At 45.9% G+C, this 72,089-nt stretch overlaps 1 protein-coding gene across 1 annotated transcript; it reads right to left on the bottom strand.

Moving 5' to 3' along the window:
- Positions 1–28,173: 28,173 nt before the first annotated feature.
- On the bottom strand, positions 28,174–59,824 carry TMX1 (thioredoxin related transmembrane protein 1). Its single transcript, XM_077466793.1, has 8 exons — positions 59,573–59,824; positions 57,633–57,748; positions 53,485–53,530; positions 46,267–46,395; positions 42,431–42,476; positions 34,585–34,686; positions 32,698–32,752; positions 28,174–28,347 (listed from the first exon to the last, which is right to left on the bottom strand). The coding sequence occupies exons 1-8, from the start codon at positions 59,707–59,709 to the stop codon at positions 28,199–28,201; spliced, it is 780 nt and encodes a 259-aa protein (XP_077322919.1). The 5' UTR covers positions 59,710–59,824; the 3' UTR covers positions 28,174–28,198.
- Positions 59,825–72,089: the final 12,265 nt, after the last annotated feature.

Below are 72,089 nucleotides of genomic sequence, written 5' to 3'. Positions count from 1 at the left end.
CATGCACTATTTTTGGTGCAGTCTATTTCAGCCCATTCAAATGAATGGGCCGAAATCGCATTGCACCCGGATCGCGATGTGAATCACATGGAAGCACACAGCTCTTCTTTGTGCGATTCAGGGTGTGAACGATTTTTCAGACTTTCCATATGAACATTCTTATGCCCCGTACACACGACCAGACTTTTCGACATCCAAAGTCTGACGGAATGATTCCGGCAGACCATTCGATCGTGTGTGGGGCTGCAGCGGACTTTTGATTTGCAAAAGTCTGACAGACTTTAGAAATAGAACATGTTTCAAATTTTTCCGACAGAACTCTGCCAGACCCAGAAATCCGCTCGTGTGTGTGCTAGTCTGACGGACTAAAACCGACGCTAGGGCAGCTATTGGCTACTGGCTATGAACTTCCTTATTCTAGTCCAGTCGTACGTCATCACGTTCGAATCCGTCGGACTTTGGTGTGATTGTGTGTGGCCAAGTCCGTTCATTCGGAAAGTCCGTCAGAACTCTGTCAGAACTCCGTCAGAACTCCGTCTAAAGTCTGCCGGACTTAAAGCGGGAGTCCGCCGGGACTCCGCGTTTTTTTTTTTTTTTTAAAAGCCAGCAGCTACAAATACTACAGCTGCTGTCATTATTACGGTTTGCACCTTTTTGTTTGTTTGTTTTTTTCTTTTTAACAAGGCGTTAGTCTCTTTTATTGCCCCAATTTTTCAATTGCTGTTTAGTTTGTTTGTTGACACCCACCCAAATAGTTTCATTACTGTAAATCCAACACATTGCCCCAAATTGCTACCCAATCACACTGATTGATTTATGGCCGATACCAGACCGTGTCTCAGGCTGGGTTCACACTACTGCGATGCGGGAACGCTGCGAATCCGCTGCGGATTCCCGCATCGCATGCCTCCCGGCGGCAGTTCATACCGCCCTATGCGAACTGCTGGGAGTGTCAGTGAAAAGTTAATGACACCCCCAGATCAGTTCGCATATCGCAGTGCGATCTGCAAACTCGGACAGGAATCGCATCGCATGGTGTGAACACCCATGCTTTCCGATTCTGCTGCGGACCAAAAAAAAGGGTCCTGTGCGAGTTTGGGATGCGATGCCAATTCAGCCATACTATCTGTATGGCTGAACTCGCATCGCACAGAGATCAGATGCGATTTGCACTGCAGTGCGGTGCGAATCGCATCCGATCTCGTACACCGCAGCAGTGTGAACCCAGCCTTAGGCTCGATTCACATCTATGCATGTTGCTTTTGAGCATTTTTGCTGTGCTTGTCGTGTTTTTGGACACGCGTTTTTACTGTGTTTTGCGTTTTTTTTTCTTTTTTTTCTACACTGTGGTTGCTTACCAACCAGCTATATACAGTGAAAAAACATGAAAAAAAAACGCAAATCGCAGCAAAACCACGGTACTTGCGTTTTTGATGCAGGTCCATTGACTTCTATGACATGCAAAACGTTGCATTTTGCAGGAAAAAAAGTCCCCCGACCCTTTCCAAAAACGTAGAGGCACAAAAATGCGTTGATGTGAACATGTTCCATAGGAACCCATGTTAAAAAAAATTCCCTGCATTTCTGCAAAATGCATCAAAAAACGCGTTAGTGTGAATCAAGCCTTAAGCCTCGTACACACGATCGGAAAGCCGGATGTGAGCTTTTGGTCAGAAATTCCAACCATATGTGCGCTCCATCGGACTTGCGCTGGCAGAATTCCAGCCGGCAAAAGATTGAGAGCAGGGTCTCTATTTTTCCGGATGGAAAAAATTCCGATCGTCTGTACAAATTTCCGACGCGCAAAATTCCTGTACATGCTTCGGAAACAATTCGACGCATGCTCGGAAGCATTGAACTTTATTTTTTGGCTCGTCGTAGCGTTGTACGTCACCGCGCTCTTGACGGTCGAAACTTCAGAGATCTTTTGTGTGACCCGTGTGTATGCAAGCCAAGCTTGAGCGGAAGATCCGCTCGTGTGCGTGTAAACACACAGATCTCGGTTCTCCGAGGGGGAGAAGAGACTGATCGTGTGTTCATACAAAGTATGAACAGCGATCTGTCATCTCCCCCTAGACAGTCCCATCTAGGGTTGTCACCCCATCCCTTTAAACCCAAACGCATATTAAATTACACAGGTTCTGTGGCTGATTAAGGTGGTAATTAAAAACTCACTCAGTGACTTATCTGCATTCAGTTAGCCACAGAACCCATGTAATTAATATGTGTTCGGGTTTAAAGGGATGAGGTGGCAACTCTAGTCCCACCCCCCCCCCCCCCCCTTCAGTTAGAACACAGAGAGGGAACACAATTAACCCCTAGTGTTAACCCCTTCCCTGCCAGTGACATTTTTACAGTAATCAGTGAATTTTTATAGCACTGATCGCTGTATAAATGCCAATGGTCCCAAAAATGTGTCAATAGTGTTCGATGCGTCCGCCATAATGTCGCAGTCCCGATAAAAATCATATCGTCGCCATTACTAGTAAAAAAAAAAAATAATAATATAAAAACGCTATAAATGTATCCCCTATTTTGTAGACACTATAACTTTTGTGCAAACCAATCAATATGCGCTTATTGCAATTTTTATTACCAAAAATATGTGGAAGAATACGTATCGGCCTAAACTGAGAAAAAATTTGCTTTTTTTTTTTTTTTTAAATGGGGATATTTATTAGCATTATTATATAGCAAAAAGTACAAAGTATTGGGTTTTCTTTTTCAAAATTTTGGGGTTTTTTTTGTTTATAGCACAAAAAATAAAAACTGCAGAGATGATCAAATACCATCAAAAGAAAGCTTTACTTGTGGGGAAAAACAGAGGTCAATTTTGTTTGGGTACAGCGCCGCACGACCGCACACTTGTCAGTGAAAGCGACGCAGTGCCGAATCACAAAAAAAAAATGCCCCGGTCTTCCCGGGGCTGAAGCGGTTAAACTATCACGTGCTAAAGGGGTGTGACCACATAGTAACATTACAAATTCTAGAGGAAGTCGCACAAATGTCAGCCAAGTCGGGCCAGAAGTCACACTGAACTGCGGCTTTGAAATTGCGCATGAAGTTGCACAAAGTCGGATTTCGGTGTGAACGGGGGGCTGATACTTCCTCCATCGCCGTGCCTTAGTTCGGATCTGAGCTGGAGGAAGAGTCTGCAGGAGCCAGAGCATTGCACCAGAGATTGCTTGATCGCGGGTTGCGATGCTTTGCAGACTCCTATGAAAAGAGATAATAAAATGAGAAATTACAATTACTTTATGAAATACCGGGGCAATACCGGTGCAATTATACTTTTTTTTTTAAGGTGGAATTCTCTTGTAAAAGGTGGAATTGGAATTAACAAAAGGGAATAATTACGTTATGGCGCCATGCTTTGGTATGCTTCTGTTTTTACAGCATTACCATTTACAAAGAGTATAAATAGAGATCATGCTTGATCTTGCTCTGTGCCATGGCCTGGGTGGTGGGAAGTGACACTATGACTGCATGGAGCCAACACTTGTCCCAGCCTGAGATTCTTCTATCTTATCAGCTTGCAGTCACATCCTGAGCGATGACACTGATAAGCTAATGGAATCTATGTGTTTCATATGGGGAATGCGATGGGCAACCAAGACACAGGAATTCCTCACCTTCCAGGCCGAAGGATCAAGGAGGAAACTCACCGAACCAATAACTGGTATTATAATCATCAGATTAACGATCACAGAGATATTCTTCCACACTCAACACCAGGGGCGGACTGACCATTCGGGCATTCGGGCACTCGGGCAATCCATCGTCAATCATGCCGTCCAGCAAAATGTCAATCAAGATAACCGGCCACCTGATGCTGTCGCCCCCTGCTGTCCAATGATCTTGATCAAAATGACAGATCCCTGTCACTTGCTTATTGTAAATGAACCAGCAGGGGGTGCTGGGTGACATCATTGACCACAGATGGTCATAACTATACTTGGCCAAAGACACTATTTAACAAGGGGGGGGGGGGGCACTTTAAGTAAAATTGCTTGGATAAGCCCACTTCTGGGAGTTTATCTGTTATATATTTTCAGTGATGGCTCAGCAAGATCCAAATTGCTTTAATTAGTGCAGTAATTAGCTGAGCACTTATCTCTACACACCAATCAATTTGCTGCCTAATTGTAACTATTGAGGCAGCGGAGAGTGACGGAGAGAGTCCATTTTTCCTTTCTGGAAATCGTTTTCTTACTAACCGCTGGCTTCTCTAAGCTGCCACAGTTGAATTACTTAAAGCTAAAAAGAAATCCTCATTTAATCAAGTTATGGATTATAAAGAGGAATATTCATATACAGCTAATAATAAATACCTGAAAATGTATCTGACTGTTGCAGGGCCGGGACAAGGAGTGGGCAGGAGGGTCGGGCGCACTAGGCATTGTGGTATCATGGGCGGTGGGAGGGCACCACAAGGAGATTGGGGGAGGGGAAGCCGCCCTAGGTGCAGTGGAAGAGGGAGTGCCCCTCCACCAAGGGCCAGGACAAGGGGGGGGGGGGCAAAGGGCAGCCATCCTAGGTGCAGTGGAAGAGGGAGTGCCCCCTCACCAGGACCAGGACAAGGGGTGAGCAGGAGGGACAGGCACCCTAGGTGCAGTCGAAGAGAAAGTGCCCCCTTCACCCAAGCCCGGTATAAGGGGTAGGCAGGAGGGGCAGCTACCCTAGGTGCAGTGGAAGAGGGAATGCCCCTCCACCAAGGGCCAGGACAAGGGGTGGGAAAAGGTCAGCCACCCTAGGTGCAGTGGAAGAGGGATTGTCCCCTCACCCAGGACCAGGACAAGGGGTGGGCATTAGGGGAAGCTGCCCTAGGTGCAGTGGAAGAGGGAGTGCCCCCTCACCCAGGACAAGGGGTGGGCATTAGGGGCAGCCGCCCTAGGTGCAGTGGAAGAGGGAGTACCCCTTTACCCAGGGCCTGGACAAAGGGTGAGCATTAGGGGCAGCCTCCCTAGGTGCAGTGGAAGGGGGAGGGCCCCCTCAACCAGGGCCTGGACAAGGGGTGGGCAGGAGGGACAGCTGCCCTAGGTGCAGCTGAAGAGGGAGTGCCCCTCCACCAAGGGCCAGGACAAGGGGTGGGAAAAGGGCAGCCACCCTAGGTGCAGTGGAAGAGGGATTGTCCCCTCACCCAGGACCAGGACAAGGGGTGGGCATTAGGGGAAGCCGCCCTAGGTGCAGTGGAAGAGGGAGTGCCCCCTCACCCAGGACAAGGGGTGGGCATTAGGGACAGCCGCCCTAGGTGCAGTGGAAGAGGGAGTACCCCTTTACCCAGGGCCTGGACAAAGGGTGAGCATTAGGGGCAGCCTCCCTAGGTGCAGTGGAAGAGGGAGGGCCCCCTCACCCAGTGCCTGGACAAGGGGTGGGCAGGAGGGGCAGCTGCCCTAGGTACAGCGGAAGAGGGAGTGCCCCTCCCCCCAAGGGCCGGGACAAGGGGTGGGCAGGAGGGGTGGCTGCCATAGGCACTATAGTATCATGGGAGGCACAAGGAGATGGGGGGAGGTGATTTGTGTTGGAAGGGGGAATTTGGGGGGAGGCAGGGGATAAGTACTGTTATAGAAGGGGAAATTTGGGGGGGGGGGGGTGTTGAGTGGTGATTTATGGGGATTTATGTTGGGAAGGGGGACAGGGGGAAGAGTGTTTGTGCTAGGAGGGGGGATTTAAGGGGAATTTGAAGTGCGGGAGAAGACGTGTATTAGGAGGGACATTTTAGGGGGATAGTATTTGTGCTTTTTTTTGGGGGGGGGGTGCATTTGAGCTGGGGGGGATTTGAGGGGTCGGAGCAAAGATTTGTGCTGAGAGGGAGGATATCAGCAGGGGAGCGGATCGTTACTGGGAGAAGGCGGAATTTATGTTTGGGGTAAGCATTCAGATTAGTGCTCAGTAATTTTGTGGGAGATTTTTTGCTGACACATAACGCTCATGCATCTTGAATTAGAACGGAGACTGCGAGTCAGGCCTTCTCGTCCAACATCAGTGCCTGACCTCACAAATGGGCTTCTGGAAGAATGGTCAAACATTCCCATAGACGCCCTCCTAAACCTTGTGGACGGCCTTCCCAGGAGAGTTGAAGCTGTTCTAGCTGCAAAGGGTGGAGCTCCGACTGACTTTCTGAACGAACGGACTTGGCCACACACGACCGGACTGAGTTCCGTTCGTTTTGAAGGTGATGACGTAAGACGGGACTAAACAAGGAAGTTCAATAGCCAGGAGCCAATAGCTGCCCTTGCGTCGTATTTGATCCGTCGGACCGGCACACAGACGAACCGTTTTCCCGCTTTTTAGTCCGTCGGACAGATTTGAAACAAGTTTTATTTCTAGGTCCGTCTGACTTTTTGGAGCCCACACACGATCGAATTGTCCGACGGATTCCGATCATGTGTCCGTGCCATACAACAACCCTCTGGAGCACTGCTTGGTATTTCGCTGGCATTTTAGCACAGCAGAGGCTCTGTGTTGCCAGCCCCATACAGGAAGTTAGGAGCACACTGGATTTTTGGCAGGTCGGTCGGCATATCTCTGAATTTGCAGAATCTTTAACCACTTGCCGACCGCCGCAAGACGATGTGCGTCTATTTTTTGAAGAGGGATATCTCGGTAATGGCAGCAGCTGCTGCCACAACCGAGATATCCATCTCTTCAGGCGGCGGTCCTCTGTACGATAACGGTGGTCTCCGCGGCAGATTCGCCGTGAGATCACCGCTATCGGCGGCGGGAGAGGTGCCACCCCCCCTCCCGCCGCCCTCCCGCACCTTCCGCCGCTTACCGGAGCCGTCGGTAGCGGCGGAGGCGATCGGGTCCTCTTCCTAGCTGGGCATAGAGACAAGTGAGGCTAAGATGGCCCCCACTCGTCTCTATACCATAGGAGGGCGGAAGCGACGTCAAAACGTCACTTCCGCCCATACCTCTTAAAGGTATATATTTTTTTTAAATGTCAGATTTTCTTTTATTTTTTTTTTTTTTTTTTTGCATTTTAGCCCAAATATGAGATCTGAGGACTTTTTGACCCCAGATCTCATATTTAAGAGGACCTGTCATGCTTTTTTCTATTACAAGGGATGTTTACATTTCTTGTAATAGGAATAAAAGTGATCCATTTTTTTTTTTTTTTTAAACAGTGTAAAAATAAATAAAATCAATTAAAATAAATAAGAAAAAAAAAATAATTTTTTTTTAAAAACACCCTGTCACGACGAGCTTGCGCACAGAAGCGAGCCCATACGTGAGTAGCGCCCGCATATGAAAACGGTGGTCAAACCACACATGTGAGGTATCGGCGCGATCGGTAGAGCGAGAGCAATAATTCTAGCCCTAGACCTCCTCTGTAGCGCAAAAAATGCAACCTGTAGAATTTTTTAAATGTCGCTTATGGAGATTTTTGAGGCTAAAAGTTTGACGCCATTCCACGAGCGGGCGCAATTTTGAAGCGTGACATGTTGGGTATCAATTTACTCGGCGTACCATTATCTTTCACAATATAAAAAAAAATTGGGCTAATTTTACTGCTGTCTTAATTTTTTATTCAAAAAAGTGAATTTTTTCAAAAAAAAGTGCGCTTGTAAGACCGCTGCGCAAATACGGTGTGAAAAAAAGTTTTCCAATGACCGCCATTCTATTCTCTAGGGTGTTAGAAAAAAAAAACAATATAAAATGTTTGGGGGTTCTAAGTAATTTTCTAGCAAAAAAAACTGTTTTAAACATGGAAACATCAAATCTGAAAAAGAGGCCTGGTCCTTAAGTGGTTAAAGGGATAAAATATGGAGAGAAGCGCATGCATTGCAGAGATGTACTTCATATATTTTTGTATTTTTTTTTACCTTGAAATGCAGTTTAGGTTGGGTTCACACTGCTGCGGTGTACGGGATCGGATGTGATTCGCACCGCATTGCAGTGCAAATCACATGTGATCTCTGTGATTGGCGATTTCAGTCATACAGATAGTATGGCTGAATTCGCATTGCATCCGGCCCAAACTCGCACAGGACCCTTTTTTTTTGGTCCGCAGCAGAATCGGATCGCATTGGATGTTCACACCATGCGATGCGATTCCTGTCCGAGTTTGCAGATCGCACTGCGATATGCGAACTGATCTGGGGGTGTCATTAACTTTTCACTGACACTCCCAGCAGTTCACATAGGGCAGTGTGAACTGCCACCGGGAGGCATGCGATGCGGGAACCCGCAGTAGATTCGCAGCGTTCCCGCATCGCAGCAGTGTGAACCCAGCCTCAAGTATACAAAATGTACACTCACTGGCCACTTTATTAGGCATACCTGTTCAACTGCTTGGTAACACAAATTGCTAATCAGCCAATCACATGGCAGCAGCTCAATGCATTTAGGCATGAAGATGTGGTGAAGACGACTCGCTGAAGTTCAAACAGAGCATCAGAACGAGGAAGAAAGGGGACTCGAGTGACTGTGAATGTGGCATGGTTGTTGGTACCAGACGGGCTGGTCTGAGCATTTCAAAAACTGCTGATCTACTGGGATTTTCACACACAGCCATCTCTAGGATTTACAGAGAATGGTGCGAAAAAGAGAAACTATCCAGTGAGCGGCAGTTGTGTGGAGGAAAATGCCTTGTTGATGTCAGAGGAGAACGGGCAGACTGGTTCCAGATGATAGAAAGGCAACAGTAACTGAAATAACCGCCAACGTATGCAGAATACCATCTCTGAACGTTCAACACATCAAACCTTGACGCAGATGAGCTACAGCAGCACCGGGTGTTACTCCTGTCAGCTAAGAACAGGAAACTGAGGCTACAATTGGCACAGGATCACCAAAATTGGACAATAGAAGATTGGAAAAATGTTGCCTGGTCTGATGAGTCTGGATTTCCGCTCCGACATTCAGATGGTCGGGTCAGAATGTGGTGTAAACAACATGAAAGCATGGATCTGTCCTGCCTTGTATCAACGGTTCAGGCAGGTGGTGGTGTAATGGTGTGGGGGGGATCTTTCCTTGGCACACTTTGGGCCCCTTAGTACCAATTGAGCATCGTTTAAATGCCACGGCCTACCTGAGTATTGTTGGTGACCACGTCCATCCCTTTATGACTACAGTGTCCCCATCTTCTGATGGCTCCTTCCAGCAGGATAATACACCATGTCACAAAGCTCCAATCATCTCACCACTGGACAATGAGGTCCCTGTCCTCCAATGGCCTCCACACTCACCACATCTCATCCAATAGAGTGCCTTTGGGATGTGGTGGAACGGGAGATTGGCATCATGGATGTGCAGCCAACAAATCTGCAGCAACTGCGTAATGTTATCATGTCACAACGTTTCCAACACCTTGTGGAATCTACACCACCGAGAATGAAGGCAAAAGGAGGTCCAACCTGGTACTAGCAAGGTGTACCTAATAAAGTGGCCACTGAGTGTATGTGTGTGTATATATATATATATATATGTGTGCTCTTTCTATGTCACTCTCCAACATAAGTCCTCTTCATAATCATAGGGTGTGTAAGCCTTTCCCTGGATCCAGGGGGGGCACCGAGCGTTATCGGCATGCTTGGTTAGGTGATTATAATCGCACATGTCATGACTGGAGCAGATCATCGGATCCAAGACACCGGCAGAGGAGACTCGCCGTCTTATTGTATTATTACCTTACACAAAGCTGAGGATTTTATTTACGGGGAAACAAAGGATCAGTACCCGGCGGAGCCGCTATTAGGATATTATGACAGGTGGAGAGATGAAACAGATTGGTGAGATCAAAGATCTGGAGTCGTACTGGAGAGGTGACAGTCTAATGACTAAATTACAGGTTACTAAAGAGGAGGAGCTTACAAATACTTTGAGAGCAAAAGTGTTCACCGGCTCAAATTCCCAGTAATACCGAGCAAATCCTAATCCTCCTTGTTGTATAATCCTAGTTACTCCGGGTTACCGCAGTGCCAACAGTTTAAAAGCAATGTTATCCTATCCAGACTCTTCTATTAGTTCCCGTCCGTGTGCAACATTCTTCTCACTGATCACCAATGTAAGGAACATTCTTCTCACTGATCATCAATGTAAGGAACATTCTTCTCACTGATCACCAATGTAAGGAACATTCTTCTCACTGATCACCAATGTAAGGAACATTCTTCTCACTGATCACCAATGTAAGGAACATTCTTCTCACTGATCACCAATGTAAGGAACATTCTTCTCACTGATCACCAATGTAAGGAACATTCTTCTCACTGATCACCAATGTAAGGAACATTCTTCTCACTGATCACCAATGTAAGGAGCATTCTTCTCACTGATCACCAATGTAAGGGACATTCTTCTCACTGATCACCAATGTAAGGGACATTCTTCTCACTGATCACCAATGTAAGGGACATTCTTCCCACTGATCACCAATGTAAGGAACATTCTTCTCACTGATCACCAATGTAAGGAACATTCTTCTCACTGATCACCAATGTAAGGAACATTCTTCTCACTGATCACCAATGTAAGGGACATTCTTCCCACTGATCACCAATGTAAGGAACATTCTTCTCACTGATCACCAATGTAAGGGACATTCTTCCCACTGATCACCAATGTAAGGGACATTCTTCCCACTGATCACCAATGTAAGGGACATTCTTCCCACTGATCACCAATGTAAGGGACATTCTTCCCACTGATCACCAATGTAAGGGACATTCTTCCCACTGATCACCAATGTAAGGGACATTCTTCCCACTGATCACCAATGTAAGGAACATTCTTCCCACTGATCACCAATGTAAGGAACATTCTTCCCACTGATCACCAATGTAAGGAACATTCTTCCCACTGATCACCAATGTAAGGAACATTCTTCCCACTGATCACCAATGTAAGGAACATTCTTCCCACTGATCACCAATGTAAGGAACATTCTTCCCACTGATCACCAATGTAAGGAACATTCTTCCCACTGATCACCAATGTAAGGAACATTCTTCCCACTGATCACCAATGTAAGGAACATTCTTCCCACTGATCACCAATGTAAGGAACATTCTTCCCACTGATCACCAATGTAAGGAACATTCTTCCCACTGATCACCAATGTAAGGGACATTCTTCTCACTGATCACCAATGTAAGAGACATTCTTCTCACTGATCACCAATGTAAGGGACATTCTTCCCACTGATCACCAATGTAAGGAACATTCTTCCCACTGATCACCAATGTAAGGAACATTCTTCTCACTGATCACCAATGTAAGGAACATTCTTCTCACTGATCACCAATGTAAGGAACATTCTTCTCACTGATCACCAATGTAAGGAACATTCTTCTCACTGATCACCAATGTAAGGAACATTCTTCCCACTGATCACCAATGTAAGGGACGTTCTTCCCACTGATCACCAAAGTAAGGAACGTTCTTCTCACTGATCACCAATGTAAGGGACGTTCTTCCCACTGATCACCAATGTAAGGGACATTCTTCCCACTGATCACCAATGTAAGGGACATTCTTCTCACTGATCACCAATGTAAGGGACGATCTTTCTCACTGATCACCAATGTAAGGAACGTTCTTCTCACTGATCACCAATGTAAGGAACGTTCTTCCCACTGATCACCAATGTAAGGAACATTCTTCCCACTGATCACCAATGTAAGGAACATTCTTCCCACTGATCACCAATGTAAGGAACATTCTTCCCACTGATCACCAATGTAAGGAACATTCTTCCCACTGATCACCAATGTAAGGGACATTCTTCTCACTGATCACCAATGTAAGAAACATTCTTCTCACTGATCACCAATGTAAGGGACATTCTTCCCACTGATCACCAATGTAAGGAACATTCTTCCCACTGATCACCAATGTAAGGAACATTCTTCCCACTGATCACCAATGTAAGGAACATTCTTCCCACTGATCACCAATGTAAGGAACATTCTTCCCACTGATCACCAATGTAAGGAACATTCTTCCCACTGATCACCAATGTAAGGGACATTCTTCTCACTGATCACCAATGTAAGAAACATTCTTCTCACTGATCACCAATGTAAGGGACATTCTTCCCACTGATCACCAATGTAAGGAACATTCTTCCCACTGATCACCAATGTAAGGAACATTCTTCTCACTGATCACCAATGTAAGAAACATTCTTCTCACTGATCACCAATGTAAGGGACATTCTTCTCACTGATCACCAATGTAAGGAACATTCTTCTCACTGATCACCAATGTAAGGGACATTCTTCTCACTGATCACCAATGTAAGAAACATTCTTCTCACTGATCACCAATGTAAGGGACATTCTTCTCACTGATCACCAATGTAAGGAACATTCTTCTCACTGATCACCAATGTAAGGAACATTCTTCCCACTGATCACCAATGTAAGGAACATTCTTCTCACTGATCACCAATGTAAGAAACATTCTTCTCACTGATCACCAATGTAAGGGACATTCTTCTCACTGATCACCAATGTAAGGGACGTTCTTCTCACTGATCACCAATGTAAGGAACATTCTTCCCACTGATCACCAATGTAAGGAACATTCTTCCCACTGATCACCAATGTAAGGAACATTCTTCCCACTGATCACCAATGTAAGGAACATTCTTCCCACTGATCACCAATGTAAGGAACATTCTTCCCACTGATCACCAATGTAAGGGACATTCTTCCCACTGATCACCAATGTAAGGGACATTCTTCTCACTGATCACCAATGTAAGGGACGATCTTTCTCACTGATCACCAATGTAAGGAACATTCTTCTCACTGATCACCAATGTAAGGAACGTTCTTCTCACTGATCACCAATGTAAGGAACATTCTTCCCACTGATCACCAATGTAAGGAACATTCTTCCCACTGATCACCAATGTAAGGAACATTCTTCCCACTGATCACCAATGTAAGGGACATTCTTCTCACTGATCACCAATGTAAGAAACATTCTTCTCACTGATCACCAATGTAAGGAACATTCTTCCCACTGATCACCAATGTAAGGAACATTCTTCCCACTGATCACCAATGTAAGGAACATTCTTCTCACTGATCACCAATGTAAGAAACATTCTTCTCACTGATCACCAATGTAAGGGACATTCTTCTCACTGATCACCAATGTAAGGAACATTCTTCCCACTGATCACCAATGTAAGGAACATTCTTCTCACTGATCACCAATGTAAGAAACATTCTTCTCACTGATCACCAATGTAAGGGACATTCTTCTCACTGATCACCAATGTAAGGAACATTCTTCTCACTGATCACCAATGTAAGGAACATTCTTCCCACTGATCACCAATGTAAGGAACATTCTTCCCACTGATCACCAATGTAAGGAACATTCTTCCCACTGATCACCAATGTAAGGAACATTCTTCCCACTGATCACCAATGTAAGGAACATTCTTCCCACTGATCACCAATGTAAGGGACATTCTTCTCACTGATCACCAATGTAAGGGACGATCTTTCTCACTGATCACCAATGTAAGGAACATTCTTCTCACTGATCACCAATGTAAGGAACGTTCTTCTCACTGATCACCAATGTAAGGAACATTCTTCCCACTGATCACCAATGTAAGGAACATTCTTCCCACTGATCACCAATGTAAGGTACATTCTTCTCACTGATCACCAATGTAAGGAACATTCTTCCCACTGATCACCAATGTAAGGGACATTCTTCTCACTGATCACCAATGTAAGGGACATTCTTCTCACTGATCACCAATGTAAGAAACATTCTTCTCACTGATCACCAATGTAAGGGACATTCTTCTCACTGATCACCAATGTAAGGAACATTCTTCTCACTGATCACCAATGTAAGGTACATTCTTCTCACTGATCACCAATGTAAGGAACATTCTTCCCACTGATCACCAATGTAAGGGACATTCTTCTCACTGATCACCAATGTAAGGGACATTCTTCTCACTGATCACCAATGTAAGAAACATTCTTCTCACTGATCACCAATGTAAGGGACATTCTTCTCACTGATCACCAATGTAAGGAACATTCTTCTCACTGATCACCAATGTAAGGAGCATTCTTCTCACTGATCACCAATGTAAGGGACATTCTTCTCACTGATCACCAATGTAAGAAACATTCTTCTCACTGATCACCAATGTAAGGGACATTCTTCTCACTGATCACCAATGTAAGGAACATTCTTCTCACTGATCACCAATGTAAGGAGCATTCTTCTCACTGATCACCAATGTAAGGGACATTCTTCTCACTGATCACCAATGTAAGGGACATTCTTCTCACTGATCACCAATGTAAGGAACATTCTTCTCACTGCTAACCAATGTAAGGACCATTCTTCTCACTGATCACCAATGTAAGGAACATTCTTCTCACTGATCACCAATGTAAGGAGCATTCTTCTCACTGATCACCAATGTAAGGGACATTCTTCTCACTGATCACCAATGTAAGGGACATTCTTCTCACTGATCACCAATGTAAGGGACATTCTTCTCACTGCTAACCAATGTAAGGATCATTCTTCTCACTGATCACCAATGTAAGGAACATTCTTCTCACTGATCACCAATGTAAGGAACATTCTTCTCACTGATCACCAATGTAAGGAACATTCTTCTCACCGATCACCAATGTAAGAAACATTCTTCTCACTGATCACCAATGTAAGGAGCATTCTTCTCACCGATCACCAATGTAAGGAACATTCTTCTCACCGATCACCAATGTAAGGAACATTCTTCCCACTGATCACCAATGTAAGGGACATTCTTCCCACTGATCACCAATGTAAGGAACATTCTTCTCACTGATCACCAATGTAAGGAACATTCTTCCCACTGATCACCAATGTAAGGAACATTCTTCTCACTGATCACCAATGTAAGAAACATTCTTCCCACTGATCACCAATGTGAGGAACATTCTTCCCACTGATCACCAATGTAAGGGACATTCTTCTCACTGATCACCAATGTAAGGAACATTCTTCTCACTGACCACCAATGGCATGATTTCATAGCTGCTATAAATGTGTGTCTTTTCTATGTGCCTGGAGTTCAGCTTTAAGGCAGTCTAGGATATTACAGAACAACTCTTTTAACTGGTAATTTATTTTTTAATGATAAAACAAAGTGTGGGATAAAGGGCAGTGGTGTCAGTCGACTAACTGCTATAGTGACAGATTCACGTCAAGCAATATAAATTGATAGAATCCTGTAGGTGTTTATAATTCTTTACCAGTAATAGGGGACATTTCACTGTCACACGTCCCTCTCCATAACAAGAGACAGAACAAGGTCACAGTCAGTGCAGATGGTTTTTAGAAAGACATGACTGCCATCTAGTGGCATGATTCCGTTATGTTTAGCCGTTAAATTGCCAAGTTCACTTTTTTTTTCACAAACTGAGCACTATGCATAGTTGGGAATTAAGAGACTTCTGTCACATTTAATGGTCATTTTATTCTTTTAGGTTTGTTCTTTATACCATTTATATTGTTTCACACATAAATGGACTTGGAAAAAATAATTTAAAAAAAATTTAAAAAAAGTCAGCGCTGTGAAAGAGTATCTAGTATCTGTTTAGTGAGCTTTGTGCAACTTAGAAACAGCAGCTGAAGGAGTAATAATTTGTATTCATTATAATTGGTATAGCATAAAAGTGCCATTTAATTCATTTTTAATATTCAAAGCTTCCATTCATGTCATCACGCTTTACTTTGCTGAAGAACTACCTGAGCACGGGTGGATGATTTACGTAGCAATTACCCGCTTTGAATCCATCTGCCCTTAGCTCAGGCGGGCAAGGAGGGTGTGCTTAGCCGAGTAAGCCCCTCCTCCCCTCCTGAAGACTCCTGGGATGTATGACATCATTTGCCAAGGACAGGAAACCAGGAAGTAAAATAAATGTAAAAAAAAAAAAGAATTGTAAAAGTAAATAAAATATGCCTTTCTGTCTACACTATATTGTGCAAACTATTGGGACACCTGCCTTTACACACACTTCAACATTAATTGGCATCCCAGTCTTAGTCTGTAGGGTTCAATATTGAGTTGGCTCCGCCCTTTGCAGCTATAACAGCCTCAACCCTTCTGGGAAGGCCGTCCACAAGGTTTAGGAGATGCGTCTATGGGAATGCTTGACCATTCTTCCAGAAGCTCATTTGTGAAGTCAGGCACTGATGTGGGACGAGAAGGCCTGGCTTGCAGTCTCTGCTTTAATTCATCCCACAGGTGTTCTATCGGGGGTGGAGGTCAGGACTCTGTGCAGGCCAGTCAAGTTCTTCCACCCCAAACCTTGCTTTGTGCACTGGTGCGCAGTCATGTTGGATCATCCTTGTTGTGTTGAGGTCACTTGCTAACGGTTGCAGCTTTTTCACGTCTGTTTTTCGGGCGATTTATTATTCTTTGGTATTTATTGTGTACAATCGTTTTGGTCGGTTGTGAGGTCCATAGCAGCGCACGAGTACTTCATATTTCATTTATAGTATATTTACTAATGCTAGCAGCACAAGGATACAAAATAGTGAATGTTAATTGAGAGAGAGAGAGAATGTCAGCTTTATTTCTGATGTCAGGACCTCCTACAAAGCCAGATGAGGAAATAGCAGAACACGGAAACGTGAAAGCAAAACAAAAAAAGGTTTATTAATTGCATTTCAGCCTGTTACAAAAATACAAAAGATTTTCGGTTGAACTATCTTACACGGTGTGTACAGATTTTCTGATAAACTAAAAAACATTAAATATTCCCATTAACACAGACAAGCTGTCGTACATCCTACTCCATGGGGCGCCCCAGAGCACCCCTCCCCCACCCCACAATATATTTCACCCCATTGTTACTACACAGCCAATACAAACACATCAACTCCGGGAGGGCAATGACGTCCCTACCAATAAATGTCCTCAGCACTTTGCGTCTCCACAACCTCCGACAAAGCCATTGTGTGGTTGGTTCCCCCCGGTTTATGATGGAGGGGGAGGGAGGAGGAGGCTTTTTAAAAGTCACATGTAATGGGATTGGGAAATGTAGGGGGGGGGGGATTTCAGTGGTCCTCAAGAGACCACGTGATCCAATAGGACAGCAGCCACTTATGGGCTCATTCACATTATGGTAACTGCAACAAACCTTAAAGTGGTTGTAAACCTCAGACATGAAATGTGAACAAAGCATATCCCTCTATAGTGTGTACTTGTCTCAATCCAGAGCACCAAGTGTCATTTCTGCCTGCTGCTTCATTCCTCTGCTATCAGCTTGGGTCACTTCTGACAAGTTCTTCCTGACACCATGAGAAAAACCGTGACAGGGGAGGGAGCTCTATCTGATTGAAAGCATCAGCACTGTTCCTGTGAGTTTTGTGGCGGGGGGGGGGGGGGGGGGGTGTAGTCTCTTCCCTCCAATTAGGTCTCAGCCCTGTTTTCTGAACGCTCAGACCAGCTTTATAAATTCTGGACCTTAAACAGATGTACAGAAGAAAAGGCTGCAGATAAACAAGTACAACTTATATACAAGGATTTTGCTTCTCTGTGTATCGCCTGAGGCAGATGACTTCACTGGGTATATGTAAAGGGATTACTACCACCTTAAAAGTAGAGTTCCACCTTAATTTGCATCTACGGCCGCATTTCTCGCCATTTATTTTTGGACAGTGACTTTTTTTTATTTTACATGTCACCTCTGGTTCTTGGGCATAAAATACATACATTTAGGTTTTTTCTTTTTGAAGCTATATATATATATATTTTTTTTTTTTTTTTTGCTTTTAAAAGGTAAATGAAAGATCTGAGGTCTTTTTGACCCTAGATCTCTCAATAAAGAGGACCTGTCACGCTTATTATTACAAGGGATATTTACATTCTGCTGCCCGGATGCTTCCAACGCACCCCGCTATGTATCCCGGGTTCCGCTTGCCCATATCCAGGCTCAGGACTGGCATAGCGGGTGCCAACAGGTAGAGGTGACTTTCGTGTTAGCAACAAGAAGGGGAGGAGAGCAGACGTGTGTCGGCTACCCTCCCCTTGTTGTTGCTAAGGCGAAAGTGATGTGTATGACGTCATTTCCGGGTCTCCGCTGACCGTTTTCCCAGCCAAAGAATGTAATGCGATGTGCATTGCATTGCATCCAGCGGAGCACAGGGGAGACATCCCTGGATGTCTCATTAACCACTTCCCGACCGGCGCACGTCGACGTACGTCGGCAGAATGTCACGGACAGGCAAATGGGCGTACAGGTACGTCCCTTTAAATTCGCTGCCGTGCCAATCACGCGCGCCAGCCAGGACCTCCGTGAGTTCGATCGCGGGTCCAGCGGACTCAATCGCCGCGGGGATACCCGCGATCGTCTTACGGGGAGATGCTAAAGTAAACAAGCATCTCCCTGCCTGTTCTGCCTAGCAACAGTGACCCTGTTCTCTGCTCCCTGTGATTGGAGCAGAGATCAGTGATCTGTAAAACACAGCCACGCCCCCCCCCCCCAGTTAGCAACATGCCCGTAGGACACACTTAACCCCTACACTGCCACCTAGTGGTTAACCCCCTCCACTGCCAGTGTCATTTACACAGGAATCAGTGCATTTGTATAGCACTGATTGCTGTATAAATGACAATGGTCCCAAAAATGTGTAAAAAATGTCTGATGTGTCCGCCATAATGTCGCAGTCACAATAAAAAAAAAAAAAAAAAAAAAAAAATCGCTGATCGCCACCATTACTAGTAAAAAAAAAATAAAAACAAAAACAAAAAAAAATTATAAAAATGCCATAAAACTATCCCCTATTAATTTTGTGCAAACCAATCAATAATCGCTTATTGAGATTTTTTTTACCAAAAATATGTAGAAGAATACGTATCGGCCTAAACTGAGGAAAAAAAATATGCGTTTTTTTTTTAAAACATTTTTGGGGGATAAAACACACCTTGCAAAAAAATTCTCTGGTAGCGAAAGGGTTAAAGTGGAAGTAAACCCTCCTATCGTTTTCAGCCATGGAAGCTGCCATTTTTGACCCTGTTTAATCTTCAACTGCCATGGTGCTGCACATGTGACCAGTTATGACACCAGCCATTGGATGGTTTGACAGTTTGACTGAGAGCACAGCCAATGTGAAAGTTAGTATTCCCGGCATGCCAGGAATGTAACTGTTTTTTTGAAACTGTTAAATTGATGGGTTTACTTCCACTTTAAAAGGATAAATTGACCCCCGGGAACATGTTCTACCCCTAAACTTAGTTGTTAGTTAAAAAAAATAAAAAATAAAAACACTGACTTTTTTTTAGCTGGCTCCTAGATTCAAAGGGAATTGATCAAGCCTTGACTTATGATGCATTTTCCATGGCTCCCCGGTCACAGGAACACGTCAGGAGGTTTACGCTAGAGCTGCCTTGTGCCTGCAAATGCCTGTATCCAAATACCCAAAACAGAGAAGACGACGGGTACACTTTAAGAACAAAGCACACCAAAAAAAAAATGTATGAAGACTTAATACTGTATGACGACGATATAAATACTAGTTTAGGTCAGGTGACACCCATTCCACAATCAAAAAGCCAATTTGTCTTAAGCGTCATTCACATGGGCCTACCTATCCATACCCGGGTGGGTGCGCAGGTCTAAGCCCTTGTACACACGGGTCGGACATTCCGACAACCAAATCCATCGGATTTTGTCCGAAACTGTTGCATACACACGGTCGGACAAAGTTGTCAGAAAATCTGATTGTACATAACGTGATGACGTTATTTCGTTAGGACGGGACTACGTTCAGGCTAGTAGCCAATAGCTTTGGTCTAGGAAGTTGATCTGAGCATGTGTGGCACTTTGTCTGATCGGAACTCTCTACACATGATCGGACAAAGTACGATCAGATCATGTTGTCGGAAATTTTATAGCTCAGCTGGAAAACTTGGTCCGTCGGATATTCTGACGGAAACAGTCCGATGGAGCCCACACACTGTCGGATTATCCGACAACGCGGCCCTATCGTACATTGTCCATCGGAATGTCCGACTGTGTGTGCAAGGGCTTACACACAGATCAGAGCGCAGTCTGCACATTGGACCCCCCCCCCATGGATGCGCAGGGAGATCTGTGCAGCCGGCCAACTGTCATGGATTTGAACAGGTCTGCACAAAACACATTCTGCATGGGATCTACAGATCGGTACACAAGTGTGAATGGGGCCCTAAAAAATAATGATCACTCATAATAAAAAACAACAGACACTCTTCCTGCTCACACATCAGTCAATGAAGCGATTCATATTAAAAGCATTCCCAAAGCGTAAAAAAAAAAAAAAAAAAAATCTAAAAAGACACAATTTGCATATTATAATTATAAGGGCCCGTCCACCCAAAACATTTCAGTTTTGGCATGTCGCCCACTGGCCTCCTAAAAGTCTCAAGGACTCTCTACAGCTGAACATCCATTTTCCAGCAATTGGTGATGTCCCACTCTCACCATTGGGTTCCCCAAGGATTCTACAACACTGAAAATTACTACAGCAGGAGTGAGACTTCCCTTTTTGGCAGAGTGATGGCTGTGGCACTCGGAAACTGAGTATGGAAGTACTGCCGATGAAATCCAGAGAAATAATAGGGAACCAGAGTCTACCCAAGTGGACTTCATTTCGTAGAGGAGTTAAAAGGAGTACAGCCAAAGCTCATTTGGCTGTACTTCTCCTGTGGATTACAGGAGTGCAATTTGTTCTTCACTCCTGGGACCCATTTTCAGCAGATGGCTGGCTGAAGTCCGCTGTCTGCGGATGTCACAGAGCCAATCCAGGCTCAGGAAGGGTCACGACCACATGCCTGTACCGGCACCTGACTCAGCCTTGCAGCAAGCCACTGAGAGCCTGAGCCACCCGCTCCCACCACCTTCCCAGCCCAACGATCCAGTGAGTGCAGGGCAGAGAGACGGCGATTGACAGTCACCAGCTCTCCGCTCGCAGAGCTCCGAGAACCGAGCTGGCGGGAGACCGATGCTGCATGAGAACAATGCCGCATATTCCACCCAGGCTAGTATGATTCTACACTCTAGTACCGATTCCCATAAGTCTCTTTTAGACCCCTTTCACACTGGGGCGTTTTTCATGCATTTTTCAGGTGCTTTAACGTTAAAAAAGCGCCTGTAAAGCGCTTGAAAGAAGCCTCATCTGCAATCCCAATGTGAAAGCCTGAGTGCTTTCACACCGAGATCCCTTTCACACTGGGGAGTTTTTCAGGCACTTTAACGTTAAAAAAGCGCCTTTAAAGCGCCTGAAAGAAGCCGCAACTGCAATCCCAATGTGAAAGCCCGAGTGCTTTCACACTGAGGCGCTGCACTGGCAGGGCGTCAAAAAAAAGTCCTGCAAGCAGCTTCTTTGCAGCGCTATTGGAGCAGTGAATACACCGCTCCTAAAGCGCCTTTTCCCATTGAAATCAATGGGAAGCGCCTGCAAAGCGCTTTTGGAGGCCCTTTTAACCCTTTATTTGGCCACTAGCAGGCGTTAAAAGCACCCCACTAGCGCTCGAAAAACGCTGGTAAAGTGCCGCTAGTTTAAGGGGCGCTGGCAGTGTTAAAGGGCTCTTAAAGCACTCAGGCTTTCACATTGGGATTGCAGATGAGGCTTCTTTCAAGCGCTTTTTTTTTTTTTTTTTAACGCTAAAGCGCCTGAAAAACGCCCCAGTGTAAAAGGGGTCTTAAGCTGAGAAGATAAGGACCTTTACAAGATGGATATCATCACTTATGTCAATGTTTAAAGAGTCCCTCTCACCAGACCTTTTGCTTTTACAACAATTTCCATATACATACATACATACACACACATACATATATATATATATATATATATACATATATATACATATATATATATATACATACATACATACATACATACATATATATATATATATATATATATATATATATATACATACATACATACATACATACATACATACATACATACATACATACATACATACATATATATATATATATATATATATATATATATATATATATCTCAAGGGTAAGTTGACCTTTTGTAACATGTTGCACCAATATTCAGGGTGTAACAGGTTACGAAAAGAGCGGCCCTTGCACCCCTGCATTGACAGCTAGTGGGGGATTTTCTCCACCGCTGTCAAAACGTAAAGATAAAAAAGACTGCCAGGCCGCGTCACTCATTCACAGTGTTCTGCGAAAGGAAAACTACAAGTCCCGACAGTCTTAGCAGCCCAATGAACTACCATAGTCCTGCAGCATAAAAAGGGGTGGAGTAGCTGGACCGGCACAGACGGTAATTAGACACTCCCAGAAGGGGCTGTGCTAGGGAATATACTCTAGTAATCCAGTCTGCTAGCAAGTCAAAGTAATTTATGGAAAGGAAATACTTTCTCTTTTTTTGTTAAAGTGTTTGTAAACCCTGTTACACCACTTGTACCTAACAGGTAAGCCTAAAACAAGTCTTACCTGTAGGTACTGTAAATTTCTCCTAAACTTGCACCGTTTAGGAGACATTCACTATCTACGCTGCTGCCAAAGTCATCGGTGCATGCGCACCATAGAAACGTCCCGCTGGTGGAGCCGTTTTTTTCAAGACCTGTGCCGTGACCGAAGGCTCCCGTGCATATGCGTGGCAGTGACGTCATCGCGGTTCTGGCCCATCACGGTACCAAAGCACACGAACCCGGAAGTAACTCTGGTGAAAGATGTCGGTCATGGGGAGCGGAGTGCGGGTGGCACTGCAGGCCATCGTTCTAAGGTAAGTATTTCATAATGAGATAGTATGCGATGCACACAGCCAGGAGAAAAAAAATATACCAGACAGAGGGCATTTGTCACACATACATGAGGCTCAATTTACAAAGCAACCATATCATGATACAGATTACCAAAAAAGTGACAGTTACTTTTAAAGGAATTCAAAATTAGTCACATGGCTGAAAACAGAGTGCATTAAAGTGGTTGTAAACCCTTACAAACCACTTTAACCTACAGGTAAACCTAGATTAAGGCTTACCTGTAGGCCCAAGAAATATCTGCTAAACCTACACGGTTTAGGGGATATTTGCTAAAAGACAGGCACCGATGTCTACGGCATATGCGGCGTAGACAGCGGTGCGCAGGCGCACTGAGCGCGCCGCTGTTAACTGTGATATGCCACGAGTGACGTAATCGCGGCTCAGTCGAATGACAGCGGCGGAGCAGCGAGACCCACCGAGAATATGGAGGCTCCGGACTACAGTGGACAGCGGTGACATCGCCGGCTCCTGTGTCAGGTAAGTGACACATAATGGACTACTATGCGATGCGATGCGATGCGATGCATAGTAGTCCATTATGCTTTACCTTTGCAGGGAATCAAAGAGGAAGTGAACCCATCAGAGTTTACTTCCTCTTTAAGCTTGTGTAAAGCTTTGTGAATTGAGCCCAAAAGTAATTTTTTGTAACATTGTGAATTTCCACTTTCTCCACTAGCGCAAATCCTACTTCAATCTGGACAGCCGGCAATGTTTTTGTGCTTTTAACTGAAACCGATAAATACATTTCAATTTTAACAAATACCATTGCTGAGGATATCTAATAAAAACCTAACTCACCTTTCGCTAGGTTATAATCAAATATTAATACAAAATTATTAGTACTACCATGAGTATACTGTACTGGAGCAGAAAGATTGGCATGAAAGATGGACAACGGGAAGGCCTCTCTTATGGGTGGCACAGTGGTGTAGTGGTTAGCACTCTCACCTAGCAGTAAAAAGGGTCGCTGATCCAAATCCCAACCACGACACTACCTGCCTGGAGTTTGCATGTTCTCTCTGTGCCTGCATGGGTTTCCTCCGGGTACTCCGGTTTCCTCCCACACTCCAAAGACATGCTGGTAGGTTAATTGGCTTCTGTCCGAAATCGGCCCTAGTATATGAATGGGGGATTTTGGATTGTGGGCTCCTTGAGGGTAGGGGCCGATGCGGGTGTGCAATGTACTATATCAGCAACAGCAGCCCCTATATCTCTCCTTAAAAGATAAAAAAAAAAAAAAAAAAAAAAGACAGACGAGATACATTGACCTTCTTAGAGTAATTTTGAGCGACCTTAGCAAGGTGCAAAGTTCTAATTGCAAACTTGTCTGGCTATATAAAAGATAAGGTGCATTGAAAGTGCACATAATTCCAACCAAAACTGGAAGTTCAGATTTGAGTGGAGTACCCTATGAAGATTCCACTATCACAAAGGGTAGATACACAAAAGAGGACAACAACTTGGCTGCAGCGAGTTAATAAATTGCTCCCCGACTTATCTAAATGGCCGCCTCCACCAGGCACTTTTACGCAACACTGGTTTTTCCCCAGGCGAATAACCCGAAAGCTATGCTGGTGGTAACACGACTATCAGTAGGACCATTCAAGCCAGAAAGGTCTACAGCATTGACCCAAACATAGAAGGAATACCCTGGTCCTCCAAGTTGGGGGCTCGTACGGGATCAACACCACAGTCTTAGAAAAAAAGAAGGGACTGTTGTGAAACTTAAAGGAAATAACTGACTCAGGAGGTCAATGATTAAGTGCTGTGGAGTAAATTGTTATAAGACAACCATAATATTCCCACAGCTCTCTAAATGAGGGTTCTGAGCCCACACCGTTCACATTATATCAAGTTATTGGTTACCAAGCATACAACCTCTGGAATATTAGACGTGGAGAATTTATGTCTACAAGCTACCCTGTTTTCCCCAAAATAAGACCTAGCATGATTGTCGGTGATGGCTGCAATATAAGCCCTACCCCCCCAAATAAGCCCTATCCTGTTTCCCCGAAAATAAGACCTACAAGGACTTTAAAGAGGGATTTCACTGAAAAAAATAAAATGATTAAAAGCCAGCAGCTATAAATACTACAACTGCTGACTTTTAATAAATGGACACTCGCCTGTCCCGGGGTCCAGCGATGCCGGCAGCTGAGGCCGATCGATCTCTCGGCTGCTGCCGCCACCATTCTAGGTGAGGGAATCAGGAAGTGAAGCGCTGTGGCTTCACTTCCCGGTTACCACATGTGCGAGTCGCGCAGCGCAATAGGAATGGTCCGCGCTGTCTCTGGGACTCGAGTGTGTCCCAGCAGACAGCGCGCCGGGACAGGAAACGGCATGGACTCCCGTGCGAGTCTATGCCCGGAAGTGGGTGCAAATACCTGTCTTAGACAGGTATCTGCAGCCCCCTCCCCCCTGAAAGGTGCCAACTGTGACACCGGAGGGGGGGGGTTCCGATGAGCGGAAGTTCCACTTTAGGGTGGAAGTCCGCTTTAACTAGGGCTTATATTGCAGCCATCACCGATAATCACGCTAGGTCTTATTTTCAGGGAAACAGGGTATACAGACAAATCGCAAAGTAGCCAGAACCAGCTTAGGTAGAGGGAAGTACATAGTCCATTATGTACAGTAATACTTTACCCACAGGTGTCGAGTGTTGCATATTATACAGTGTTTTCACCAAAGAAATTAGTCTATTGAAAAATCAAATGTACGCAAATATCCCCAAAAAATTATTTCTTTAGCAATCGCTGTGTCATCCCGGGCCTCCATTTTGTAGAGCAAAGTCTGCAAGCCTGACCAGGAAGACGGAGAACTGGATTCTGGACCCAGGTCATGTGGAGGAACTGTATCTGGAATTTTCTGGACTTTTTTTTTGGCTGAAAACTGAAAACAAAAAAAAAAAAAAAAAAAAAAGATCAAGATTTTTTTTGAAACCATTAAAAATTTGAGCGCTAATAACACAAAACGTAAATAATGAATTTGTTAAAGAATGCATGTTTTTTAGTAAATTTACAACTTTTGAGATAAATACTGCAGGAGTTATTTTTGAAAAATCCATGCGCTATTTGTCACATTGTGAATTGACCCCTTATTTACAAAATTTTGTAAACAAACCTTTTTTTGTCTTTTAACCACTTCGCGCCGGTGGGACGACCAGGGACGGCCTCGGCTTTCGGTGGTTATATCTGAATGATGCCTGAGGCCACAGACATCATTCAGATATCGGCGTTTTTAGCCGGAAATTCCCTGCACCATAAGAACGATCATAGTGGCTGTTCCACCGCTTGATCGCTCTTACGGGCAGCGGGATGGGACGTCCCTCCCCTCCCGCCGCCCTCCGTTGCTTCTACCGACTCACCGCTTCCATCGGTGAGTCGGTCACAGGATCTGCCGGCCCCCGGATGGTATCATAGAGATTTCCGGTGGACCAGATGGTCCCCGGAGTCTCTGTGATGGTTCGGAGGCTGGGTGCGATGTTATGATGTCACGCCCGGCCTCTGTATTCAAAATAATGGCGCCGATTTGGCTGGGAGGCCAGGATCGTTTTTTTTTTTATTATTTATTTTAGGCTTCCCAGCCTAGAGGTGAGATATTGGGTCTTATTGACCCCCCCATATCTCACTGTCTTAGACAGGTATCTGCACCCCCCTCCCAGATGAAAGGTGACAACTGTGACACCGGAGGGGGGGGGGGGGGGGGTGGGTTCCGATGAGCAGAAGTTCCACTTTAGGGTGGAAGTCTGCTTTAACTAGGGCTTATATTGCAGCCATCGCCGATAAGATATGGGGTCTTATTGACCCCCCCATATCTCACTGTAAATATGTCCGATTGTGCCATATTCCTATTACAAGGGATGTTTACATTCCTTGTAATAGGAATAAAAGTAATCAATTTTTTTTTTTTTTTTTTTTTTAAGTGTCAAACTAAAAAGATAAAAGTAAAATTAACAATAAAAAAAAAAAAAAAAAAAAAAATTTAAGTGCCCCTGTCCCCGTGAGCTCGTACGCAGAAGCGAACGCATACATAAGTCCTGCCCACATATGAAAACGGTGTGCAAACCACACGTGAGGTATCGCTGCGAACGTTAGAGCGAGAGCAATAATCCTCCTCTGTAACCCAAAACATGTAACCAGTAACAATTTTTAAAGCGTCGCCTATGGGGATTTTTAAATACCAAAGTTTGGCGCCATTCCACGAGCGCGCGCAATTTTGAAGCGTGACATGTTGGGTATCTATTTACTCGGCGTATCTTCATCTATCACATTATGCAAAAAAAATTGGGCTAACTTCACTGATTTTTTTTTTTTTTTAAGCATTTTCTGAAAAAAACATGTTCGAAAAATTGCTGCACAACAACCGCCATTGTATTCTCTAGAGCAGTGATGGCGAACCTTGGCACCCCAGATGTTTTGGAACTACATTTCCCATGATGCTCATGCATTCTTCAGTGTGGTTGAGCATCATGGGAAATGTAGTTCAAAAACATCTGGGGTGCCAAGGTTCGCCATCACTGCTCTAGGGTCTTTGCTAAAAAAAAAAAAACTATATAATGTTTGGGGTTCTATGTAATTTTCTAGCAAAAAAAAAAAAATGATGAATTTTACATGTAGGAGAGAAATGTCAGAATTGGCCTAGGGGAGATGTGGTTAAGCCAAAAAAAAATAAAAAAATAAAAAACCCAAAAACGACATAGTGGTGATTAAATGCCACCAAAAAGGTGGCTCTCAAAAAATAAGAAAGACGCTAAATTTTGTTTGGGTACACCGTTGCATGACTGCGTAATTGTCATTTAAAATGTGACAGCACTGAAAGCTGAAAATTGGCCTGGGCGGGGGGGGGGGGGGGGGTTAGGGTTGGCGGGGGTTGGTTGGATCACAGGACTGATGTCCGCTCTCTGTCACCAATGTCAGTCCAGGCACTGCGTCATCCCGACCACGGAGTCTAGAAGGTTATGTGGGTAGGTTGCAGCGCCTATATACACCAGTTTTCCTCGGAGTCGCCAGGTGCCTGGACTGACTCCCTGCTCAGCAAGCCCGAGACGCCTGTTCTGCCCCCCCCCCTCCACAGCCCAGCGACCCAATGAGCGAGGAGGGAGATGAGCAGAGAGCTGTGACTGACAGTCACAGGGAGCTCTGAAAACTGAGCGATCTGCGGCGTTCAATCGCTCAGTTCTCACAGTGTAGAGGTGCCGGGGGACAGATGCTGCATCCATCTAGGCAAGTATGAATCTGCAAAAAAAAAAAAAAAATTCCTTTACTTCTCTTAATGCTGTAAATGCATTTTGCTGTCACACCCAAATAATGGCACAATCTTTGTAATATGTGGAAATATTTTACAGAACACGAGATGATGCATCTTCTGGAACGTTACAGAGAAGAACATACCTATTACACAGGGTGGTGGGGTGGTTTAGGACTTCGCAGTGCGTTTCCGGATACTTTCCCTGGAGAGGTTGTTCTCTGGTGATTCTTCAGTGTTTGCCGAGTCAGACTTTGCTTTCTTCTCCTGTTCTTCCTCCATCTGTTTTAGCATCCTGACAGCCTCAGGGCTCAATTTTTCTGAAAAAAAAAAAAAAAAAAAAAATGTAAAAATTAAAAAAGTAAAAAAATTAAATAAAAATAAAAGTACAGCAATTAGGATTAGTAAAAAAAAATAAAAAAAAAATAAAAAAGTGGACAACTGGCCACTCAAACCAATCCAGTGGCTTTAGATGTGGATATGGCTGTGTATGGCCTCAGCAGCACTGCTCCAGCGACACCTTCTGACACGTTTCGTCCTGCTTGCCGATGTCTTATCATATACTGTCCCCCATCAGATAGTGTCCGCTGTGTCCTGCGCATGCGCAGTACACAGCAACACAGATTCCGAAAATAGCCGAGGATGAACGGCGCCTGCGAGTCCAGGTTCTAGCCCCACCATCCAAGTGGACATAGAGTAGGAATTAAAAAAAAAAAAAAAAAAAAAAGAGCCGAGCGCAGCGAGGACGAGCCCGAAGCTCGCCCGCGAGGGGCCGTGTAATTTTCACAACCCTATGTCCACTTGGATGGTGGGGCTACCACCTCCACTCACGGCGCAGGCGCCGTTCAGCTTCGGAAATTTTACGAAGCTTCTTCTGCCCCGTACTGCGCGTGCACAGTACGGGGCGGACGCTATATGAAGGCCGGACTGAATATGCCAGAACACCGGGGCTTTGTAGATGGGGAGAAACATGTCAGGGGGCGTGGCCAGAGCAGTGCTGCCATAAACAGCTATCTCTACATCTGAAGCACTGGGACGGTTTGAGCGGCGTCTTATCCCACACTTCTGAATTAGTACTCGGCGTCTGACACTTCCTGAATACCGGTAGGGACACCGGCTATCCTCCAGCTTTGAAAAGCGCTCCAAGTTTACACCAGACCACAAAGCAATGTCACTGGAAATGGATCATTAAAGAGGAAGTAAAAGGCAAATTTTTTTTTATTTTATTTTTTTTAAACACACACTGTAAGGCAAATTGCATAATGAGCTAGTATGCATAGCATACTAGCTCATTATAAATAACTTACCTGAGAACGAAGCCCCCGAAGCGGTCCTCCGTCTTCCTCTTCGCCGCTGCCATGTATCCCGGAGCGACTCCCGGGTCTCGCTGCTCCGGCGCTGTGATTCGCCAGAGCCGCGATGGCGTCACTCCCGCCGCATGCGCACGGGAGCCGACACTCGCGGCATATTGCCGCGATCTGTGGCCTGCCCCAATGCGATTACGCGCTGCTGTCTACGGCGCATGTGACGTAGACAGTGGTGGATGTCTTCGGGTAAATATCTCCTAAAACGTGTAGGTTTAGGAGATATTTCTTGGACCTACTCTAGGCTTACCTGTAGGTCAAAGTTGGTTGTGAGGGTTTACAACCACTTTAAAGGGTAACTATGAGTTTATGGCAACTGTTACTGTAATTTTTTTTAGTTTTTACTTTACAAAAACCTTTAACACTAGGCAGGGCTGCTGATAGAAATCATGGGGTCCCACACAGCCTACCTGACAGGGCGCCACACCTTCCCCATCCTGAAGTGACTGATGATATAGATTTATCAGTCCCTTTCTCTGCAGCCTCAGTTACTATGAAGTGGAAACGCTCTGAAGCTTTATTGCTCATTCACAAACTGAAGCACAGTAAAACACATTCACCACTTACTATGCTTCAGTGGTGAATGGAAACGGGAGCGATTGGTACTGATCACTTACCGTGTTCATTCAGGAAAGGAAGGGGCCAATAAATGATATATTTACCGGCTCCTACACACTCATCATCCAAGAAACATCCCCGTGTGCCCGCAGCATCTGCCGGAAGGAGAGGAGGGATCCAAGAAGTGCTGCGAGGGAAATGGGCAACAGGTGGAAGGGGTGCATGTGCTAGAACCACTCCTCTGCAGTGCAGCCGGAAGGAGAAGCTGGCAGCGATGCAGGGAAAGGCAGAAGAGGATTGGTGTCTGCAACAGGACAGTACAGCCAGCCCTGCTCCACGGCAGGTGTCTAGACCCCCCCCCCCCTTTTGAACTCATGGGGTCTGGGCCCAATACAGGAGAGCTGGCTGTACTGCCTTATCAGCGGTCCTGACACTAGGCATTGCAATGATGCGTGCTCAGGATGGTGGGCTTACTAATAAGAACTGGACTGCTGGCACACTGGTTGACCGCTTCTGCAGCCTGAAAATCCCTATAGGTCCCATCATTTTAAGAAGACAAAAGAGAAAAGTGTTCCCCTTCTGCTTCATTCAGGTGTATGTGCATTGTGTGTACAACAATTTGATTTCAAGTGACTGTAAACGATCACCTTGTAAAACAACCCATCGAGTTTAAAATAGAAATGCAAGGCAACATATTTGTGTATAGATATAAAAATAAAAAAAAATAAAAAAACTTTCCCTTTTTTTAAGTGATCACATTCCCTCTGTTCTCAGCTGCATAAGTCTGATCATTGGAGGAGAGTACACAGAGTTCGCAGCAGAGCTAGAGAACTGACCACGGGGTGCCTTCCTGCTCAGTGTGGTCAGTTTGTGATAGGAAAGCAGAGGGACCAGCAGGAACACCAGGGATTTCACACAAAGAAAACAGGAGATGTTCTCATACAAGTTGATGGTACAGCAGACACATATCAGGAATATGAAATGTGGTAACAAAACGCTTTGAGGCTATTCAGGACTGTTTAAAAACACAAGTTATTTACAGGAAAATCAGTAAAACCTGGAGCTGTGCCTTCGAAGTCTTATGTATTTGACTTAAACGTGTAAAAAATGTGACCTCTCTCCCGCTCAATATAAAAAACAATGGGGTTCATTTATTAAAACTAGAGAGAGTACAAAATCTGGTGGAGCTCTGCATAGAAACCAATCAGCTTCCAGGTTTTAGTGTCAAAGCTTACTTGAACATGCTGAAGTTAGAAATTCATTGGCTACCATACACAGCTGCACCAGATTTCGCACGCTCCAGTTTTCATAAATCAACCCCCATGCGTTCCCTTTCACATTGGATTTGGAAGATTTTTTTTTTTTCTTTTTTAAGAAAAATCAACCTAAGCAAGACATGTAGGGAGAATAAATGATCAAACAGGTTAAAAAACATTATACAATTGCTATAAATATAATAATATTCATATAAATCTACAGCGCTTTTCTCCCCAGGGACTTAAAAACACTTATTAAATTGGTATTGGGCCAAGAAGACACTGCTTGCCAAGGGGGTAGATCCAAGATTGGGAGTCTACCTTGCAAAAATGGAACACAGAGATGAATAAAATGCTTCCATTCAAGAAACTGATCTATGACCACAGAGGTTACCCAAATTGGAGAAAATTTGGGGTATGTGGCAGGCTAATGACGGGGCGCTGCTGCCCCCACTGGCGCCGATGACGGAGCGCTGCTGCCCCCACTGGCGCCAGTGACGGAGCGCTGCTGCCCCCACTGGCGCCAGTGACGGAGCGCTGCTGCCCCCACTGGCGCCAGTGACGGAGCGCTGCTGCCCCCACTGGCGCCAGTGACGGAGCGCTGCTGCCCCCCCACTGGCGCCAGTGACGGAGCGCTGCTGCCCCCCCACTGGCGCCAGTGACGGAGCGCTGCTGCCCCCCCACTGGCGCCAGTGACGGAGCGCTGCTGCCCCCCCACTGGCGCCAGTGACGGAGCGCTGCTGCCCCCACTGGCGCCAGTGACGGAGCGCTGCTGCCCCCACTGGCGCCAGTGACGGAGCGCTGCTGCCCCCACTGGCACCAATGCCAATGGCACCTAGAGGCGATTCAGTTCGCATTGTGCGCTATACAAGTATTTCATTCATTCATTCAATGATGGTGCACTTTTCCTCGTATTGGCACCAATGGGGCACTATTCCTTCCACTGACATGAACAGGGCACCACCCTTCCCCCAATACCAAAGAATTTCTACTCCCACTGGCCCACATTCCAGCCCCCTCTAAATTCTGAAGGGCAGTAAACTGACCCTCTGCTTAGAAGGTTTGGAGACCCCTGGTTTAAACTAAGTTTTTTTTTTTTTTTTTTTGTGAAAAGATAAAAGGAAAAAGGCCCGAAATATCCTGGCCATCTCTCTGGACCCTGCCACACAGCAGTGATGCCCCCCGTCCTGCCGGTGTAGCAGCCTATACACTGCAATACAATCCCTGGACTGAGTGTCCATCATAATGCTCGCAAAGGCAACTGTTCATAGGTCAGTGCTACTACACTGACCAATGAGAAAGGCTTCTCTTTTCTGGGAAACCTTACTGGAGAAAGCAACCTCAAAATGTGATTCTCATTGGTCAGCATGGATGTGTGTCGCTGCGCCGTCCAATGAGCATAAGGACTGATAAATCTCCCCAATGGGGACACAAACAGCAAAAAAAAAAAAAAGCCCAAAAGACTATTTTTAAAGCACATAATAGAACTCACTGTGGGATCGGTGCCTCTTTGTCGGACACAGGTAATCTGCCAAAAACACCAGAAGCTGCAATAAAGAAAGAAAGAACGCCATCAGAGCGGACATACAGTGCAATCCAAGGAACAAACCCCCCCAAAAGGGTGAAGTTTAATCCCTCTCCCCCACCCTTCCCCATCAACATGCTAATGAAATTAAAGTATAACTATAGGCCCAACATTTGTGTTTCATCTTGGATAAAGCCAGGGGGGAAGGGTTATGAGACTGTCAGATTTTGCCATCCGTGTCCCATTGGGGAAATTTCTTTCACTTCCTGTCCCATAGCCAAAACAGGAAGTGAGAGGAAATCCCTGAAAATTAAAATGGAATTCCTTGGGGGACCCCCAGATTACCAGAACTAGTGTCCTCATTGGAAGATTTCCCTTCGATTACTTTACTGGGGACAACCCAAAATCTGCGATTTCTTTTACCGTCAATGAAAACGGTAAGCAGGACAAATAGAGAGGGAGAATCTCCCTAACGAGGGGTCACAGACAGCAATACAAACCGATAGGTGTTCTAATTCATCTCCACTCTATACAAAAACTTAAAAAAGAAAAAAAAAAAAGTTTTGGCTACAGGTAAGTCTTAACCACTTCAGCCCCGGACCATTTTGCAGGCCAAAGACCAGACCACTTTTTGCGATTCGGCACTGCGTCGCTTTAATTGATAATTGCGCGGTCGTGGCTCCCAAACAAAATTGACGTCCTTTTCTTCCCACAAATAGAGCTTTCTTTCGGTGGTATTTGATCACCCCTGCGGTTTTTATTTTTTGCGCTATAAACAAAAATAGAGCGACCATTTTGAAAAAAAAAAAACGCATTATTTTTTACTTTTTGTTATAATAAATATCCCCCAAAAATATATATAAAAAAAAAAACAAAAAAAAAAAAAAACACTTTTTTCCCTCAGTTTAGGCCGATACGTACTCTTCTACATATTTTTGTTAAAAAAATAAATAAAAAAAAAATAAAATAAAAAAATCGCAATAAACGATTATTGATTGGTTTGTGCAAAAGTTATAGCATTTACAACATAGGGGATAGTTTTATGTAATTTTTATTAATAATTATTTTATTTTTTTTACTAGCAATGGCGGCGATCAGCGATTTTTATTGTGACTGCGACATTATGGGGGACTCATCGGGACCATTGCCATTTATACAGCAATCACTGCTATACGAATGCACTGATTCCTGTGTAAATGACACTGACAGTGAAGGGGTTAACCAGTGGATGGCAGTGTAGGGGTTAAGTGTTCCTAGGGGTGTGTTACTAACTGTGGGGGGGCTGGGCTTTCATTTAGTGAACACTGATCTCTGCTCCAATCACATGGAGCAGAGATCAGCATCACTAGTTGCTAGGCAGAATGGAGAAATGCTGTTTACAACGGCATCTCTCCGTTCAGCCGCCCCGTGAGACGATCGCGCGTATGCCAAGGGGGTCCCGACCAGCACGCGAGCGCGCCGCCGGCGCTTGCGATGGCAAGGCGGCATTAAAGATTGGACGTACCTGCCCGTGCCATTCTGCCGACGTACATCGGCGTGCGCTGGTCGGAAGCTGGTTAATCTAAGCTTACCTGTAGGTCAAAGTGGTTTGTAAGGGTTTACAACCACTTTAATAAAACCGGTTTTCATTACATATGTTATTTTAGACTCAGTGATGTCATCACCGGGGCCTCTGTGCGTCTTTATGCAATGCAGCCAGCAAAAAAAAATTCAAATCTTTCAAGCTGGAAGATTCAGAATGAATATAAATAATAGACATGTGAGCATCTTTAGAAAGCAGAGAATGAAGGTCACATTCATGGCTTTATAAATATACCCCTAAAGGTTCCAACACAGAATATCTCGTCTACTCACCAAACCCAGAATGAGACCAAGAAGTAGAGTGAGCAATCCAAATATGACATAGGAGCCCCACACTGGAATACCCAGATCCTCCACAAAGTATTCGTGACAGTACTGAAAATACAGACAACATCCACCATTACTGACAGCCCAGACAGAGTATATGGTATTTACAGAGCTGAATGACTCCATATACAGTATCTCACAAAAGTGAGTACACCCCTCACATTTTTGTAAATATTTTATTCTATCTTTTCATGTGACAACACTGAAGAAATGACACTTGTCTACAATGTAAAGTAGTGAGTGTACAGCTTGTATAACGGTGTAAATTTGCTTTCCCCTCAAAATAACTCAACACACAGCCATTAATGTCTAAACCGCTGGCAACAAAAGTGAGTACACCCCTAAGTGAAAGTGTCCAAATTGGGCCCAAAGTGTAAATATTTTGTGTGGCCCCCATTATTGTCCAGCACTGCCTTAACCCTCTTGGGCACCAGAGCTTCACAGGTTACCACTGGAGTCCTCTTCCCCTCCTCCATGATGACATCACAGAGCTGGTGGATGTTAGATGTCACCATGCTTGCCTGTAGGCAAGACACACTTGTCTTTGTACTAGGGGTGCACCAAAAGGCTTTTTTGGTGCCGAAATCGAAAATTAAAAATACATTAGGAAGAAAACCGAAAATGACAAAAAAAAAAAAAAAAAATTATAAATATAAATAAATATATATATATATATATATATATATATATATAACATATATAACACATATATATATATATATATATATATACACACACACACACATACACACACACACACACACACTATTACCAATTTAAATATGAATTTATTGTTGACCATTATTGGTACCTTTAAGAAAGTTCAAGAAAAATGCAATCTGCAGTATCTGACCATCTTTTGTATCATGTCTGCAACCTCTTACTTGAACTTAAAAACTCACTGCTAATAGTATTAGCAAATTTTTTTTTTCGGTGCACCTCTAGCAGACATGAGTACTGGAGATGGTCAGAGACTGCAGACATAATCCAAGAGATCAATGCAGCCTCACCAGTGCCCGTCAAATTCAGCCTCTCACCAGTGCCACTGCCCATCATGCAGCCTCTCACCCGTGCCAGTGTATGCAGCTTGCCTGTGCCTGTCATGCAGCCTCTCACCAGTGCCAGTGTATGCAACTTGCCTGTGCCTGTCATGCAGCCTCTCACCCTCTCACCGGGGCCAGTCATGCAGCCTCTCACCAGTGACTGCGGATGCAGCCTCTCACCAGTGACTGTGGATGCAGCCTCTCACCAGTGCCTGCGGATGCAGCCTCTCACCAGTGCCTGCGGATGCAGCCTCTCACCAGTGCCTGCGGATGCAGCCTCTCACCAGTGCCAGTGTATGCAACTTGCCTGTGCCTGTCATGCAGCCTCTCACCCTCTCACCGGGGCCAGTCATGCAGCCTCTCACCAGTGCCAGTGTATGCAACTTGCCTGTGCCTGTCATGCAGCCTCTCACCCTCTCACCGGGGCCAGTCATGCAGCCTCTCACCAGTGCCTGCGGATGCAGCCTCTCACCAGTGCCTGCGGATGCAGCCTCTCACCAGTGCCTGCGGATGCAGCCTGCCTATGCCCAGATCAGAGCGGCGATCTCTGTGTGTCATTTGAATTGCCCGGGCCGCAGTAACAATGTCCCGCCTCCTGTTGACACGTCACACTGATTTAATGTCCCAGCATTGTTATTACGGCCGGACACAGGGGGGGTCGCCGCTCTGCAAGGAGAGGAGGGAGGGGAGGACAGGACCTTGAGCCATGACGATACCCCACATTGGACGGCACCCGATGGCCCAGCCACCGCACGATTTTCCTTTCAGCAATGTGCCGAAAACACAATATTCGCCCGATATGTTTTGGCAGCCGCAATTTCGGTGCATCCCTACTTTGTCCTCCTCACCTGGTTGCCCCCGCACATGCTTGGCACCATCTGAACCAAATAAATTTATCTTGGTCTCATCAGAACACAGGACATGGTTCCAGTAATCCATGTCTATAGTCTGCTTGTCTTCAGAAAACTGTTTGTGGACTTTCTTGTGCATCATCTTTAGAAGAGGCTTCCATCTGGGACGACAGCCATGCAGACCAATTTGATGCAGTGTGCGACGTATGGTCTGAGCATTGAAAGGCTGACCCCCCACCCCTTCAACTGCTGCAGCAATGCTGGCAAAACTCATATGTCTATTTCCCAAAGACAACCTCTGGATATGACGCTGAGCACGTGACCTCAGCTTCTTTAGTTGACCATGGCGAGGCCTGTTCTGAGTGGAACCTGTCCTGTTATACCGCTGTATGGTCTTGGCCACCGTGCTGCAGCTCAGTTTCAGGGTCTTGGCAATCTTCTTATAGCCTAGGCCATCTTTATGTAAAGCAACAATTCTATTTTTCAAATCCTCAGAGAGTTCTTTGCCATGAGGTGCCATGTTGAACTTCCAAACAAGATATGTATGGATTCTGACAAAATCCTGTTGGGTGGAGCACCCCACTCCCCCAGTAAGTACCTCTCATTAGTGTCCACCTGTGCCATGGTGGAGACCTCATGTTCTCCCATATAGAGGAGTATAGCTCCCATGGTTCAGAGAAGCAGGATCTCCCAATCTATGGATAGTGTAGGATCCACTAATTATGGGGTACTTTGTCGCAGTAAGTGGACTTAAGCACCGTATAGCAATATGGTGTGACCAAATCCCCATATTGTTTTGTATAATGTTTTTTGAAAATGTCTAGGTGTTTTTAACCTCCTCGCGCCCGCCCTATAGCCGAATTACGGCCGTAGAGCAGGCGCGTTCGTTTGGGCGGTCGTCCCTGGACGGCCTGATGTTTACTTCCGCAATGCGCGCCGCCGCGGGCGCGCATCGCGGAAGTTCTGTGTTCGCCGTGTCCCCCGGGGACAGGCAAACACAGATCGCTGTAAACGGCCAATCACAGCGGCCGTTTACAGCGTGATCGGCGTGTCCAATGGGAGATGATCTCATATGTAAACATATGAGATCATCTCGCAGCGCCGCTCTCCTTCCTCGCACAGACAGTGCGAGAGGGGAGAGATGAACGGCTGCAGCGGCAGTCGTTCTGATTCCGGAAAAAAAAAAAAAAAAAAAAAAAAAAAAAATGAAATAAAAAGTGCCATCCGCCCCCAGCAGTGCCATCCGCCCCCAGCAGTGCCATCCGCCCCCAGCAGTGCTATCTGCCCCAGTGCCATCCACCCCAGTGCTACCTGCCCCCAGTGCCATCCACCCCAGTGCTACCTGCCCCCAGTGCCATCCACCCCAGTGCTACCTGCCCCCAGTGCCATCCACCCCAGTGCTACCTGCCCCCAGTGCCATCCACCCCAGTGCTACCTGCCCCCAGTGCCATCCACCCCAGTGCTACCTGCCCCCAGTGCCATCCACCCCAGTGTTACCTGCCCCCAGTGCCATCCACCCCAGTGCCACCTGCCCCCAGTGCCACCTGCCCCCAGTGCCACCTGCCGTCAGTGCCACCTGCCGTCAGTGCCACCTGCCGTCAGTGCCACCTGCCGTCAGTGCCACGTGTCATCAGTGCCACATAGTGCCACGTGTCATCAGTGCCACGTATCAGTGCCATTTGTCATCAGTGCCACCTGTCAGTGTCACGTGCCATCTGTTGTCAGTGTCACGTGTCATCAATGCCACTTATCAGTGCCATCTGTCATCAGTGTCACGCGTCATCGGTGGCATGTATTAGTGCCATCTGTCATCGGTGGCACATATTAGTGCCACGTATTAGTGCCATCTGTCATCGGTGCCACGTTTCAGTGCCACGTGTCATCAGTGCCACGTATTAGTGCCACGTGTCATCAGTGCCACGTATAAGTGCCACGCGTCATCAGTGCCACATATTAGTGCCATCTGTCATCAGTGCCACATATTAGTGCCATCTGTCATCAGTGCCACCTGTCATCATTGCCACGTATCAGTGCCATCTGTCATCAGTGTCACGTGTCATTGTCCTGGTGCTTCAAAAGTGTAATAAATAGTCAACAAGTTAGATGTGTAACTTATGTTCCTAGAACACATGATGGCGCTACCTGCATGTTGGGCCTCTCTATGTGGCCAGGCTGTGAAAAAGTCCCACACATGTGGTATTGTAATACTCAGGAGGAGTAGCAGAATTTTTTGGGGGGTGTCATTTGTGGTATACACATGCCATGTGAGAGAAATAACCTATTACAATGATAATTTTGTGGAGAAAAAAAAAAAAAAATGAAAAATCTTAATTTTGCAAAGAATTGTGGGAAAAAAATGACAACATCAAAAAGCTCACTATACCTCTTACTAAATACCTTGGAATGTCTACTTTCCAAAAAGGGGTCATTTGGGGGGTATTTGTACTTTCCTGACTTGTTCGGGTCACAAGAAGCGAGATAGGCCACCAGTACATCAGATGTGATCAATTTTGTGCGATTCGCACCACAGCTTGTAGACTCTCTAACTTTCACAAAGACCAAATAATATCCACTAATTTGGGTTATTTTTACCAAAGACATGTAGCAGTATAAATTGTGACCAAAATTTATGAAGAAAAATTAATAATTTGCATAATTCTGTCACAGAAACAAAGAAATATGCGTTTTTTTTCAAAATTTTCGGTCTTTTTTCATTTATAGCGCAAAAAATAAAAACCCCAGAGGTGATCAAATACCACCAAAAGAAAGCTCTATTTGTGGGAAAAAAAGGACAAAAAATTCATTTGGGTACAGTGTTGCATGACTGAGTAATTGTCATTCAAAGTGTGAGAGCACCGAAAGCTGAAAATTGGTCTGGGCAGGAAGGTGTTTAAGTGCCCTGTAAGCAAGTGGTTAAAAAGCCTTGCTGGAGGTAAATGTTAGTTTTGCATGTGTGCGCTGTAATATTTTTATGTTGAACTTCCAGTGACCAGTATGAAAGAGTGAGAGCGATAACACCAAATTTAACACACCTGCGACCTTGTAACACTAACGAGACACATGACACCAGGAGGAAAGAAATGGCTAATTGGGCCAAATTTGGACATTTTCACTGGCTACATTTTCAGTTTAGACATTAATGGCTGTGTGTTGAGTTATTTTGAGGGGACAGCAAATTTACAATGTTATACAAGCTGTATACTCACTACTTTACATTGTAGCAACGTGTCATTTCTTCAGTGTTGTCACATGAAAAGATATAATAAAATATTTACAAAAATGTGAGGGGTGTACTCACTTTTGTGAGATACTGTACATACGCTATATTACCAAAAGTATTGGGACACCTGCCTTTACACGCACAAACTGTAAGGGCATCCCAGTCTTAGTCCGTAGGGTTCAATATTGAGTTGGCTCCGCCCTTTGCAGCTATAACAGCTTCAACTCTTCTGGGAAGGCCGTCCACAAGGTTTAGAAGTGTGTCTATGGGAATGTTTGACCATTCTTCCAGAAGAGCATTTGTGAGGTTGGAGAAGAAGGCCTGGCTCACAGTCTCCGCTCTAATTTATCCCAAAGGACCTTGCTTTGTCCGCTAGTTCAAATCATTTGGTGGAGGGAGAATTATGATGTGGGGTTTTTTTCAAGGGTTGTTCTTGGCCCCTTAGTTCCAGTGAAGGGAACTCTTAAGATGTCAGCATATCAAGACATTTTGGACAATTTAATGCTCAACTTTGTGGGAACAGTTTGGGGACGGCCCCTTCCTGTTCCAACATGACAACGCACAAGTGCACAAAGCAAGGTCCATAAAGACAGATGAGTGAGTTTGGGGTGGAGGAACTTGACTGGCCTGCACAGAGTCTTGACCTCAACCCAATAGAACACCTTTGGGATGAATTAGAGTGGAGACTGCAAGTCGGACCTTCTCATTCAACATCAGTGCCTGACCTCACAAATGCTCTTCAGACATTCCCATAGACCAGGGGTGTCCAAACTTTTTTCAAAGAGGGCCGGATTTGATGAAGTGAACATGCCTGAGGGCCGACCATTTTGCCTGACATTCTTTGAACCATTGAAAATTCGGTCTAAGTGTGTCCATCCGAACTCTAATACACGGCCCAAGAAGAATTCTCTTGCCTTTGTCGCACTCGTTCCCAACACACAAGTGAATGCTCTGCACTTTAGGGGGCACATTGGAAAATGTAGGGTGCTTTTGGTGCAGTGCAATAAAAAAATAAAAAATAAAAAAAAAAGCTCGGGAACTTCTTTCCCAGCATTTTTGTGAGTAGGGAAGTCCATTGAAATTAATGGGCTGCCCTACACACAGTACACAGCCACACAGATGTTGCATTTACGGGCTTAAAACAGGTGGTGAGGAGGCAACATAATGCCTCTTTACCACCATTCAAATGCCTCTGAAAAGAGATCTGTGCATGGGTTGCTTTTCAGAGGAGCAGCAGTCCTGGCTAATATCACACACAAGCCCTACAAAAGCAGTTTTGATGGTATAAGAATGGGGGGAGGGGGGTCCGGATTAAAAGTAACATACACACAGACACAAGCACAAATGCAGGCACACATACAGACAAATGCACGCTGCACACACATACAGACATACATACAGACACATACAGAAATACATACAGACACACATGCACACACATACAGACATATATACAGACATACATACACACACATGTGCACGCACACACACAGACACATGTGCACGCACACACACAGACACATGTGCACGCACACACACAGACACATGTGCACGCACACACATACATACAGACACATGTGCACACACACATACATACAGACACATGTGCACACACACATACATACAGACACATGTGCACACACACATACATACAGACACATGTGCACACACACACATACATACAGACACATGTGCACACACACACATACATACAGACACATGTGCACACACACACATACATACAGACACATGTGCACACATACATACAGACACATGTGCACACATACATACAGACACATGTGCACACACACATACATACAGACACATGTGCACACACACATACATACAGACACATGTGCACACACACATACATACAGACACATGTGCACACACACATACATACAGACACATGTGCACACACACATACATACAGACACATGTGCACACACACATACATACAGACACATGTGCACACACACATACATACAGACACATGTGCACACACACATACATACAGACACATGTGCACACACACATACATACAGACACATGTGCGCACACACACATACAGACATACATGCACACACACATACAGACATACATGCACACAAATACAGACACATGCATACACATACATACACACATGAATAAAGGCCTTTTTAACACTAATCTAGCTTGTAGTACAGTACCTTTGCAGCTTCCTCATTCGGCCGGGTACTGCACTGTAGGGGGAAGCAGAGAGCACAGCACAATCCTCTGCACTTTACTTTCACTTTTGAAGCTCACGGAGCTTCTCACAGTGCCGGGGATCGGCTGATCTGACAGCCCTGATCCCGCAGCACAATAAATTGAGAAAGACCAGGTGGGCCGTTCAAAACCGGACAGCGGGCCGGACTTTGGACATGCCTGCCATAGACACACAACTAAACCTTGTGGACGGCCTTCCCAGAAGAGTTGAAGCCCTTATACAAAGGGTGGGCCAACTCAATATTGAACCCTACAGACTAAGACTGGGATGCCGTCAAAGTTCATGCGTGTTTAAAGGCAGGTGTCCCAATACTAATACGAAAATATATATATATATATATATATATATATATACATACACACACACACACACACACACACACACAAACAAGATTATATATATAATATAAACAAAGAGTGATCTTACTTACCCGAATATACATCGATAGATGGAATAGCGCTGACATGCCGCTCATTCTACAACACAAAAAACAACATTACAGTAATTACAATGAGGTTCTATAGTGATGAATAGACAAAGCAATTGACTTCACGCTGAATATACAGATACAACTTCTACATTCCAGTCCCTGTAGTTTTCGTGAAAGAAAAGACCAACTACTCAACAGTGATGGCCGTTTAAAAATATAATGGGCTGTATAGTTCCATCCAGGAGGCTTCCACCACAATGCAATCCACAGAGACCACAACGACCACCCAGGATAAAAAGTCTCGGTATTGAGAGGTAAACATAAGAACAGTACACATGCTTTGGGATTCTTAGATGAGGATGTTTTTACACCACAAGCCAGAACTACCATCACCACATTGTTATTCCTGCCACCTAAATGTATTGCATTGAAATGGCACTCTTCCCCCTTCTATGTTCCGAGGATTGGCGCACACAGGTTAATTCCAACCTACAACACAGGGGTGCCCGTCATATTTTACAAGCTTTGGGACCCATAGTTGCAGATCCCTGGACTAGCTTCCTTAGCTTTAGTGTCCTTATGGATATTTCAATGTTAATAATATGCACATATTATTCTATTCTTGTTATAAAATTGTAACTGTACATCTGACAGGTCAGTTTGGAGATGTACCTGGTCGGTATCAATGTGGTGGCTGTGCAATGTACTAAAGGCAAGCTCTAGCTGTGCTGAACGTTTCCTTGTACCTAGATAAGACAGCGGCATTTTTCCCTTTAACACTTTTGTAATTTCTGTGTATTTGTTCCTATTATAAATAATTGAAAAACATGTAGCGCTAAACCAAGTGACTGTTACACCACTAAATATTATACTACAAGGTGCAGCAAATATAGCTAAAAAAAAAAATTGTATACATAAATAAAAAAATTATTAATAGTAAATAAACATTAAACAAAAATAAATAACCCAGTGAATAAGTGATAGTTCACACTATACATTTAAACACTCCTCAGGGAGTATTGCAGAGCATATGCAGTGTTCATACAATGTTGCAAAAGTCCGGGAGTCTCCAAAACATATTTCGCTTTAACAAGCAATATTGATCAGTGTTTTTTTTCTCCTCTCAGACCGCCTTTCCTTCACCACACCGCTGTGAAATGTGATTCCTCTCCCCCTTATGTGAATTAACTCACCGACTAAATCAGCCTCACACTCAACGTGTTTGGCATAAAAGCGCTTTCCAAACCCTTTTTTGCAGGGATGTGGATGACAGGCATACAATCCTTCACTTCAGCAGGAGAAAAGCTGACCCAATTGACACTTTCATAGACAGAACGCTCTCATGAAATAGAAAAAAGGAAATGCTCCCATAGCGTGACACCGTAAAAAAAAAAAAACTTTTAAAAATCACACATAAGAAGATCCTCTTAAGTTACACTCATATTTAAGAACTTGTAACCACGCCAAATAAGTCAAGCCACAGCACACTTTAACACAGCTGATTGCCAAAGCATTGGTGATTTTTAGCGGACCCAGGGTATGCGAGACACACTTTAAATCTTTCACCGCTCCTTGGCCTCGCCAGCAACTTAATCATGGGTTTAAGTTAAGTGAATGACGAAACATGTCGGGGCCTGGCTACTAGGTAACAGCGAGAGGAACCATCGGACAGCTCACGTCTATCGTCACCAAGGTGCTGGCGAGGCCAAGGAGCGGTGAGAGATTTAAAGCTTGTGTCTTGCATACCCTGGGTCCGCTAAAAATCACCAATGCTTTGGCAATCAGCTGTGTTAAAGTGTGCTGTGGCTTGACTTATTTGGCGTGGGTTACAAGTTTTTAAATGTGAGTGTAACTTAAGAGGATCTTCGTATGTGTGATTAAAAGTTTTTTTTTTTTTTACGGTATCACGCTATGGGAGCATTTAATTTTTTCTATTTCATAAGAGCACTGTCTATGAAAGTGTCAATTGGGTCAGCTTTTCTCCCGCTGAAGCGAAGGATTGTGTGCCTGTCATCCACATCCCTGCAAAAAGGGTTTGGAAAACGCTTTTATGCCAAACACGTTGAGTGTGAGGCTGATTTAGTCGGCAAGTTAATTCACATAAGGGGGAGAGGAATCACATTTCACAGCGGTGTGGTGAGGGAAAGGCGGTTTGAGAGAAAAAAAAAAAAAACTCTGATCAATATTGCTTGTTAAAGTGAAATATGTTTTGGAGACTCCCGGACTTTTGCAACATTGTATGAACACTGCATATGCTCTGCAATACTCCCTGAGGAGTGTTTAAATGTATAGTGTGAACTATCACTTATTCACTGGGTTATTTATTTTTATTTAATGTTTATTTACTATTAATAATTTTTTATTTTTTTTTATTTATTTATACAATTTTTTTTAGCTATATTTGATGCACCTTGTAGTATAATATTTAGTGGTGTAACAGTCACTCGGTTTAGCGCCACGTGTTTCAATTATTTATAATAGGAACAAATACACAGAAATTACACATTATTTTAAGTGGCTACTTAGTGGGGAAGGGTTCTTTTGCTGGAAGCACAGTGGTAAATACACAGATGAAAGGGCATTAGTGAACGTATTATTGATTTGCAACACTTTTGATCATTTCACCCCTCTTCTCTATGAGAAACGGGAAGAGAGTAGCGCTTTGTACAATTCTAAAATAATCAGACCGAAACGAGCGTCATGCATGATTCTTTGACTTTGATTTACTCCTAGTATATCACCATTTTCATTGTGGATGCTGCTCTCAGCTATTGTATTGTGAAAACGTATGGTTACCGTATTTTGGGTGCATTTTTTTCATTTTTTCCTTGTCCTTTTTTGTAAAATCGAAAAAACCTTTAATATAAAGTTTTTTTTAACCACCCCCTCTCCCCCCCGTATTGACAAACGACGGGTGGACAGCAGCTCTATTGTTCTGAGGCAACCTCCCACTCTCGCTGTACTTGGGCACACGTGGGCACATGCAGCTCGGGGGGATCGGTGGTGCGCTCTGTCACTGGGACATGGCTCATCATCAATCTCGGTAAAGAACAGATTATGAGGCCCTTTATTCATGTGATCAACTGCGCCCAATCACAGCTGACCACATGTAAACAAGGAAATGCCGGTGTCCTATCATATAGTGTCCCCCATCGGATAGTGTCCGCTGTGTACTGCACATGCGCAGTACACAGCACACAGATTCCAAAAAAAAGCTCGCCCACGAGGGGCCCTCTAATTTTCACAACCCTATGTCCGCTTGGATGGTGAGGCTACCACCTCCACTCACGGCGCAGGTCATCTTCTGAAATTTTCCATGCGCAGTACGGGGCGGACACTATATGATGGCAGGACACTATCTGCCAGAACACCGGTTATCGGAATTCCTTTCCTCACACTGACATCGGGAGAGGAGAGGCAATCAGCGGCATTTCCTTTTACAGGGGAGATCTGGACAGATAATCAGGGCACAGCAGTGATGCCAGACAATGCCAATCGGTGCCTGCCTTTCAGTGCTGCATATTAGTGCCTCCTCCACATCAATGATAGAGAAAAATTACAGATTTATAAAATGTTATAACAAACTAAGAAAAAACTATTTTTTTTAAACAAACAATAAAAAAACAGTGGTGTTTAAATACCACCAAAAGAAAACTATGTCTGCATGAAATGTGGATCTCGGATTGTGTATGTGCAGGTTTTCTATTGGTTGAACTAAATGGACTTGGTGTCTTTTAACCCGACTAACTATGTAAGAAGGAATAATGATCTCCCTCCCCCCCCCCCCAAGAGTGTTATGGATCCTCCATCATTTCCACCAGCTCAGCTTCACTTACAGTAGCGAGTCCGGGCTGAACCACGACGATATGGGTTCCAGCCCCTCCCACTCCTTCTCGTTCACAAAGTTTATGAAGTCTTTGTGCGTTCTGGCTCCTTGGTACTTCCGGAAAATTCCATCTTTACAGCTGATTGAAAAGACATGAAAGAGGAAGTCCGTTAGTCGAACGCTTCCAGATAAAAACAAAGCAAACAATTTTCCTAAAAATATCTATAATACATCAAAATAGTCTGGGAGTTCTTTTGTAGGTGCTCCGATTAAAAGTAAAAATCTTCTTTTCCCTATTCAGGACAAGGACAGAGGACCCTTTTGATCTCGCCCCTTCTCAGTCGACACCACGACCATGTTCTTGCACTGCTTCAATCACCGACTGCAACAATCATTCTAGAGGGTCTGAGTATGGGGGCACATGAGACATGGGGGTCAATTCACTAACATTTACCGCATGCGATAAAACGCGGTCACGTGACTCATTTACATAAATTATTGCATGCGGTAAATAAAGTTCAATTCACAAGAAAAAAAAATAAAAAATCAACGATTATACAGTATTTACTGCAACATGAAAAAAATTTCCTGGTTAATATCATCCACGAACCATGCGGTAAGCTCCTAAGTCCAATTCACAAAGTAAAAAAGAAAAAAAGCATGTGGGTTTTGCAGAATTTTCACATTACCACAGGCTCATCGTGCGTCCGCGCGGCGCCCTAAGGCTCCGATAATTTTAAAGATGCACGCCAACAACGCCAGCACAGATCTGTTTCCGTGCTTGGAAGGGACAGAATGCTACAGGAAGGAAGGGGAACTGGCGGATGACCAGGTATGCAATACAGTCCCAACTCATGGACAAGACCATTTTCACCCCAAACCCAAATGTAATATATTGCAGCTTAACCAATCCTTAGATGTGGTGGTTGCATTCGTTTTCTTTTCTTAGACTTTTTCCCTTCTGTTTTCACCTGGTGATCTGGCCAGTAATACAACTCCTGTGTTAGAGCGCCTCCACTCTGCATGAAGGAGCACAGGGGGCATCTATAGACAGCAGTATTGTCAGTCTTGGGGGGGAGGGTTGCATGCATGCACACACGATCGCAAGCAAAATTGCAATTCTTCCCCCTGCAATTTTTAAATAGCTGTAAAACGCAGGAAGCATTTGCGATGCCTTTACTTTTTAGGGCACCGCGATTGTCACGCAGCAAATTACAACATGCGACGCCGTCGCCCAAAAGAAGCTCCGTTGCAGCCATTTGAAATCTCGGGACTGGAATCAGGGCGATTCCCCCCATCATGTGTGAATACAGCCTAGAAAGCCTACCTCTTCTTTCCTCTAGACCACACCATGCGGCTTGTCCATCAGCCACCCCACACTGGCTGCGAGAGCTTGGCAGCGCGATCCCATCACTCTGGGAGGGTGCCGAGTCGACCCGAACACAGGCGCTAGCTCTGTTTGGAGATACAGCAAGCCAGGGATGGATGCCAGTAGGAGCCTCCAATGACCTTATCCAACTTTGGGTTAGACTCATCGGGAGCTGCTTTTTACTGGGATTACCATTGCTCGTAGAAGTCTATTTCACTACCATGTGTTAAACCCAATGAAGATTGTATTTATCTAATTGTCTGCTGCTCCTGTCCTCCCCTGCATCTGCCTATCGCTTATCCGCTTGAAGCATGCACCATTATTGATGCTCTACATGTGCTGATGGGCGACCCTACTGATGACTGAGTTATGGTGGACAATAGTACAACCCTGTGATATTCTGTTTGAATGGCCAGCTGGCCGATTACAGAGATAGCTGGATGACTTTAATCTGCAAATTAACCTTAGTGTTACCGTGCAGGATCTCATTACACCATATGGAGTATGAAATAGATGGTCTTTGAACTGAGGAGGTTCAGCTCTGCATATTAAGAACAGATACTCCTTGTTGGAAGGCAACATGTCTAATGTCATATTTCTGGAGTTTCTCTGTCAATGTTACTGCGTTTATTGGCAACAGTGTTTTGGTATTATCCAGAGTTTGAATTGGATCTGTCATAGATCTTTTACACATCTGTTTCCTATTCCCAATGATCAGCCATGCTGATACTTGCAGTTCCATGGCTTTAAAGAGGAAGTAAACCCTGATGGGTTTACTTCCTCTTTGTCTCCCTGTAAAGGTAAAGCATAATGGGCTACTATGCATCGCATCGCATAGTAGCCCATTATGTGTCACTTACCTGACACAGGAGCCAGCGATGTCACCGCTGTCCCCTGTAGTCCGGAGCGTCCATCTTCTTCCGGGTATCGCTGCTCCGACCACTCACAGCGCCGGAGCAGCGATGACGTCACTCCCGCGCATGTGCACGGGAGCCGACACTAACGGCATATCGCCGTTAGCAGCGGCATGCTGCTAACGGCGATAGTGCACCTGCGCACCGCTGTCTATGGCGCATACGCCATAGACAGCTGTGACTCTCTTTTAGTAAATATCTCCTAAACCGTGTAGGTTTAGGAGATATTTCTTGGACCTACAGGTAAGCTTTAATCTAGGCTTACCTGTAGGTCAAAGTGGTTTGTAAGGGTTTACAACCACTTTAAAGGGTAAAGGCCTGATGTTCTTCCTGGTTGATACCAGGTCTGGAATGTAATGAGTTGCACATCAAAGCTTTGTAGCATATCTGAAAGAAGAGATCAGGCCTCCATCAAGGCTGAACAACGCTTGGCTCCAGACCGTCTGTTATAACGCTATGCAAGCAAGCCTGAAAGGGACCATAGGTGACAAAATTATTGCTGAATGTCCTGCTACAGAAGATCAAAAGGCATTAAAGTGGTTGTAAACCCTTACAAACCACTTTGACCTACAGGTAAGCCTAGATTAAGGCTTACCTGTAGGTCCAAGAAATATCTCCTAAACCTATATTGTTTAGGAGATATTTGCCCGAAAACAGGTACTGCTGTCTACGGCGCATGCGCTGTAGACAGCGGCGCGTAGGCGCACTGAGCGCGACATTCTCAACGACGGAGCCGCCGTGTGTGTCGGCTCCCGTGCGCATGCGCGGGAGTGACGTCATCGCAGCTTCACCGAAGGACAGCGGCGGAGCTGCGAGACCCCACCAAGAAGATGGATGCGGCGGACTACAGGGGACAGCGGCGACTTCGCTGGCTTCTGTGTCAGGTAAGTGACACATAATGGACTACTATGCGATACATAGTAGTCCATTATGCTTTGCCTTTGCAGGGAATGAAAGAGGAAGTAAACTCATCAGGGTTTACTTCCTCTTTAAAGATTGACCAGGATACATAGACATGGACAATGCGGCCCCTAGAGGCCAATATAGCAAGATAGACAGTAATATAATATATTGAGGAGGACTGCCCCATAAGTACTGTGATTCATCAAAAGTCTAGATGGGATGGCAATAGGGTTGGGTCTGGATGGTGCATGATTTAAGTATAGAAGGACTGAGTCAGAGAGCTCCCTCTCTCTACCCTTTTCGCTTTCAAGCCTGGTGGCTCTCTGAGCTGCATGCCTCCCTCTCTACCATTTTGAAGAGATAAAATTCTTGCAAAAGAAAAGATTCAGATACACTAACAAACTGAAGGCAAACTCCAGCTGAGCTGCAGTTACAGCAAAATGTCCCCCCCCCCTTTTGGGATAAAGGTTTTACATAGTCATTGTAAGCACCCGTAAGTGGTTTGTCTCAACACCAATGGCTACATTTGCGGGAGAGCTTGCTCTGTTGAAAAACAGAGTTACAGGTCAGATCACCAGGTGAAAATAAGAGCCGGTTCACACTGCGGGCGATGCGAGGCGAGGCGACACGACTCGCCTCGCAAGTCGCCCCCGTTCTGTACAATGGAACCGTTCTGAGAGGAGCGACTCGAGTCGCTCCGACTCAGAAAAAAGGTTCCTGTACTACTTCTGGGCGACCTCGGGGCGACTTGCATTGACTTCTATACAGAAGTCATCTGCAAGTTGCCGCTGAGGTCACGGCAGGTCGCGGCGAGGCAAGTCGGTGTCACCTCGCCTCGCCTGCAGTGTGAACCGGCCCTTAGGGGGAAAAAAAAAAAAAGCTTAAAAAGAAAAAACGAATGCATCCATAACATCTAAGAATTGGTAAGCTGCAGTATAATAAATGTTTGCTTTTGGGATTAATACTGCTTTCAGTTCACATCTCAGCACTGTACATAAAGGAGGCTGGAGACAGACTACAGCCGGAGTGCCTTGGAGAGGAGACAGCGCAGGGCCAGTCACATAGATGAAGGGAGCCTGCCAGAGCCAAGAATGAGATCCTTCGGTTTATTACCCCGCTATCACTATGTCACTCATCGCTCAGACATGACATTTTAATCACTTGATCAATGTCCAATGCGATCCGATAGCGATTGTTTAGTTTTATTGCACCATGTGTGTGGCCACCATAAGGACTGGTAAGCTGCAATATCTTCGATTTTTGTTCTTGGTTCTAGTTACACTTTAAACACATCTCTCTCCTTTTGCACAGCCTTTAGAATATAAAAGTACAACGCGTTTCACCTCCTAATCCCGGGAAGACCGAAACATTCAGACCATGGTAATAACGTCTTGCTGCCGACTTCGCGCATACATGCTGTAGAGATGAGGGTGGGCTTTAGCACGCGCGCACACACACACAAATCCATGGGGGGCAGACAAGGTTTCTGTGCTGAGAATGCACCAACTACATACTCCCAACACAGTCCTCCTGTCAAAAAAGACAGCTTCCGGTCTCTAGTAATGATCAGGACTGGCTCCCGATCATGTGACCACTGTGGCAGCCAATCATAGTGGTCACATGATCAGCCAAGTCCTTCACGCCCCCTGTGCGCAAAGACCCCGTTAAAAAGACTCCAGGTGGGAAGAGTTTAACCTCTTCCCACCCAAGGTACATAATAGGACGACCTTGACTTTGAGCAAGTATATCTGAATAATGCCTGCAGCTACAGGCATCATTCAGATATCGTCTTTTTCCACCGGCGATTTCCTACACCATAAGAATGGTCATAGTGGCTGTCCCACCACTTAATCATTCTTACAGGCAGAGAGAGGGGACGCCCCCCCCCCTCCCCACCTTTGGTGCTTCTACTGACTCACCACTTCCATCAGCGAGTCTGAGAACGTATCCGCTGGCCCCGGATGTTTACCATAGAGATTTACGGTGTCCTATCATATAAGCTCCTCCATCCAATAGTGTCCGCTGCGTACTGCACACGCACAGTACACAGCAACACAGATTCAGAAAACTGGCGAGGATGAACGGCACCTGCGCCGTGAGTCCAGGTTCTATCCCCACCATCCAAGTGGACATAGAGTAGGAATATAAAAGAGCCGAAGCGTGGCGAGTGAAGCTCGCCCGCGAGGGGCCCTCTAATATTCACAACCCTATGTCCGCTTGGATGGTGGGGCTACCACCTCCACTCACGGCGCAGGCGCCGTTCAGCTTCGGAGATTTTCCGAAGCTTCGTCTGCACGCGCAGTACGGGGCGGACACTATATGGCAGAACACCGGCAGACCAGATGATCGCCGGAAACTCTATGATTGATGTTATGACGTCACGCCCAGCATCTGCATTCAAACAAATGGCGCCAGGGAAGCCAAGATAGTTTATTTTTTTTGATTTCAGGCTTCCCAGCCTAGGAGGTGAGATGTGGGGTCTTACTGACCCCATATCTCAATGTAAAGAGGACCTGTCATGCCATATTCCTATTACAAGGGATGTTTACATTCCTTGTAATAGGAATAAAAGTGATCAAAATATATATTTTTTTTTAAAGTGTCCAACTAAACAAAGAAGAGTAAAATAAACAATAAAAATAAATTGAAAATAAAATTGAATGCGCCCCTTCCCTCGCACACAGAAGCGGATGCATAAGTAAGTCCCGCCCACACATGAAAACAGTGTTCAAACCACACATGTAAGGTATCACTGCGAACGTTGAAACTACCAAGCTTCTCATTCACTCCCTTGTTATATCTCGCCTTGACTATTGCAACTCCCTTCTCATTGGCCTGCCTCTCCATAGGCTCCTCCCCTCTTCAGTCTATCATGAATGCTGCTGCCAGACTTATCCACCTTACCAACCGCTCAGTGTCTGCCAACCCTCTCCTCCAATCCCTACGCTGGCTTCCAATCACCCAGCGAATTAAATTCAAAATACTAACCCCAACATACAAAGCCATTCACAACTCTGCCCCGAGCTCCATCACCAATCTTGTCTCCAAATATCACCCAAACCGTCCCCTCCGTTCTTCTCAAGACCTCCTACTCTCAAGCTCTCTCGTCTCCCTCCTCCCACACTCGTCTCCAGGATTTCTCCAGAGCCTCTCCAATCCTCTGGAACTCGCTACCTCCACTGGTCCTGCCTATCCCCTACTCTCGCTACCTTCAGGCGATCCTGAAACTCATCTATTCAGGGAAGCCTATCACGTCTCAAACTCTCCTATCACTTCCATCAGCTCATTCCCAACAGTTATAACCTTCTGTACCACCTGCCCCACCCTTTTTAGATTATAAGCTCTTCTGAGCAGGGCCCTCTTAATCCTCTTGTATTTAATTGTATTGTAACTGTATTGTCTCCCTTTTATATTGTAAAGCGCTGCGTAAATTGCTGGCGCTATATAAATCCTGATAATAATAATAATAATAATAATAATAATAATAATAACGTTAGAGTGAGAGACCTCCTCTGTAACTCAAAACAAGTAACCAGTAAAAAAATTTAAAGCGTCGCCTATGGGGATTTTTAAGTACCGAAGTTTTGGCGCCATTCCACCAGTCTATGCAATTTTGAAGCGTGACATGTTAGGCATCTACTCGGTGTAACTTCATCTTTCACATTATGCAAAAAAAAAAACTGCCTTAACTTTCATTTTTTTTTCTTCTTTTAACGCATTAAAAAACTTGTTTGAAAATGTGCAAATACCGTGCGAGATAAAAAAGTTGCAACAACCGCCACTGTATTCTCTAGGGCCTTTGCTAAAAAAAAAAAAAAAAAACATATATAATGTTTGGGGGGTTCTATGTAATTTTTCTAGCCAAAAAAAAACCCGAAATGATGAATTTTACATGTAGGAGAGAAATGTCAGAAATGGCCTGGATGGGAAGTGGTTAACATATGATCCTTTGGCAATCTGACAGTGGTTGAGGTCATAGACTGACATAAAGGATCCAATGTTATAAGTGATGTCTGAGAAAGGTGTATACAGAGATACTCACTGATATATAGTAGGCAGGGCTGTTATGATAAAGCGGCCGCTCAGTCCTGTAACACAAAAGAGATAAAAAAATAAAAAATAGTGAGAAGGCGAGAATGTTTTTTTTTTGTTTTTTTTTAAGCCCATGGCTTCTGAAACACACTCCAAACTTCACCCGGTGCCAAAATAAATAAATAAATAAATGTGCACACACACACACACATAAAAGAGTGAAACACAAAAAACGTGCAACGGGTGCACAAAAGCCCTCTAAAATCAGAGGGCCTTGCCCTGATCCCCCGGGGCGTTAGGCTCCAGATGAGGATTTTGGTTTGTTGCAGGCTGGTTGGTAAGCTGAGCTGGGAAGTTTTTCTGTGATTTTGATTGACATGTGTCACCCTTCCATGTGCTCCTTGCTGCTAAGGCCGGGTATAGGTTCAGGCAGTTGCTGTTTGTTATACCGTTGGTTATTTGGTGGGGGGGGGGGGCGCACTGGACACCCTCGCTGCCATTTGCCGGATGTTCAGTGCCCCCTTGTGCCTTTAACCACTTAAAGCGGAGGTCCACCCTAACGTGGACCTTCCGCTCATTGGAATCCTCCCCTCCTCCGGCGCCACATTGGCACCTTCAGGGGGAGGGGGGGTGCAGGTACCTATACAGTACAGGTATCTGCACCCACTTCCGGCATAGCTATCTGCGGAAAGTCCCCCGTTGTCTGCTGGGAACACACGGATCCCAGAGACAGCAGGGACCATCCTTATTGCGCAGCGCGAGTCGCGCATGGTGCAGTAGGGAACCGGGAGAAATTAAGCCGAAAAGCTCCACTTCTTGATTCCCATACCCAAAGATGGCGGCGGCAGCACCCGAGATACGATCGAGAGATCGGCTTCAGGTGCCGACATCGCTGGGTGTCCTTATTTTAAAAGTCAGCAGCTGCAGTATTTGTAGCTGCTGGCTTTATAAAAAAAAAAAACAACACAGCGGAACTCCCGCTTTAAGGACAAGAAGGATTTGCCCCCTTAATGAACAGGCCATTTTTTGCGATATGGCACTGCGTCGCTTTAACTGACAATTGCGCGGTTGTGCAACGTTGTACCCAAACAAAATCAATCTCCTTTTTCCCCCCCACAGATAGCGCTTTCTTTTGGTGGTATTTGATCACCTCTGGGGGTTTTTTCATTTTTTTTTGCGCGATAAACAAAAACATAGTGACAATTTTGAAAAAACACAATCGTTTTTTTGCCATAATAAATATCCCAAAAAATATTTTTTTAAAACACATTTCTTCTTCAGTTTAGGCCAATATATATTCTTCTACTTTTTTTTTTTTTTACCAAAAATAATGCAATAAGCGTATATTGATTGGTTTGTGCAAAAGTTATAGCACCTACAAAATAGGGGATATACTTATGGCATTTTTTTATTTTAACTAGTAATGTCTGCGATCTGCGATTTTTAGCGGGACTGCGACATTGCGGCAGACAGATCAGACACTTGATTTTTGGGACCATTGACATTCCTACAGCGATATGAATATAGGTATAAAAATGCACCGATTACTGTGTAAATGTCACTGGCAGGGAAGGAGTTTACACTAGGGGGCGATCAAGGGTTAAATGTGTTCCCTGGGAGGTGTTTCCAACTGTGGGGGGAGGGGACTGACTGATGAGGAGAGAGATCGCCATTCCTGATCACTAGGAACAGCCGATCTGTCTCTCCTCCCCTGTCAGGACGGGGATCTGTGTTTACATTGACAGATCCCCATTCTGGCTCTGTGTGGAGCGATCGCGGGCGGCCGGCGGGCGCCATGCATATCGGCTCCGGCATCACGGCCGCTGGTGTATGCCCCATAGAGCTCTTAAGTGGGCGACGTACAATGTCAGTGATTCACCCAGGAGAGCCAAACTGCCACAGTACAACTGCGGTGGCTGGTCCTCAAGTGTTTAAAATGGTTGAGACCCAAAAAAAAAAAAAAAAAAAATAACACAAATAAGATCCTGTTCCTTTAAGTTTAAGGCATGCTGTATAGCACAGTCATTTTTCCCTTCCTATCTTGTAAAATACCTGGTTGATCCTGCCAGTTCTGCGTCCCCATCTGCGCTGACCACAATATCGCGGCTGCTGCCTCCGTCATCCGCTGCTCTGCGCCGACAATACCTCCCTGTCAGCGTTATAGCGACTCTCCTCCCTGCCCCTCTCGCCGCTATTTAGCTGCAACATGCAGCTTTAAATACATGTACCCCCTCCGGTTTAGGTTGCCATCACAACAGCGCACGTGACTTTGAAAAGGCAAAATACCTTTTCCACATGACCGCTGATGTGCGGTCATGTGATCCCCCTGGGCTGGCCGGCTGACATCACAGGGGAATCTCTGCCCTCCCACTTCTATCCATAGATCGTGAAAGACCAGTGGATGGGGGGGGGGATCACGTGACCGCACAGTAGCGGTGTTAGAAAAGGTATTTAGCCTTTTCATTTAAAAAAAAAAAGAAACTATTTTACACAGTGCTCCGAGCTTGAAAAAGGAGCGCGCGCTGTGTACATCTCCCTAGTGCACATGCTCTGAAAAGCGTCGCGAGCACTCCAGTGGCGCTTTTTGCGTCCAACGCCGCATTCCAGCTCCCTCCACCGAGCTCCAGCTGTGTTCCAACCCTCGGTTTCCATCTCAATTGATCGCCACAGCATCCGGCTGGCCAGGACAGCCATCATGAAAGGTTATGTGAGCCCCGGGAACAGCACAGGCGGAGGGGCACCTGGTTTTCCGCTTCATCAATTTAGGGCCAATTTGTATTCTGCTACACATTTTTTGGTAAAAAAAATAAATAAATAAATAAATAAATAAAAAAAATAAAAAAAAAAAATAAAAAAAAAATAAAAAATCGCAATAAGCGTATATGGATTGGTTTCGCGCAAAAGTTACAGCGTCTACAAAATAGGGGATAGAGTTAGAGACTCATTACTATTTATTACTGGTAATGGAGGCGATCTGCAATTTTTTTAGCGGCGGACAAATCTAAGTGACACATTTTTGGGACCAGTGGACACCAATACAGTGAGAAGCGCTAGAAAAAAGAAAAAAAAATGCACCGACACTGTATAAATGACACTGGCATGGAAGGGGTTAACACTAGGGGACGATCAAGGGGTTAACTGTGTTTTCTGGGTGTGTGCTGTGTGGAGGATGGGCTCATCGCGACAACACGGAGATCGCTGTTCCTGATCACTAGGAACAGCAGATCCCCATATTGTCCTGTCAAAGCAGGGATCCGCCTTGCTTACATAGGCAGATCCCAGTTTTGCATCTCTGTACTGCGATCGTGGGTGACCGGCGGACAGTCCTTGCGCGTGCGCTGTCCCAGCGTGTAGCGGGCACGTGCCCACACAATCACAGACCAATGTACAGGTGCGTCGGTTTGCGCAGCCGAGCTGCCTTTCCATAGTATATATGCTAGTCTGTAAGGCCGTCGCAGTGGTTGAGGAGGAGTGGGTCCACTCCAGGCATACCTGCCCTAAATCTATCGTTCAGCCCGCTGTCTGCTGAAAACGGGTCACAGGAGTGCAAAACGAACTGCACTCCTATAATCTATACGAGAGGTACAGCCAAACCAGCTTTGTCTGTACTTCCCCTTTAATTCATTTTTATTGTTCAAAGCAAACTCCCTCATCCATCCGTGTCTCCATGTTTTATTTTGTTCAGAAATTACTTTGAAATACGCCCCCCACCCCCCCATTTCTAGCTGTAGCATTTACTACCTGGAATCCACCTGCCCTTAGCCCAGGAAGGAGGGTGAGCTTAGCTGAAAAAGCCCCTTGTCACGATAAAAGAAAAATGCCCATGAAGACTCCTGGGATGTATGACATCATTTTGGCCTAGGCCAGAAACCAAACTAAATAAATAAAAAAAAAAAAAAGGCTTAAAAGAATTAAATATACCTCCCTATCTATTTACTACCTGGTAGCAGCTTAAGAACTACAAATATAGTAGTTCATGTTGATTGAGAGCGTTCAGTTCCACTTTAAACCTGTCCTGTCACCAATAGCGAGCAGTAACCCTTGCCAGATTTTGGATCAGGAAAGACAGGACGTGATTGGCTGCTTTGGTTTCCTGACCTCTGCCCCCAGCCCATCCTGCCCCCGCCCCCCGCCAGCTGAGTCACAGAGCCGGATTACCTGGCTGAGCCGTAACATCCACTTTTGCAACATTGACATTGAGGTCTTCTCCCCACTCAGAAAATTCCTTCCATTCTGGCTGCAGCTTCTGGCAGGCGGGACACCAGGGGGCGTAGCTGGGGAACGAGAGAACCGTTACCATCCGAGAACCATACACTGCAATGTATACAGAGCACAGATATGTCATATACAGGTCACAGAGCTACTGAACAATACATGGAGCCCGATATAAAGGGAAGCGATTCCATTGCTCACATAGTAAAGGCTCAGGAATGGGGGTGTCACCCTGACCCGCTCTCCACCCCCTAGGGGGTCCGGGATTGGAACACACACCAGCAGGGCGGAGCTCAGACTTTACCCTTCTCTCCATCTTTCTATCTCTTTCTGGATGGATCAGCACAGCAGACACTTCGGTGCTCTCAGAAGATGCTGTGTGTCCGGAGTCAGTCCGAGCACCTCATCAGGTGGAACCCAACCGACATCTCTGCCGGGGAACCCAACCGACATCTCTGCCGGGGAACCCAACCGACATCTCTGCCGGGGAACCCAACCGACATCTCTGCCGGGGAACCCAACCGACATCTCTGCCGGGGAACCCAACCGACATCTTTCCAACCGACATCTCTGCCGGGGAACCCAACCGACATCTCTGCCGGGGAACCCAACCGACATCTCTGCCGGGGAACCCAACCGACATCTCTGCCGGGGAACCCAACCGACATCTTTCCAACCGACATCTCTGCCGGGGAACCCAACCGACATCTCTGCCGGGGAACCCAACCGACATCTCTGCCGGGGAACCCAACCGACATCTTTCCAACCGACATCTCTGCATGGAACCCCCCCGCATCTCAGCAGGGAACCCCCCCCCCCACATCTCAGCAGGGAACCCCCCCCCCCCACATCTCAGCAGGGAACCCCCCCCCCCCCCACATCTCAGCAGGGAACCCCCCCCCCCACATCTCAGCAGGGAACCCCCCCCCCACATCTCAGCAGGGAACCCCCCCCCCCACATCTCAGCAGGGAACCCCCCCCCCCCACATCTCAGCAGGGAACCCCCCCCCCCACATCTCAGCAGGGAACCCCCCCCCCCCACATCTCAGCAGGGAACCCCCCCCCCACATCTCAGCAGGGAACCCCCCCCCCACATCTCAGCAGGGAACCCCCCCCCCCCACATCTCAGCAGGGAACCCCCCCCCACATCTCAGCAGGGAACCCCCCCCCCCACATCTCAGCAGGGAACCCCCCCCCCACATCTCAGCAGGGAACCCCCCCCCACATCTCAGCAGGGAACCCCCCCCCCACATCTCAGCAGGGAACCCCCCCCCACATCTCAGCAGGGAACCCCCCCCCACATCTCAGCAGGGAACCCCCCCCCCACATCTCAGCAGGGAACCCCCCCCCACATCTCAGCAGGGAACCCCCCCCCACATCTCAGCAGGGAACCCCCCCCCCACATCTCAGCAGGGAACCCCCCCCCCACATCTCAGCAGGGAACCCCCCCCCCACATCTCAGCAGGGAACCCCCCCCCCACATCTCAGCAGGGAACCCCCCCCCCACATCTCAGCAGGGAACCCCCCCCCCCACATCTCAGCAGGGAACCCCCCCCCCCCCACATCTCAGCAGGGAACCCCCCCCCCCACATCTCAGCAGGGAACCCCCCCCCCACATCTCAGCAGGGAACCCCCCCCCCACATCTCAGCAGGGAACCCCCCCCCCACATCTCAGCAGGGAACCCCCCCCCCACATCTCAGCAGGGAACCCCCCCCCCCACATCTCAGCAGGGAACCCCCCCCCACACATCTCAGCAGGGAACCCCCCCCCACATCTCAGCAGGGAACCCCCCCCCCCCCCACATCTCTGCAGGGAACCCTGACAGCTGAGCAGGCAAGCCCGGTCTCCCGGTAGGGGGCGCTGTCACTCCAGGCCCAGCACTTACAATTTGATCATCCACTCCCCGGTGAGGATTTCCCTCCAGTTGTTGTCGGTGATCTCTATGACGTCACCTTTCCTGCTCCGCACACCCGCTGGGAAGCCGAGGAGGAGCCCGAGACAGAGGAAGCAGAGCGGAGTCATGTCTGGAGATCGCCCCGTGTACAGTCCGGGCACAGAGAGGAAGAGAACTACCGGCTTCTACCGGGAGGAGGAGACACACGTCCCGCCCTCACACCCCTGCCCAGCCGGTGTTCCGTCAAATTCGGCGACCCGTCAGAATGTTTAACGGAAGTGACGTTTCATCACCGCCATCGTGCTACACCCCGCATTCCTCCATAGTAAGGATACACTGAGAAGGAGGGAAAGCGGACATCTTGTTACACCCACGCGAGTGCGGGGTGTAGTAAGATGGCCGTGTTTTATCAGATTTGGCAACCCGTCAGAATGTGTAACGGAAGTGACGTTTTGTCGCCGCCATATTGCTACTCCTCCAAAGTAAAGATACACTGAGAAGGGGTGTAGTGTCATATTTTGCTGCCTATCACAGGATGCTGCGGAAGTGACGTTGCCGCCAGAAATTGCGCATGCGCGATGCGTTCCAAACACTCGCGCCGTGCGTTCCAACATAGTTTCGGCAATACAGTTCAGCGAAACCATCACATAATGTTACGGAAGTGATGTTAAACACAACACAAACACTGGGCCGTGCATTACAACACTAATACTTCCCTTGTTACCTAGTATCATTTATTACCAACCATGCTGAGCTACGTGCCGTGTTAGGTTCTGCATTGCTGGGACTTGTAGTGCCTATCCTGAGCTACATGCTTCAGTGTTCTCATCCTTATCCCAGAGCTTCAATGTTCAATGTCTTCATCCTTATCCCCCTGCTTCAATGTTCAGTGTCCTCATCCCTATCCCCGTGCTTCAATGTTCAGTGTCCTCATCCTTATCCGCGAGCTTCAATGTTCAGTGTCCTCATCCCTATCCCCCTGCTTCAATGTTCAGTGTCCTCATCCTTATCCCCGTGCTTCAATGTTCAGTGTCCTCATCCTTATCCCCGTGCTTCAATGTTCAGTGTCCTCATCCTTATCCACGAGCTTCAATGTTCAGTGTCCTCATCCCTATCCGCGAGCTTCAATGTTCAGTGTCCTCATCCCTATCCCCCTGCTTCAATGTTCAGTGTCCTCATCCTTATCCCCGTGCTTCAATGTTCAGTGTCCTCATCCTTATCCCTGTGCTTCAATGTTCAGTGTCCTCATCCTTATCCCCGAACTTCAATGTTCAGTGTCCTCATCCCTATCCACGAGCTTCAATGTTCAGTGTCCTCATCCCTATCCCCCTGCTTCAATGTTCAGTGTCCTCATCCTTATCCCTGTGCTTCAATGTTCAGTGTCCTCATCCCTATCCCCGAGCTTCAATGTTCAGTGTCCTCATCCCTATCCCCGGGCTTCAATGTTCACTGTCCTCATCCTTATCCCCATGCTTCAATGTTCAGTGTCCTCATCCCTATCCCCGAGCTTCAATGTTCAGTGTCCTCATCCTTATCCCCATGCTTCAATGTTCAGTGTCCTCATCGAAGCAGGGGGATAAGGATGAGGACACTGAACATTGAAGCACAGGGATAAGGATGAGGACACTGAACATTGAAGCAGGGGGATAGGGATGAGGACACTGAACATTGAAGCTCGGGAATAAGGATGAGGGCACTGAACATTGAAGCACAGGGATAAGGATGAGGACACTGAACATTGAAGCTCAGGGATAAGGATGAGGACACTGAACATTGAAGCTCGGGGATAAGGATGAGGACACTGAACATTGAAGCTCGGGGATAGGGATGAGGACACTGAACATTGAAGCAGGGGGATAGGGATGAGGACACTGAACATTGAAGCTCGGGGATAAGGATGAGGACACTGAACATTGAAGCTCGGGGATAAGGATGAGGACACTGAACATTGAAGCACGGGGATAAGGATGAGGCACTGAACATTGAAGCACGGGGATAAGGATGAAGACACTGAACATTGAGGACACTGAACATTGAAGCTCGGGGATAGGGATGAGGACACTGAACATTGAAGCTCGGGGATAAGGATGAGGCACTGAACATTGAAGCTTGGGGATAAGGATGAGGACACTGAACATTGAAGCTGGGGGATAGGGATGAGGACACTGAACATTGAAGCTGGGGGATAAGGATGAGGCACTGAACATTGAAGCACGGGCATAAGGATGAGGCACTGAACATTGAAGCACGGGGATAAGGATGAGGCACTGAACATTGAAGCTCAGGGATAGGGATGAGGACACTGAACATTGAAGAAGGGGATAGGGATGAGGACACTGAACATTTAAGAAGGGGATAGGGATGAGGACACTGAACATTGAAGAAGGGGATAAGGATGAGGACACTGAACATTGAAGCTGGGGTATAAGGATGAGGACACTGAACATTGAAGCTGGGGTATAAGGATGAGGACACTGAACATTGAAGCTCGGGGATAAGGATGAGGACACTGAACATTGAAGCTCGGGAAAAAGGATGAGGACACTGAACATTGAAGCTCGGGGATAAGGATGAGGACACTGAACATTGAAGCATGTAGCTCAGGATAGGCACTACAAGTCCCAGCAATGCAAAACCTAACACGGCACGTAGCTCAGCATGATTGGTAATAAATGATACGAGGTAACAAGGGAAGTATTAGTGTTGTAACGAACGGCCCAGCAGTGTTTGTGTTGTGTTTAACATCACTTCCGTAACATTATGTGATGGTTTCTCTGAACTGTATTGACGAAACTATGTTGGAACGCACGGCACGAGTGTGTGGAACGCATCGCGCATGCGCAGTACGCAATTTCTGGCGGCAACGTCACTTCCGCAGAATCCTGTGATAGGCAGCAAAATATGACACTACAGGGGCAAGCGGACATCTTGTTACACCCACCGGAATTTTGCATTTTACACGTTTTTCTACCACTAAACTGAGCTTACATCATCAAATACAGTATTTAGAAGTCCGTGCCACTGTTTTGATGTTGAATTTTAAAAGTGTTCTGTCACATTAGCAAACGTGTGAGATCAGCAGGCATGTCCCTTTTAAAAATTCAACATCAAAACAGTGTCACAGACTTCTAAATACTGTATTTGACAATATTAGCTGAGTTTAGTGGTAAAAATAAGTGTGAAATGCAAGGTTTCGGTGTAAAAAGATGGCCGCTTGGCGACTGTAGACTTAGTGTTGGCGAGTGCGGGGTGTACCAAGATGGCCGTGAATCTGACGGAAACCTGCATTCCCAAAATGTGCAAAAATGCACACGGGGCTTGCAGTGTCATTCATTGTTAATGGAAACAGAGCAAGCACAGGAAAATGCACAGTAAAAAACACACAAACCAAAAGGCAGCAAAGAGCTTGGTGAGCTAGTTGCGTTTGTCAAATGCAAGGCAGCCTATTAAAATCAATAGTAATTATTGTATGTCATGCGAAAAACATGCCAAAAAAATACATGGGACAAAAATGCGCATTTGACATACACTAGGTGTGAATGAGGGCTTAGGGCCATTTCATACTAGATTGTGCGCATTTCCCCACGTTCTGTTTCTTTCAGCATATTCAATTCAATGGCAAACGCATGGGAACGTGCAAAAAGTAAGGCAAGCGCTACTTTTAAAAGTCGCTCTGAAGGACATGCTGTTTGGAGGTGGAAAATGCACTGCGTTTGCTAGATGTGTTTGGGGTGCCATGAACAATTAATGGCACCCGCCGTGTCTAGCAAGGGCGGCACATTCCCATGGGGTGTGGGAAATGCACACAGAAATGCGCCTTTCCTGCACCGTGTTCTGCGGTGAACGGGCCCTAAACCTTTCTTCCATAAACTACAAATCCCATCGACTTCCTTCTCATGAAGTTCCACTTCCTCCATGAAGTTTGAAGCCCAGCCTGGGTGACGAGCATGGCCCCCTCCATAGATATTGTGGAGAAGTGAGCATAGCCACCCAGGGACAACAGGCATGTTACTGGCAGGATTACCAGGAAAAATAAGTGAGTGCAGCCAGTAGCCACCACATCTAAGGAGATGCAATATGTGACATTTTTCAGTTTAAATACACTTTAAAGTTAAACTCCAGACACAGATACACAGATATAATTCATATATACATTAGGGGTTGTTCTGCATGCTATAGGATTTACAGTGTTCCTCCAGCCCTGAAATGTACACAGCTTTTCTAGACGCCACATGTGGCGGATGACACCACTTATCTTTAAGACACATTTACATTTTTTGAGCAGTGTTAACATTATGTCTCATGTTAATGTACATTGCGTTAAGGCAGGCAACTGAAATGGGCTGCCAACACACCCTAAAGTGCCAAAACAACGTCAACCGTGCATTGCAGTGTGCAGCAATGTAAGTGTTTTGCCTTAGACCCCTTTCACACTGGGGCGTTTTTCAGGCACTTTAGCGTTAATAAAAAAGCGCCTGTAAAGCGCTTGAAAGAAGGCTCATCTGCAATCCCAAAGTGAAAGCCCCAAGTTCTTTAAGAGGCCTTTAACACTGCCAGTGCCCGAAAAACACGGGTGAACCACTTAAGCCCCGGACCAATTTGCATTCAAAAAAACCAGGTCCCTTTTTGCGATTCGGCACTGCGTCGCTTTAACTGACAATTGCGCAGGCGTGTGACGTGGCTCCCAAACAAAATTGGCATCGTTTTTTTTCCCACAAATAGAGCTTTCTTTTGGTGGTATTTGATCACCTCTGTGGTTTTTATTTTTTGCGCTATCAACAAAAATAGAGCGACAATTTTGAAAAAAATTCATTATTTTTTACTTTTTGCTATAATAAATATCCCCCAAAAATATATTAAAAAAAAATGTTTTCCTCCGTTTAGGCCAATACGTATTCTTCTACATATTTTTGGAAAATAAAAATCGCAATTAGCGTTTATTGATTGGTTTGCACAAAAGTTATAGCGTTTACAACAGGGATCTCAAACTTGTGGCCCTCCAGCTGTTGCAAAACTACAAGTCCCATCATGCCTCTGCCTGTGGGAGTCAGGCTTGTAACTGTCAGCCTTGCAATGCCTCATGGGACTTGTAGTTTTGCAACAGCTGGAGGGCCGCCAGTTTGAGATCCCTGGTTTACAAGATAGCATTTTTAGTAATATTTTTTTTTTTTTTACTAGTAATGGCGGTGATCAGCGATTTTTATTGTGACTGCAACATTATGGCGGACACATCGGACATTTTTGACACATTTTTGGGACCATTGTCATTTATACAGCAATCAGTGCTATTTAAATGCACTGATTTATGTGTAAATGACACTGGCAATGAAGGAGGCGAGGAGGGTTTATGTGACGTTGTGTGTTTTTTTTTTTTTATTGTAGGGGGCGTGGCTTGACATGTGACGTCACCGATCGTCTGTTCCCTATAACATGGAACAGACGATCAGTGACAGGCTCAGTAGGAAGCACGGGGAGAGGTTTGTTTACACAGACCTCTCCTCGTTCTTCAGCTCTGGTCCCGCAGCCACAGTCACAGAGCTCAGGACCGGGTCGCGAGTGTGCCGCTGGCGGCACGTGAGCGACCCACGGCTGGGCACTTAAAGAGCCACGTACATGTACGTGCTTGTGCCCAGCCGTGCCATTCTGCCGACGTATATGTGCAGGAGGCGGTCCTTAAGTGGTTAAACTAGCAGCGCTTTACCAGGGTTTTTCAAGCGCTAGTGGGGTGCTTTTAACCCCCACTAGTGGCCAAATAAAGGGTTAAAAGCGCCCACAAAGCGCAGCTGGCAAAATCGCTTTGCAGGCGCTTCCCATTTATTTCAATGGGAAGGGGCGCTTTAGGAGCGGTGTATTCACTGCTCTAAAAGTGCTGCAAAGAAGCTGCTTGCAGGACTTTTTTTGACACCCTGCCAGCGCAGCGCCTCAGTGTGAAAGCACTCGGGGTTTCACATTGGGATTGCAGTTGAGGCTTCTTTCAGGCGCTTTTTTAATGCTAAAGCGCCTGAAAAATGCCCCAGTGTGAAAGGGATCTTAGTACACTGGGATGCCATTCAAAATGAATTGCACCACAATGCAGCAATCAATGCATATGACATATATTGGCACATGTCGGGGTAACCCAAAAGTGTGATTGGGCCCTAAATAATATTTTATCCCTTTTTTAACTCTCTATGAGCCTATGTAGCCGTTCCCTAGCTGCACACTTACCTCATAATCATGCCACCAGCCACCCATCTTTACATACATCCCACCAGCAGATCTTCTATGCGCCTGCACAAAATCTGTAGGACCATCCCCTGTGACATAGAACCCATTGGGAAGCTACTGTGTAGGTAGCAAAATATCAACATGAATAACACTGCAGTGCACTGTCAAAGAAAAGAAGAGTGTAGAGACGTAAAGAAGAGAAGTAAAGCAGTGGTGGTCAACTTTCTTCATACAGAGGGCCTCAAATGCAGCCCCTGACATCCCTAGAGAGCCACACCTAATATTCAAAAAATATAATGCTACAAACAGCTGTCAGAGACTGTGGGCATGTTACAAGAGATGGTCAGAGCAGGGGCGTAACTAGAAATCACAGGGCCCCATAGCAAAATGTTGTATGGGGCCCCCCCCTGCAAACACCCCCCCAGGTGAAAAATGGGTGTGGTGTGAGTGTAATATTGGGCATGGCCTAAAGGGGGGGGTGACTCAAAGGGGGTGGGGTTAGAGTCTGAGATGAACAAGGGATGGAGGGAAAAATAAAGGAAGAGAGAGAGCGAGAGGAAGGAAAAAAAGAGGAATGGAGGGAATAGAAATATGTGTATTCCAGAAAGTTTAACAATAAGCAGATAAAGATATTCCAAACATCTGGTGTTAGCGCTTCAATCATTCGGGCACCATGGTTGTTATGGTGATTGAAGCGCATTATTTCTATTATTACATTGTAATATAAAATGAAATAGTTCAACTCACCATAATGCAGAATCAGAATCAGTGGGAGCCCTGAGCGTGTCACTTGCCACGTCGCCTACCACCAGATGCCATCAGGTGTCCCCGGTGGAGTGCTTCCTTTCATCTCAGGTGTCCCCAGCGGAGTGCCTCCTTACATCTCAGGTGTCCCCAGTAGAGTGCTTCCTTCTCATCTCAGGTGTCCCCAGCCAGCGGAGTGCTTCCTTACATCTCAGGTGTCCCCAGCCAACGTAGTGTTTCCTTACATCCCAGGTGTCACTGTCCCCAGCCAGCAGAGTGCTTCCTTACATCTCAGGTGTCCCCAGCGGAGTGCTTCCTTACATCTCAGGTGTCCCCAGCAGAGTGCTTCCTTACATCTCAGGTGTCCCCAGCCAGCGGAGTGCTTCCTTACATCTCAGGTGTCCCCAGCCAGCAGAGTGCTTCCTTACATCTCAGGTGTCCCCAGCCAGCGGAGTGTTTCCTTACATATCAGGTGTCCCCAGCCAACGGAGTGTTTCCTTACATCTCAGGTGTCCCCAGCCAGCGGAGTGTTTCCTTACATCTCTGGTGTCCCCCCCCCCCATTGGAGCCCTTATATATCCTAGCCGACCGGCTACAATAGAAATTGAGCTGCGGCTCCGCTCGCCCCACCCCTTTCCACAACAGGTCACAGATGACAGACAGACCGGGGTGGGAGGTGGGCAGCACCGCAGCTCTATCTCTTTCTAACTCGTCTGGTCTTCTGGAAAATGGCAGCTGGCGGAGACATTATCTCCACCGGCCACAGACCTCTAGCAGTGGGCAGAGAAAAATCATGAAAAAAGGTGATATCTATTGGCAACTATGACCGGGCCCCACTCGGCTGCAGGCCCCATAGCGCCCGCGTGGGTCGCTATGGCGGTAGTTCCGCAAATGGGTCAGAGACTACGTGCATGCTACAGAAGATGGTCAAAGACTGCAAACGTTTTGTAAGAGTTGTTGGAGATTGGGGACATTCTATAGGAGCTATTGGAGACATAATATATCAGTTATTAGAGTCTGTGAACATTTTATAGGGGTTGTTGGCGACCATGAACATGCTATAGGAGTTTTTAGAGACTAGGGGCATGCTTTAGGAGTTGTTGACAGACCATGAACATGCTGTAGGAGTTATTGAAGATCATAAACATGCTATAGGGATTATTGGAGACCATAAACATTCTATAGGAGTTGTTGGAGACCTTGAGATTATGAACCTGCTATAGGAGGTGTTGGTGACTATGAACATGTTATAGGCGTAATTGGAGACCATAAGACCATAAACATGCTATAGGAGTTGTTAGAGGCTGTAAACATGTTATAGAGGTTGTTGGAGATCACAAACATGCAATAGGAGTTGTTGGAGCCCATGAATATGTTATAGGGGTTGTTGGAGACCATGAACATGCTATAGGAGCTGTTGGAGACTAGGGTGATGATGCTATAAGCATCTTTGGGACTAGGAGCATGCTATTGGAGTTGTTGGGAGACCACAAATATGTTACAGGAGTTGTTGGGGACTGTGAACATGCTATGAAAATTTTTGGAGACTAGAGATATGCTATTGGAGTAGTTGGAGATTATGAGCCTGCTGAAGAAGTTGTTGGTGACTATGAACATGCTATAGTAGTTATTGAAGACCATGTAGACCACAAACATGCTATAGGAGTTGTTAGAGGCTGTGAACATATTCTAGAGCAGTGATGGCGAACCTTGGCACTCCAGATGTTTTGGAACTACATTTCCCATGATGCTCCACTGTACTGCAGAGTGCATGAGCATCATGGGAAATGTAGTTGCAAAACATCTGGGGTGCCAAGGTTCGCCATCACCGTTCTAGAGGATGTTGGAGACCATGAACATGCTAAAGTAGTTGTTGGAGACCATGAACATGTTAAAAGGGTTGTTGGAAACCATAAACCTGTTGTAGGAGTTGTTGGAGACCATGAACATGCTATAGACATATTTGGAGACTGGGGACATGCTAAAGGGGTTGTTGGAGACCTTGAACATTGCTGTAGGAGTAGATGGAGTAGTTGGAGACTATGAACCTGCTATAAGAGTTATTGGTGACTATGAACATGCTGTAGGAGACTTGGGGACATGCTATATGAGTTTAGGGAGATTAGGGACATGCTATATGAGTTTTTGGAGACTGGAGATATGCTATAGGAGTTGTTGATTAGGGACTTCTAAAATAGTTAGAGACTGGGAACACGCTATAGGAGTTGTTAATTAGATACTACTATAGTAGTTAGAGACTGGGAACACGCTATAGGAGTTGTTGATTAGGTACTACTATAGTAGTTAGAGACTTGGAACACGCTATAGGAGTTGGTGGACAACATGAACATGCTATAGGAGTTGTTGGAGACCTTGAGATTATGAACCTGCTATAGGAGGTGTTGGTGACTATGAACATGTTATAGGCGTAATTGGAGACCATAAGACCATAAACATGCTATAGGAGTTGTTAGAGGCTGTGAACATGTTATAGAGGTTGTTGGAGATCACAAACATGCTATAGGAGTTGTTGGAGCCCATGAATATGTTATAGGGGTTGTTGGAGACCATGAACATGCTATAGGAGCTGTTGGAGACTAGGGTGATGATGCTATAAGCATCTTTGGGACTAGGAGCATGCTATTGGAGTTGTTGGGAGACCACAAATATGTTACAGGAGTTGTTGGGGACTGTGAACATGCTATGAAAGTTTTTGGAGACTAGAGATATGCTATTGGAGTAGTTGGAGATTATGAGCCTGCTGAAGAAGTTGTTGGTGACTATGAACATGCTATAGGAGTTATTGGAGACCATGAAGACCACAAACATGCTATAGGAGTTGTTAGAGGCTGTGAACATATTCTAGAGGATGTTGGGACCATGAACATGCTAAAGTAGTTGTTGGAGACCATGGACATGCTAAAGTAGTTGTTGGAGACCATGAACATGTTAAAAGGGTTGTTGGAAGCCATAAACCTGCTATAGGATTTGTTGGAGACCATGAACATGCTATAGAAGTATTTAGAGACTGGGGACATGCTAAAGGGGTTGTTGGAGACCTTGAACATGCTGTAGGAGTAGATGGAGTAGTTGGAGACTATGAACCTGCTATAAGAGTTGTTGGTGACTATGAACATGCTGTAGGAGACTTGGGGACATGCTATATGAGTTTAGGGAGATTAGGGACATGCTATAGGAGTTTTTGGAGTCTTGAGATATGCTATAAGAGTTGTTGATTAGGTACTACTATAGTAGTTAGAGACTGGGAACATGCTTTAGGACTTGGTGGACAACATGAACATGCTATAGGAGTTGCTGGAGACTGAACATGCTATCAGAGATGTTAGAGACTGGGCTCATGCTATAGGAGTTGGTGGAGACCATAAACATGCTGTAGGAGTTGTTGGAGAGTGGTATTATGCTATAAGAATTGTTGAGACTGGGGACATGGTATTAGAAGACATAGACTGGACACACATTACATTAGACTGATAGAGATCACTGCTATTACAGGGCAATAAGAACACAGATTACTGTAGGCAGGGGCCCCAAAGGCCTCACAAAAAGTTTCAGAGGACTGTATGTATCCCCTAGCCACAGGTTGGCCACAGGTTGGGCACCAAGGGTGTAAAGGTACAGTATAAGGAAGGTTAGAAGAAAGGATCATGCAGAAGAGGTACAGAAGGCACTCAGCTGAGAGTCAGGCTAACTATTTATTTGAAAAGAAAAGGCCCTGGAAATAGCAAAGAAAATATACTAGGAAATGATATAACTTATTTTAAACGTATTGACAAGCAACATATTTGAAAAGGGACGGTTCCTGTTTATGTTTGTTTAATTGGCTTTTGCACTTGGCTGGCTCCCTATATCCACATTTACCCACAATAGGTGCAATTCACAAAACATTAACATCAGCCTAAGGCACGCCATGTTTAGTCATGATGCCACCAGGAGAGAGGGACTCTGCAGATCATGCCAGCTGTGCAATTACTGTATGTCACACCGATTTGTAGTCCAGCTGCTTTTCTCGTTCCCCCGCATCGCTGGACCCTGGGACAGGTAAGTGTCCGATTATTAAAAGTCAGCAGCTGCAGTATTTGTAGCTGCTGACTTTAATTTTTTATTTTTTTAGGGGGCACCCCGCTTTAACAGAGCCTGTCCATTGCACTTGCAACTCACTGATCTCGGGTGCAATGCTGTGCATGCTTCAAAAGTTAAAAATGTTAGTAAATGCACATTCAGGGGCGTAACTATAGGGGGTGCAGCAGTCGCGACTGCAAGTGGGCCCTGTGCTGCAGGGGGCCCATGCAGCCCCCTCTAGATATGGCCGGCAGCAGCATAGGCAGCTAGGGGTACCAGTGCACCATGCACACAGGTGGCTGGAGGTGGAGGGTGGATAGCAGAGCTCCATGCTCGACTATCGCACTGGCTGCTCTTTAGTTGTGCATTCCCCGCATGACCTGTGTCCTCGGCCGGCTCCTCAGAGTACCCCTCTCCTGCTCCATGCATTGCCGCTCAGTCTGATGTCTGTTCTCCCCAGCCAGAGTCCCAACCCCCTCCCCCCCCCGAGTCCGGCCCACACTGCACTGCATACTTCTCCCGGGTAAACAAACTTTAAGCACCCAGATGCAGTGCAGCCCTATGAGAGCCCCCCGGAGGACACTGCAGGCTTGTCTGCCAGCCCCCCTCCTCCCCCGTCATACACAGATGATGAAAGGTATTTCTGGGAGATATGCTGATCACCCGTCCAGCACACTGGATGGAGCCCAGGCCAACATGGATGAGTGAGCGGCCTGCAGCTTGGTCATGGTGAGTGAGAGGACCCCATCCCCCACACACCATTACATACCCCCTCCATCTCCTCCTGGGGACAGGGACCCCTTCTCACGTGGGGTCATGGATCCCCACCTCCCCTGGGGACAGGGCCCCTTCTCAGGTGGGGACAGGGACCCCCACCTCCCCTGGGGACAGGGACCCCTTCTCACCTGGGGGCAGTAACTTCATCTGCCCTGGAGACAAGGACCTCATCTCTTCTGGGGATGGGGACCCCATCCTGCCTAAGGACAGTCCCCCAATGGGGCACCTAAAAATAAAAAAACAAAAAAAAACGACTGATGCCAGTGGTGGAACTACAGGGCTCACAAAGGTCATACCTGTGAACACGCCCTGGAGTTCCACCGCCGGACTCGGAGGGAAGGGCCCTGGCTGGGGTTCAAGGGGGCCCTTCATGGTTTCTTGCATCAGGGCCCTGAAGGTTCTAGTTACACCACTGTGCACATTGACCATTATATGAATGTCGTTGTAAGTATCACTTTCTGCCAAAGATGGGCTTAGTCTTTACGTAGAAAAATTCAATATACACTATATTGTCAAAAGTATTGGGACACCCGTCTTTACACACAGATGAACTTTAATGAATGAATGAAATACTTGTATAGCGCACAATGCGAACTGAATCGCCTCTAGGCGCTGTGGCGAGCTTTGATCATCTCCCAGTCTTCCTCCATTTGGTTCAATATTGAGTTGGCCCGCCCTTTGCAGCTATAACAGCTTCACT

This window comes from Lithobates pipiens, unplaced genomic scaffold (assembly GCF_037356315.1).
Source record: "Lithobates pipiens isolate NorthernLeopardFrog02 unplaced genomic scaffold, aLitPip1_a1.2 Scaffold_37, whole genome shotgun sequence".
In the NCBI taxonomy this organism is placed as follows: Eukaryota; Metazoa; Chordata; class Amphibia; order Anura; family Ranidae; genus Lithobates; species Lithobates pipiens.
This window is presented reverse-complemented; position numbering and strand designations above follow the sequence as displayed.

Bases quoted from the DNA above. Each gene is read 5' to 3' on its own strand.
- TMX1 (XM_077466793.1), bottom strand. From the start codon at position 59,709: ATGACTCCGCTCTGCTTCCTCTGTCTCGGGCTCCTCCTCGGCTTCCCA. The intron at 42,477-46,266 runs GTAAGTGAAGCT...TTTGTGTTGTAG, and splicing joins TTCAGCCCGGACTCGCTACT to AATGAGCGGCATGTCAGCGC. The intron at 28,348-32,697 runs GTGAGTTCTATT...TTTTTTTTTCAG, and splicing joins AAAGAGGCACCGATCCCACA to AAAAATTGAGCCCTGAGGCT.